Source organism: Saccopteryx leptura, chromosome 1 (assembly GCF_036850995.1).
Source record: "Saccopteryx leptura isolate mSacLep1 chromosome 1, mSacLep1_pri_phased_curated, whole genome shotgun sequence".
NCBI lineage: Eukaryota > Metazoa > Chordata > Mammalia > Chiroptera > Emballonuridae > Saccopteryx > Saccopteryx leptura.
In genome coordinates, this window is record NC_089503.1 from 110,721,126 (window position 1) to 110,793,214 (window position 72,089).

Here is a 72,089-nt window from a genome sequence, read left to right on the forward strand (position 1 = left end):
GGAGGAGGGTGCGGGGAGGTGGAGGAGGCTGAGGGGAGGTGGAGGAGGCTGTGGGGAGGTGGAGGAGGGTGCGGGGAGGTGGAGGAGGCTGCGGGGAGGTGGAGGAGGCTGCGGGGAGGTGGAGGAGGCTGCGGGGAGGTGGAGGAGGGTGCGGGGAGGTGGAGGAGGCTGAGGGGAGGTGGAGGAGGGTGCGGGGAGGTGGAGGAGGCTGAGGGGAGGTGGAGGAGGCTGCGGGGAGGTGGAGGAGGCTGCGGGGAGGTGGAGGAGGGTGCTGGGAAGATAAATGTTGATTGACTGGTACGGAGATTTGACTTGAGTTGGTGATCAACAATGCACTCTATAGATGATGTATTGTAGAATTGCACACCAAAAACCTGTCTAATTTTATTAATGTCACCCCAATAAATTCAGTAATTTTTTTTAAATATTCAGTTATATGCTGCCTACAAATGATTGACTTTGTATTTAAGTACACACAAAGGCTGAAAGTGAAGGAATTAAAGAGATATTCCATGCAACTGATAATAAGAGAAAGTACGGGTGACTATACTTATATCATACAAAATAGATTTTAGGTCAAGAGTTGTTGTAGACACAAAGAAAGTTATTATATAACAATATAATGGTCAATTTAACATGCAGCTATAAATTATATGTATCTAACATTATAAATATATATGTATCTAACAGCAGAACACTTAAATATATTAAGCAAGTATTGATATATCTGAAGGAAGAACTTCATATAAATAACTTCCAAGTATGTATATCCTATTGTTCTAAAGTACTGTACTTTAATCTGCTGGTTACATAAAGACACCAAGTTGAGATGAATTTTTGAGGTTTATTAATTAGCTGGCTAGCTACACAGGGCACAATCCCATATCATGTAGAAAGTCCCTACAATTCTGTAGCTAATTTTATAAACCAAATCACATACCCAGTTGGGGTGGGTAAGGAGGGCTCATGATCCCTTTGTCTAGAGCAGTGGTTCTCAAACTTTTTTGAAGTGGGGGTGCCTTTAAAATCTTACAAATAATTGTAAGTGCACTATATACAAATTTCTGAGAAATATGTTATAATAATTAAGTCAAATATTAAAAAATTATATAAAGTCCAAGCATGCTTTTATGATAATTAAACAAAATAAATTTGACAAAATTTATTCTGAAATTAAAAAACATTTTTATGTTACATTTTTTTGAGTTATGCTTTTTAGAATTCATAAAAAAGAGGGGTTAAAAATATAAAAAAGACAAAAGAGTTTTATATATATATATAAAGATACATTATTAGTAAGATTTAGTAAATTGGACAGGTCCCAGCACAAATGTGTTAAGGTTTTTCATTCTTGTATTTATGAGAAACATGAGCCTGATGTGTCCTAGTGATTTCTTCAATGTTTGGACATATATTTGAAAGGCAAACTCTCATTTCTTTATCAATACATTGAAGGATTCTTCTCTTTTTACTCTTAATTATGTTGAGGGTAGAAAATCCTAATTCACATAAAGAGGATGTTGAAAATTCTAGTAAAATGTTCAAAGCTTTTTAAGATATTGCCACATATTCTTTTATAGAAATCCAAAAGGCTTCAAGAGACAATTCCTTATATTTAATCATCAATCCACAATCAGTGGATATAGCTGCCAGTTCTTCTCCTGTTAATGTTAAACCAAAATCACTTGGAGCTTCCATGAATGGGTTTCTAATCCAATCATATTGTTCAGTGTTAAGTGATGAAAAATGCTATAAATTAAATTCTGCCGTCAGCCTTCAAATTGTATTTTATTTACACTTAACTTTTGCTCACTTCCAGAATCTGATTCTTCAATATCGCGCTTCCTTTTGAGAAATCTATCCATTTAATTTAAGTGTATTTATCTAAAAATAATATAATGATGTGTTAATAATAAATATAATAATGATGTGTTAACAAAAAGAGCGTGTTGGTCAAATAAGTTTTTAAATATGATATATGTTTGCTCGCTTATAGTTTGCATTGGGTGTGGGGAACAGGCTGTAAGCAAGCAAGGTGGTTATAACCTAAGGCTTAGTTTTAAGACTAAGCTTTTCCCCACACCCTTGACTGATTGCATGATGTGGGGTGGTGCACTCTCATGAAGAATCCCATTATACTTCAGATAAGTGACTTTGCATCAGAGACTTCCTTGTTTGTATATTGGATTAAATGTTTTGATTTCTACACTATAAAGTGGGGCAGACCGGAAGCTTACTCTCTCGGTTCCTGAGATTAGCATTAGAGGAGACAGCAGAGAGAGCAGAGCAGAGAAAGGCCATGTGGAGGAGAAGTGAAGCAGCCAAGATGGCGGAGTGCTGAAGGAGAAGCCAGTTTGTGCAGAAAGAAGGAGATGGAGAATAAAGGTGAATACAGTCAGACAGACTCCCGCATGCACCCGACCGGGATCCACCCGGCACGCCCACCAGGGGTGACGCTCTGCCCACCAGGGGGCGATGCTCTGCCCCTCCGGGGCGTCACTCTGTTGTGACCAGAGTCACTCTAGCACCTGGGGCAGAGGCCAAGGAGCCATCCCCAGTGCCCGGGCCATCTTTGCTCCAATGGAGCCTCGCTGTGGAAGGGGAAGAGAGAGACAGAGAGGAAGGAGAGGGGGAGGGGTGGAGAAGCAGATGGGCGCCTCTCCTGTGTGCCCTGGCAGGGAATCGAACCCAGGACTTCTGCACGCCAGGCCGACGCTCTACCACTGAGCCAACCGGCCAGGGCTGTTTTGTGCACTTTGAATTTGCCCTAATCCCATGCTCTTGTCTCTCAGATTCCTTATAGCCTTGAAATGCAACAGCCTCAAGATGGTAATAGCTGTAAGAAAACAGCAAACTTACAGGCACTGAAGGGGTCCAACAGGTTTGAATATCCAAAATAAAAAGGCCAAAGCTTCTGCCAGTAAATTGACATTATTTTACTTGTCTGGCAGCTCCCTGAAAAGCTTGATTCTCTGGGCTTTTCTATATTTGATGTGACACAGAGCTTGTTCTTTGCAAACAGCCCTGTCCTCAGGGCATTTTTCAAAACAAACAGTGGCAATTGTTTAACAACACAGATGCCTGAGGTGGTTATAGTTGTTGGGGCCAATAAAAGTCTGACCAACAAAACATAAAAGGAAAAAAAGATGAGGACTGAGATATTCATAGGAAACTTTGAAACCCTCTGATTTACCCTTTGAGTCAGAAACAAGATATACATATACTAAGCTATGTACATGCCCAGGACACTGCATTTGTCCTGGAAAGACCAAAGAGGCTCTGAACTCTGGCTGACTTTAAGGCTGTAGGCAAAGAGAAAGGGAACACTATGGTGGGTTTGAAAACTGCCTGGCAGAGCATTGAAAACATGCACACAGACTCCATTGGCAAAGGCTAGATTTACTGGTTCAAAGAATGTAAGAGAATTCTTCAGGTGACCATTAAGTGAAGAGAGCAAAGAGATCAGTGGCTTTTAAGCACAGACTTCACAGGACAAAGGCCAGAAAAGGTTCTAAATGAACAAGTACTGTAAAGCCAGTAGGCACAGCCACCATCACAGCTGCACGGCCCATGCAGGTTCTCATTGGATTCGGACAGATGGTAATGAAACAATGGAGTCAAGAACTGGTGGACTCTTAGCTTTAATCCTAGCCTGCACCTGGCAGGCAAGTAAAAAGACACACTGGGCTCCAAAACCCACTCATTCAGTGCTCACAAAGCTACTGACTTATCCGAGTTCCCTAGAATCAAAGGTTTCTACCTCACCAGCCTTATTCACCTCTGTTACCCATTTTCTTCTCTCTGCACAAACTCTGCACAAACTGGCTTTTCCCTCAGCACTCCACTAATTTAGCTGCTTCTCCTAGCCTCCTCCATGTGTTCTCTCTCTGCTCTCTAATGCTAATCTCAGGAACCAAGAAAGAGCAAGCTCCTGGACTGCCCCACTTTATAGTGTAGGAATCAAAACCTTTAATCCATTATACAAACAAGAAAGTCTCTGATACACAGTCACTTATCTGAGGCATAATGGGATTCCTCATGAGAGTGTACCACCCCACATCAAAAAGGGTGGGAAAAGCTTAGTCCCAAAACCAAACCCCAGGCTACAAGATCCTGCCCGCCCACAGACCACCCCAACACACATTAATATAATCACGCCTATCCGAAGCAATCACTTGGGCAACAGGCTTCCACGAGGGCAGTACCATCTTTAACAAAGTGAGCATAATATATTTTATCTGCCCAACAAGCATCAGTAATGATGACAACTAAAAGTGACCTCTGAGGATGAAGGTGGGGGAGAGCTGACTTCAAAAGTTGCTACATTTAAGATGTTGTTATGTAATTTGAAACCTGTAGAGAGTTCTTATAAAAATTTATTTGAGCTAAACATAGTGTGCCAAGGAACTGTAAAACTTTGTATTAGCAACACCATTTTAAGGAAGAAAAGTCAGGTTTCTAACCCTCTCCTTTCTGTAGAGAATGGAAAGAGAAGAATGCAGAAGCTTCCTGGCTTACAAGGACAATTGCATCTCCTAGTCATAGTTCAGCTAATTCTTAGAATTCTCTGAAAGGGTGCATGGGGCCACTTGACACACAGAGCAAGGAAGATAGAATTTATCTAAAAACCTTAGAAAACAATGTTTACATACCTTGTAAAGCCAGTAGCCACGGCCACCATCACAGCCGCCTGGCCCATGCAGGTTCACATTAGATTCAGATAGACGGTAATGCTTCTCCTGGCCTCCTCCATGTGGCCTTTCTCTGCTCTCTTTTCTCTGCTCTCTCCTCTAATGCTAATCTCAGGAACCATGAGAGCACAAGCTCCCGGTTTGCCCCATTTTATAGTGTAGAAATCAAAACCTTTAATCCAATATACAAACAAGGAAGTCTGATACAAAGTCACTTAGGGTGGGAAAGGCTTAATCTTAAAACTAAGGCTTAGGGTATAACAACCCTGCCTGCTTAGAGCCTGTCCCCCACCCCCAATGAAACCTATAAGTGAGCAAATGTATATATCATATTTACAAATTTATTTGACCAACACTCTATTATACCATTTCATTAGGGAAATACTGCTCTGTAAGGCCAGTGTCCATGGCCACCATCACAGGCGTCTGGCTCGTGCAGGTTGTCATTTGATTCGGACAAATGGTAATGAAACAACGAAGCCAAGAACTGGTGGGCCATTACTTTTATCCTAGCTTGCTCCTGGTGAGCAAGTAAAAACACACAGTTGGGAAACACTTCCCTTTCTATTCAGGGCTCCCAAAGCTACTGACTTATCCTAGTTTCCTAGAATCAAAGGTTTCTAGCTCACTACCCTTATTCACCTCTGTTCCCCATCTCCTTCTCTCTGCACAAACTGGCTTCTCCTTCAGCATTCTGCCATCTTGGCTGCCACTCCTCTCCTCCACATGGCCTTTCTCTGCTCCCCTCTCTAATGCTAATCTCAGGAACCTAGAGAGAGCAAGCTCTCGGTCTGCCCCACTTTATAGTGCAGAAATCAAAACCTTTTATCTAATATACAAACAAGAAAGACTCATACAAAGTCACTTAGGGTGGGAAAGGCTTAGTCTTAAAACTAACCCTTAGGGTATAACAACCCTGCCTGCTTACAGCCTGTCCCCCACACCCAATGCAAACTATAAGCGAGCAAACATGTATATCATATTTACAAACTTATTTGACCAACATTCCACCCTTTTTGCTTGCTTCACAATCTAAAGCACAGGTATTCCTGCAGAAGGAAATTAGGCACATTACACAAATTACAACAACATGACAAATCATACAATTTCAGCAATTACAAAGGTACATTTCACCAGTCTCTGAGTACTTTTCCAAGAGCACAAATTGTCCTCAGACTTCTTTCTAGCCATGGGAAAAGCTTCCCGGGGAGGGGGATGGCCTCCAGCTAAGCTACTCTCCACCCCATCAGGGTATTTCACATTGTCCAAAATCTGTAAGTCCATCCAACAAAGGATCCAGTGCTTACTCTGGTCATAGTCCAGGAATCAGTCCACGCACATGAGGCTTCAGCCACCCCCCTCATCCCTGCCATCCTGGCAGGTCTTACACTGTCCCAAAGAGGAGCACGTGGTAATGGCAGTCGGCATTTCCATCTCTGCTCTGGAGAGCATGATGGCAGCCAACCCGTCCCTGAGTCACAGACCTACCAGGGGCATAGTAGTAGGTACTCCTTGCTGCTGGGCTTTCACCTTCTGGAGACTGTGGATCGCAACTCCAGACCAATTCTCTTCATCCTCCAAAGAGGAACTGAAAACACCAGCTCCTGCTGCCAGGCTTGAGTCCCGGGCCACCACTGCCTTCTGCTCAGCAGGCCTTGCAGCCCCAACTCTGGCCTCAGCCCTGGCCTTCTGCCACTGCTGGCTCTCCACAACATCCAGGGCAATCTCCAACTCAGGAATCTGTGATTCTTTCTTCAACAGCTGCTCCATTTCCAAGTGAATCTCACAAACCTGTTCGGCCTTCTTCTCCGGTGCTTGCTCCAGCTCCAGGGTCGGCATCTCTTTCTCCCACATTTGCTCCAGCTCCTTCCACTGCTCGGTTTGCAGGTCCTGGGCAGCCTCTTCCACAGAGCTCTTGATTTCCTCATGCATGGCTGTAAAAGTCAGCTCAGCCAGCCTACGGTCCCCAAAAGGATAGCCATAGGGAACCATAACAGCAGCCAGTCCTCTACTCCACCGCTCAAAGCTGTTGGTGGCTCCATACCAAATTCTGAATCCTGCCATAGACTATGCCAAATGTAAAGCCAGTTGCCACAGCCACCATCACAGCTGCCTGGCACATGCAGGTTTGCAGTGGATTCGGACAGTCAGTAAAGAAACAACAAAGCCAAGAACTGTTGAGCCATTAGCATTAACCCTAGCTTGTATCCGGCAGGCATGTAAAAACACACACTGGGCTCCAAAAGCCACTCATTCAGTGCTCACAAAACTACTGACTTATCCAAGTTTCCTAGAATCAAAGGTTTCTAGCTCACTAGCCTTAGTCACTTCTGTTCCCCATCTCCTTCTCTCTGCACAAATTCTGCACAAACTGGCTTCTCCTTCAGCACATGCCATCTTGGCTGCCACTTCTCTCCTCCACGTACCCTTTCTCTGCTCTTTCCTCTAATGCTAATCTCAGGAACTGAGAGAGCGCAAGCTCCCCATCTGCCCTATTTTATAGTGTAGAAATCAAAACCTTTAATCCAATATACAAACAAGGAAGTCTCAGATACAAAGTCACTTATAACTACCTTGCCTGCCTACAACCTGTCCTCCACACCCAATGCAAACTATAAGTGAGCAAACCTATATATTATATTTACAAACTTATTTGACCAACAGTCAGGAAGCCAGTAAGAGAGAATAGCAAGCAGGTTAACTACAACTTTACAGTGGGGGTGTGTGTGAGAATGTTTTGTTTCAAGCCCTTCTTCTTCCTTCTGGCTTGCATGGTCTCAGAATGGCAGCTGAGTAGTCATTTTATTTATCATATTTGTGATCCAATAGCAAAGCATATGGACTTTCCATTTTCTCACCTATAATTCCCAGAGATCTTGCAAAGCCATGCAGCTGATCTGGTCAGTGAAGAGTAAGACAAGTCACATGTCAATGACAGTTGTCATGACAGGTTATGAAGGTGATGTTTTGAGCTAGATGTAGAGTTACCAATTCTTTTCCAAGTCATTTTTAGAGGTAGAAATCTGTGCCATGGTCTGTGTTAGTCAGATAAGTTTATAAATATGATATATATGTTTGCTCACTTATAGTTTGCATTGGGTGTGGGAGACAGGCTGTAAGCTGGCAAGGTTCTCATAGCCTAAGGCTCAGTTTTAAGACTAAGCCTTTCCCACCTTTTTAATACTAAGGTCTTTCCAACATCTTTCTAATCCTAAAATCTTCTCAAAACTAAGCTTTTCCCCACACCCTTGACTGTTGCATGATGTGGGTGGTGCACTCTTATGAGGAATCCCATTTATGCCTCAGATAAATGGCATTGTATCAGAGACTTCTTTATTTGTAAATTGGCTTAAAGGCTTTAATTTCTACACTATAAAATGAAGCAGACTGGGGGTTCTCGCTCTCCTGGTTCCTGCCATTAGCATTGTAGAGGAGAGGCAGTCAAGACAGTGAAGTGCTGAAGGAGAAGCCAGTTTGTGCAGAGTTTGTGCAAAGAGAAGGAGATGGGGAACAGAGGTGAATAAGGCTGGTGAGGTAGAAACCTTTGATTCTAGGAAAACTTGGATGAGTCAGTGGCTTTGGAAGCCCCGAATGGAAAAGGAAGTGTTTTCCCACTGTTTATATTTACTCGCCCACTGGGTGCGAGCTAGGATTAAAGGTAATAGCCCACCAGTTCTTGGCTCCCCTGTTTCATTACCATCATCCCAAATCAAATACGAACCTGCATGGGCCAGATGGCTCTTATCGTGGCTACTGGCCTCACAGTCTGCCTACTATTGACTCTAGCAGTGTGTTTTGCAAAAAAAAAAAAAAAGGAAAACTTTATTTACCCCATCTTTGACTAGTTATGAATAGTTTACATTCATAATCTATTGTTCTAGAGTTAAAAATGCAGATAATTATACATACAAACCTGTGTATAAAAGGGTGATTTTTAGAATTGGTTTCATATGAGTGCCTCTTCCACTAATGTTCACTACCTAGTTGTAAAGGGCAGATTTACAGAAGCATATTTCAATGTCCAGACACTGGAGATTCTCTGAATCATGTTGTATTCCTCAAGGCAGACCAACCTTGAGTTATGTGCTATTAAAGTTATAATATATATTAACTGATCCCTACCAGGGTAGTAAAAGGTATTCTAAAGTCTGTTTAAATTATAACTGGCTTACTTCAAATTAAATATCCTAGTGATAGGCAATTTACAACATAGTAAGACTTTTCTTTGTAACTGGCACTTCTAATTCTCAAAGATAGTCTTTCTTGGGTTTGTAAACATACCTGTTTTACCTCCCCACCCTGCTTTTAGTCATGGGCAAATTTTCTATACTGGATGTGGAATAGATCAAACATTATTTTCAGTATACTTTGATCATTTTTTAATTTGGATATAATAGCCGACTAAAACATTAATTTAAAAAAGAGGTAGGCCCTGGCTGCTTGGCTCAGTGATAGAATGTCGGCCTAGTGTTTGAAAGTCCTGGGTTCAATTCTCAGCCAGGGTACACAGGAGAAGTGCCCATCTTCTTCTCCACTCCTTTCCCTCTACTTTCTCTCTCTCTCCCACAGCTAAGGCTCCACTGTAGCAAAGTTGGCCCTGGCACTGAAGAAGTCTCCTTGGCCTCTGCTTCAGGGCTTCAGGCACTAGAATGGCTCTGGTTGCAATGGAGCAATGCCCCAATGGGGCAGAGAATCACCCCTTAGTGGGCATGCTGGGTGGATCCCGGTTGGGTGCATGCCCGAATCTCTTTTTGCTTCCCTGCTTCTCACTTTAGAAAAATACAAAATAACTAACTAACTAAATAAATAAATAAATAAGAAAAGGGAGTTACATTTAGTCATGACAGTATTATTCAGGAATATTTTTTAAAATATTATTCCTCTAGAGAATTCCAATAGCCTTGCAGTCCTAGCAAAATGTTATACACTTTGGAGGAAATTTTTATTTTAAAAAGTTTGCAGACCTTGGCCAGTTTGTTCAGTGGTAGAGCATAGGTCTGGTGTGTGGATGTCCCAGGTTCAATTTCTGATCAGGGCACACAGGAAAAGTGCCTATCTGCTTCTCCACCCACCCTCCCTGTCCTGTAGACATGACTCGATTGGAGTGAGTTGGCCTCAGGCATTGAGGATGACTCCATGGCCTCCACCTCAGGCACTAATAAGAGCTCAATTACTGAGCAATGGAACAATGCTTAAATGGGCAGAGCATCATGTCCCTAGTGGGCTTGCCTGATGGATCTCTGTCAGGGTGCATGCAGGAATCTGTCTCTCTGAATAAAAAAAAAAAAAATTACAAATAATGTTTCCCTCCAAAAAATGTACCTTCAAAGGAAATAATGAGGATATGAGATATGCTTAATGGTATTAAATGTCCTCTCCTGAGATATAAAGTGCTCAATAAAGAACCTTCCATAATATTATCAGGATATTTTAAATAGAAGATGTCAATGGGTGAAAACAAACAAAAAACACATTAAAATGCTTCATATAATTATATTTGCAATAAAAAAGCCAGCAAGGATAAAATAAGGTAAATAAAATATTAACCAATATGTAAAATTTTTTTTTTCACTAGGGATGGATACCTACCCACAGTTAAATGAACAGAAATATTAAGCATTAAACCATTTTAGTTCTTACAACCAGAAAGGTTGATGGTAGCTTACTTTACATTCAGTGAGGATGTATTCCTCATAAATCTATAAAATAAAAGTTTATTAGCAGCAATCAGACAGCAAGATATAATGCTAGAAGCATTTTCTAGATCTAGACTATCTTCCTATCAACTAATATATTATCTTCTTTTCTGGTAGATAATGGTCAATATGCTGACATGGATATTGATCACACTTCCTGTTTTCTTTCTTTCCCCAGGAGTAAACTCTATAATGAATCAGGAGTGAATCGTAAGTCAATTGCTTTGATTTCTTCATACACACATACAAATACTTTGTGTATAGAATTGTCCTGGATGGACCTATGAAAAATAAAAATCATAGTAGCTTCCACAGAAAGAAATTTGTTAACCAGCTATTGACAAGTAAAGTTCTTCTACAGTATATCATTTCTTACCTTGTGGCTTTTGTTCCATGTGCATCCATGGATATTTATTCATGAATATTTAAAAAACAATTATCTTTAGATACCTTGTAATCTTGAAATTATTAGTAATATGGGTAAGATTTACAATTTATAAAAGCTGTATTTGACAATCAAATTCACCATGTTAGCTCAACATACATGTTGTGAATTTTCATATTGTGCAGATTATTTTACATAATCTTTAGGAGAAACTTCCAAATTGTGTGCCATAAGAAAATCTAGTATTTTTTAAAGTTATTCTATAGTATTTGACAGTATGATTTCAGGAAATGTCATAAGGTCAGCAGATTTTGTAGTCTTACACCTCTTCCATTAACATAATATATACTCTACTGGAATAATAACTCTCTGCCACTTTACTTATAAATTCTAGTAAGAATTCATTTTTTTAATTGTATGAATCCTCAAACTTTGTCATTTGAAACTGTCCTGGCTATTTTTAGTATTTTGTTGTTTGATATAAATTATGGAATCAGCTTGTCATTTTGCACAAAAAAGTTTGCTCTTAGTTTGAGAGGTATTCCATTTAATCTATAATTTAATTTGGAATGCATTGATATCTTTGTAATACTGAGTGCTATAGTCAATTAATGTCATATAACTAAATTTATTGACATTTAAAATATTTTTTAATATTTTACTAGAGTTGTTTTTTATATCCATCATTAAATATTTTACTGATACTTTTTTCTTCTTCTATATTGCATGTAAAATCACTTCCACTTCTTTTCTAGTGTTTAGAAAGACTGGGCAATAGACTTTGGTCTATTAACTTTCTATTTTTATCAGCCTTAATTCACATATTTGTTCATTATTGCTAATAGATTGGTGAATTTTATATTTATATAACTGTTGTAGGCAAACAATGAGTTTTAATTTTACTTCCAATATTTAAAATTTTTATTTACTTTTTGATACCTAATTTCAATAAATAAGACCTCCAGTAAATTTATGAAAACTACATATTGAATTACACTTTAGAACATTTATCTATAATCATGAGTATCAATCCTTATCCTACTGCTTAGGTGAAAGTAGTAGTACACTAGCCACTTGACGGGTCAGAAAATGAGGCTCAGGAATTGCTTTTACTTTCTCAAAGTCAAATTGTGTATGGGAAAACTAACTGGAAACTCAGCTAATTAACTGGAATTCTGGTGTGTTTCCATTTTCTACTTGTATCACATCAAATAATTTAAATTCAACTGGACCTATCTTTTTTTTTTCTCATGTTCTTAGTATATATTCTTAAAACATTGATTGGAGATCCCCTGCATAATAAAGTTAATAGAAAATCAATTTTCCCTACTATAGGCTAGAATTAGAGTAGTCACTTTTGATTTTTCACATCTCAAACTTTGTATATGCTCAGCATTTACCTTGATAATACTTTATATGTGCAAGTATAACAATTACCTTAGTGAAATTTTATGGAATATTGTTAATATGTTTATCTAGAGGATCTCTAATTGTAATATTAACAACTATTTTTCACAAGATTAGGTATTGCCATTCATTCTTAAGTCTAGTGTGTATATGTTGCATAAATGTCCCCTTTAGGTCTCAGTTTCAATGTGTCTATGTCCCACCCTAAAAAGTTAAATGCTGAGTGTCAAATAGCTCATCTAATTTTTAGTATATACAAAAAGAATAATAAAATATAATTTTAGTAAAATTACCATACTTCCATATAATCTGTCTGAGCACATTTTTAACTACCTGCATGAACCCAGCTAAGCCATTTTTGATGCTTTATATGGAAATGATTATAGAAGCCATTTGATATTATTAAATTGTATGAAAAACCCTACATTTTTCTAGTTGATGAATCTCACTCCTGAGTTTCATTTTATTAAACTATAATTATTAGATACTCTAATATTCATGCAGGAAAAGCCTGTATCAAATTTTGAGCTCAAAACTAAGCAGAAAGAAGATGAAGTGTAATGGAACAGAGAACTAAAATAGCTATAGGAGTTTCTTTTCAAAAGTATCAATCCATTTAATATCCAAAGCTACAGGCATAAAAATGAAGTTTGAATATAGATGCTTTATCATGCACATTGAAGTTGACTTTCTAAAAAGTATGATCCTCAGTTCCTGAACTTTAAAATATTCTTCCTCCCTGGCTGGGTAGCTCAGTTGATTAGAGTATCATCCTGATACACCAAGGTGTGGGTTCCACACCTGGTCAGTGCACATACAAGAAGCAACTGATGAATGCACAAATAAATATGTATAACCACAAATGTCTCTCTCACACTCTCTTCCCTCTTCCTCTCTCTCTCAAATCAGTAAAAATACATAAATAAGTAAGTTATTTCTCTTTTATATATTAAAATTTAATTTAAAGTACCATATATTCTCCCCCGCCCTCACTGCAGTTGAAGTGGTCGATATCTGATGCTGTTCCTTGTTAGCCCTCATTTAGAACTGAACTCTTTATATACCATGGAGGAATACTGAAAGAACTCCAAATGAAAAGGAGTATTTTATTCATTGGGCACAGATAAGTTATAGTCAGTTGCCTACTCAGGTTTCAAAATGAATTAATTGTACACAGATCCATCTAACGCCGTGAATGGCTCATAGGCTATAAAACCTCAGAGAGAATGCAAAAAAAGTAAAAAGTTGAAAGACTAGAAAACTCCCACCTGTTCATTGGTTAACATATATTATACATTTTAATTTATCAAACTTGTATATCAAATTTTATTTTGTGCACAGAAGATATAGGGGTGAAAATAAAATTAAAATTTTGGCCTCCTAGAATTTATATATTTTAAAGAGAGGCTGCTATTAATCATCCATACATAGACATAAAGAGTAGTTTCTTGTTCTTATGAATGCTAAGAATTAGAATAGGAGGTGATAGGATGAAGGGAGACTGCTGAGGGATTTTGCCTTTAGTTATAGTGTTGTTAGGAAAGTGAAGCCATAGATGATGAGAAGGAGGCAGCGGTGACAGTATCTTAAAGAAGAATGCTCTAAGCAGAAGGAGCAGAACAGGAAGGGCCCCTGTGCAGAACGGACCTGAAGTCCTGAGGATTATGAAGACCTCAACTTCAGCACTGTTCACTTCTCCCATTTTATTTTAAAAATGTAATGGTTTCCAGGTTATATTCATTCATAAAGAAATAAATTTAAAAATATTCATAACCAACTCACTTATTAGTTGGATGATATATAATATGATAGCCTATGAAAGCTCCCTATAAGCATATACTAAAATACTCAAGAATTTATGTAATGAGCATATTTTGGAAGAATCGATAAACTTTTTTATAAATTTATGTAATGAGCATATTTTGGAAGAATCGATAAACTCTGATATTTTACAGAGGTTCAGAACATTCTGCAAGTCTTGCTGGAAAGCATCTATGGAATGTGAGGAAGGAAAGAAGATGTGAACACAGCATGTGCCTATCTATCTCACCATACAGGCCCTATTTTGTTTATTTCTTACAACAACTATGTGATTAATATTGTTCTGCCTGTTTTATATCAAGGAAGCTAGTTTATAGAGGGAATGTGACCAAGTTAACAACTATGAGGGACAATCATGGGGAGATAAACAGTCAACACAATCCAAAGCAGGTGTTCTCTAATTTACTGACTAATTCCAAAAAGGAGGTGGTGGAAGAAGTCATGCTTATCCTATTCCCCAGTGATATTCTCGTCTGTTCCTAACAATTCAGTGTTTTCTCTACTACTTCTGTGACTAGCTTCTTCTTCTCTAAGATTTTTCTTTAAAGTAATTTAGAAGCAACACTATAAATATGGCATTTACCAAAAATAGAAAGTGCCAAGCTAGTTGAGAGTGCACTTACAAGGTGTACATGGATTCCAAATTCAAATATTTTCAACTCTCCCAACAAAACTATATGGCTTTTGAAAAATACCAGTTTCTGAAGAGTGAGATACCTTTGCTTTATATGCAAATGGATCTTTTAAATTTATAAAAATTCAATATTTTGTTGAATTTGAAAGTAATAAACATAACAAATATCTATATTTTACTTTAATCCTGGTTCAAAAAGGTTCAGCATCAACTATTGTCTTTATTTAAAAGGGCAGACAGGCTAAACTGAATATACTATAAACAACGACTACTTAAATATAACCCATAACATATGAAATAAATGCCTAATATATTCAATGAATAAAGAAATATAACTGAATAAACAGGTATAAGGATATAATAAATTATACTTGTTTATATTTAATGCCAAACACTGGAATTTGAAATTGCTAATTAAAGACATTAGTGAATGTCAATACAGCAATATTTTAATGACTCCAGGATAATCCCACAGCAATCAATTTAGATCAGAATGAGTTTATTTCAAAGTGACAAAGGTGGAAAAATTGCTTCCTTTGCATTATAAAGCCACTATTTCTCAGATGAATAATGCTTAGTCAAAATTTAACTATATAATTACTTAATTTGCATTTATTGAAAAATATAACTGGGAAGACAGCTCTTTGGGAAATGACCTAATAGTTAAGAGTTGACTTAGATAAACACAGTTTGACCTTAACTTCTGAATACACATGTACATTAATGACACTAACAAATCACAATAATGACAACAACAAAACCCAACAACAACAACGTAACATGAAATTTATTTGACAGAGAGCGGTGACAATTTCATACTTGGTATATGTAGAAAAATTATCAATGTTTGTTAGAAAGGTACTTTCCCCAGTGAGTTAAATAAGACTATAAGCTTTAGTTCTTATATTTTAACATCTGGTATTCCTAGAAGCAGGAGAAAGTGTCTGTTTCATTTTTGCACTTTCATAAGAGACAATAAACACAAATGACCTTATGAAACTTCCTTGTTTCCATATTATTCCAAAAGGATATAAACATAGTGCACCCCCTTCATGATACTGAAAGTAAAGAGGCCTGAAAAAATCGCATATAAAGTCAAATATTCCTCTTTCATATAATGACTGGCTTATCTTAATGGGGCTCCTTGGGACCACAGTGCTGACAGCAGGAGATTCTCACTAACAACAAAGGCAGGAATTGTAAGAGTCCTGAGTTGAGCTTAAAGATGATTTAGTGTCTTAATAGGTTACAGGGTTGTTTAATGTTTTGTCACAATAAAGTGATCAAAACAAATATTAAAGTTGATAAAGAGAGCCCTGGCTGGTTGGCTCAGTGGTAGAGCATCCGCCTGGCGTGCAGAAGTCCCGGGTTCGATTCCCGGCCAGGGCACACAGGAGAGGTGCCCATCTGCTTCTCCACCCCTACCCCTCTCCTTCCTCTCTCTCTCTTCCCCTCCCGTAGCCAAGGCTCCATTGGAGCAAAGATGGCCCGGGCGCTGGGGATGGCTCCTTGGCCTCTGCCCCAGGCGCTAGAGTGCCTCTGGTCGCGACAGAGCGACCCCCCGGAGGGGCAGAGCATCGCCCCCTGGTGGGCAGAGCGTTGCCCCCTGGTGGGCGTGCCGGGTGGATCCCGGTCGGGCGCATGCGGGAGTCTGTCTGACTGTCTCGCCCAGTTTCTAGCTTCAGAAAAATACAAAAAAAAAAAAAAAAAAAAGTTGATAAAGAGAATTAAGAAATATAAAAATAGAAAAGTATGATGTAATAGATTTTAAAAAGGAAGACTTTGCATCTCCTCCCATCAAGAAGTACAAGTGGTCCTTATCGCTGAGGTTAGGTTCCAGAACCACCTGTGCTAGGCGAAAATCTGCAAAGTAGTGACCTAATATTTCTTTTATTATTTATATCTATTTTAAGGTTTTATAATCTCTCTCCACACTCTTATAAACCTTTTCAATATTTAGGCTAGAAAATACTTATTTTACCACAAAAATGATTAAAATAATAAATAAATAAAAATATCTATATACTACAAAATCCTACAATATAGCAAAAAATCCACAATACAAAATTAGATATATACAATTTAAAAATCCGTGATACAGTAAGACCATGAAAAGTGAACAGCAATATGGCAAAGGATGACTGTTGTCTCTATTTTCCCACCATTTGCATCATGGCAGGCTTGTTAGTTGATTTGATCAACAAAATATAGCATGAATGTCATTATGTCAGTTCAGAGCATACAATTCAAGTGGTCTTACACATTTTGCTTTTAGGCCTTACAGTTTTATTGCCATGTGACCCAGCCCCAAATTGGTCTGTGATACATCCCAGTCACCTCCATCACTTCAGTAGAAAGCCTGCCATTGCCAACATGTGAAAGTGACCATCTAGAACAGTGGTAGTCAACCTGGTCCCTACTGCCCACTAGTGGGCGTTCCAGCTTTCATGGTGGGTGGTATCTAAGCAATCAAAGTATAAATAAAAAGATAGATTTAACTATAGTAAGTTGTTTTATAAAGATTTATTCTGCCAAATTTAGCAAAAATCCGACATAAAGTACTTAGTAAGTAATTATTATTATATGCTTTAACTTGCTGTAACTCTGCTTTATAAATTTTATAAAGTAAAGTTACTTCCCTACTTTATAAATCACCATTACTATAGAACCGGTAGGCAATTAAAAAATTTTACTACTAACAGAGATACAAAAGTGGGCGGTAGGTATAAAAGAGTTGACTACCCCTGATCTAGAAGAAGCCATTCACCAATAAAACTTTCAAATGTTTGCAGATATTTGAGTCAATACACTGATATTTCCTAAGCCCAGACCAGAAAAATATAGCAGAATTATTAGCTACATATTTTTTAAGATGCTAAGGTATCATAAAGAAATGGAAAGTCTGAATATTCCAATAACAAGTAAGCAGACTGAATCAGTTATTAAAACTCTCCTAACAAAAAAGAAAAAGAAAGAAAGGAAGAAGGAAGGAAGGAAGAAGGAAGGAAGGAAGGAAGGAAGGAAGGAAGGAAGGAAGGAAGGAAGGAAGGAAGGAAGGAAGGAAGGAAGGAAGGAAGGAAGGAAGGAAAGAAGAAGAAAAAAAGAAAGAAAAAAAGAAAGGCCCAAGATCATATGGTTTCCATGGTGAATTCTACCAAACATTTATAAAAGAATTAATACCGATCCTTCTCAAACTCTTCTACAAACTTGAAGAGGGAGTGACACTTTTAAACTTATTTTATGAGACCTGCATTATCCTGATACAAAAATCAAATAAGAATATTACAAGAAGAGAAAATTAAAGACCAATATTCTTAATATTCTGAATATAGATGCAAAAATTTCTCAGTGAAATATCAGAAAACCAAATTCAACAGAACATTAAAAGAATTATACACCATGATCAAATGGGATTTATTCTTGGCATCTAAGGACTGTTTAACATATACAAATCAATAAATGTGATACATACAGTACCTTAATAGACTGAAAAGCAAAAATCATATGATCATTTCCTCAATAGGTGCAGAAAAACATTTGACAAATTCAAATCATTTTATGATAAACACTCTCAACAAATTTGGTATAGAATAAATATACCTCAACATGGTTAAGTTAATATATGAAAAGTCCGCAGTTAACATCATACTCAATTGTGAAAGTTTAACAATTTCTCCTCTAAGATTAGGAACAAAACAAGAGTTTCCACTGTCAGCAGTGTAATGTAATATGATGTATGGTATACCATATAATTTTATAATATATAGACACATACACATGTACATACACACATGCATTCATGTATACACATATAAATTTTTAAATTGGGATTGGGGAGAAAATAAACTCTATCCTTTGGTCTATTGGGTATATTCATAATAAGGTTCTTTGAATCTTAATTTAATAAACTAATACATTTCAATAAACTTAAGAGCATTGACTTATCTAAAGCAACTTATATTATTTCCTCTCAATCTTACCTGAGGAAAAAATTGTTAAGCAAAGCATTAGTTTTCTTTCTGGTGTTAATTTTGTAAAACTGAAAGCTAAATATTTGATATGCAATTTTTTACAATAACTGTTCCAAGTAAATGCAATTTATAAGAACAACATGGTACATCCTTTAGAAAAAAAAATACTGGAGTCTAAAAGACTTGAGGAAACTTCCTTCACCCATTCATTTATATATTCACAGATTCTTTCATCAAAATTTTCTCCTTGATCATATAACCTATGCACCATGTTGGGAAACCCTGCTCTGGAGGAGCTTCTGACATAATGAGTCAGAGATACATGTCTTTGTAATATGAGGATAATTAGGATAGGATAAAAACACAAAGAAATAGTATCTTTTTTAAAATCTGGGCTTAATGCAAAAATATTGCATAGAGAAAATGCCACTGTATTTAAGTTTAAAACTGCAACCTTTTTTATATCAATAGATCGAGAGAGGTCTTCCAAGATAAGAAACAGTTTTGCAAGTTCTTGTGTCCATAGAAAAACTTTAAAATAATATTTTAAGAAGTGTCCCGACTAAATCATCTGTAAAAATTGCCCATCACTGTTTAAAACGTTATTTAAAATGCAGACTGGTAAATATGGAAAGTGAAAAACAATTTCTAATCTGAGGTAGCATGAACATAAGATAAAAAAATTCTGTATGGTTTTTCTGAGAGAGAGATGGAATGAATTCAAAAAAGTCTATAGATACAGAAGAGAGTTATGGTTCCTATATCTGAGATATAGTCCCAATTATATTATACTTCAGTATAACAGAAACACACCAATATACTTTGATATTCTAGTTGAATAAATTAAACTTCAAGTATTTTCTTGCTTTAGCACTGATTTTTAAAATTATTTCTGTCTAAACTAAAAGGAAATATATAAGCAGTGCTACATAGAGAAAAATCAGGAGATTTTAATAGTTTAAAACATAATCTTTTTTTTCTGTCCAGTGATTAGATGTTAGATCTCCTGAAATTTCAGTTAAATGCAAACTTGCTGTTTGCCAAACAGTTTAGACATCGGGAAAGGAAAATATTTGTGGCTCACAGGGAAAAAATTACAGTTATAATCCATATGCCTGCAGCTGTGATAACAAAATCTGGCATTAAAAGTGTTTAGTTCTAGAATCCTAATGAACACCAAATGAGGGCTCAAACATTTTTCTATTAGTTTTTATTTGCATATATTGGTGAGGCATTGTGTGTCTATCTGATTTTGTGTACTTTTTTTCATTATGAGGCTATTTATTATTGTGTTTGCTTATGCATTTTGAGTTTAGCTCTTACTTTCAACCCATTTTTACTATTATAATCATAACTCTTTCTGCTAGTCTTTTAAACTATCGTTCATTCTACTTTAATAGTTTTCTAAACCATGTTTTTTTCCACATAATTGACCACAGTATTCAATCGAAATAAGTCTTTATTTTTTTCTTAGCTTGGTAAAAAAGAGATATTTGTTGATCCTATTATTAAAGAATAAGTGAGCCATAGGTTTTATATATCTGTCTGAAATATATTTGCATGTTATAAATATAGTGTTGTACTTTCTTTGAAGGTTTTCTGGTCTTCAGTAGAAAATACAAACTATAAAATGGTGAGATAAATATTTCTTACAAATAACATTCTGTCATAAAACATCTAGATTTTTCAGATCAGACTATTTCTAAAATTATCATTTGAAAGTTTAATATTATCCACCAACAGTACACTTTTTTATTGCTTACATACTTATGTAAATATAAACATCATACAAAAAAGTGCATATATTTTGTGTGCAGTTTGATAACTTCAGATAGAGGTGTATACCTATGAAACTAACCATGGTCAAGAAAATAAGCATAACTACCATGCCCAAATAATTTTTTATTGCAGTTTTGTCATCTTTCCCAGCCTTACATTTAGAATTTCTTAAATTTCATGATTAGATACTGATAGCATGTATAGATTTTTTTCCCCCAATTCTATCACTGGGGAACAAAATTTTTGTTGCATCCACAAAAACACTTGTTCATACCTAATTCGAGTGTGCTGATCTCAAATCTGACATTAGTTTTTCTCTGTAAGCTACAGTTTTTTTGAAATTTAAGTTTTTAGGTTTTTATCTTATTGTAAAATTTTCAACATTTAGTTTAACATAATGAAGTGGAATGTCTTCTTGGGCATCATCTTTATGAAAATATAATAATTTATATAATGCAGTAAGTACACTAATACACTAAAAGATATAATTACATCAGAATTGGTCTACAATTTCAAAATAGAACATATTAAAACACTTATTTTAATCATAAAATTTGCACAAAACTTATTTAAATTCTATTCAGGCAGAAATTTGAATTTGTAGGTCTTGCGTGTGTGTATTTGTTGAGGACAATCTCATTTGATGCTCCAGCAGTAGTCTGCTCATCACTAACAGCTCCAAGATTTTCAGGAAACTTATCAAGGTGACTGTTCAGTAAGTGAATTTTTTTTTTTTTTTTTTTTTTTTTTTTTTTTTTTTTTTTGTATTTTTCTGAAGCTGGAAACGGGGAGAGACAGACAGACTCCCGCATGCGCCCGACCGGGATCCACCCGGCACGCCCTGTGGGTGACGCTCTGCCCACCAGGGGGCAATGCTCTGCCCCTCTGGGGCGTCGCTCTGTTGCGACCAGAGCCACTCCAGCACCTGGGGCAGAGGCCAAGGAGCCATCCCCAGTGCCCGGGCCATCTTTGCTCCAATGGAGCCTCAGCTGCGGGAGGGGAAGAGAGAGACAGAGAGGAAGGAGAGGGGGAGGGGTGGAGAAGCAGATGGGTGCTTCTTCTGTGTGCCTTGGCCGGGAATCGAACCCGGGACTTCCGCACACCAGGCCGGCACTCTACCACTGAGCAAACTGGCCAGGGCCAGTAAGTGAATCTTAACGTTCATGTTACATCCAATGTCGCGGAAAGCCAACAGCATCCTTTGAACCAGAAGTTCATAGTTTTTTGTTTTTTTGTTGCCAAGGAAGTTCTTTGCAACTGCCACAAAAGACTGGCATGCTGCTTTCTCCTCCTTATTCATCTTCGTGGCAAATTCTTGTTCACACATGAGGATTCGAATTTGAGGTCCATTGAATATACCTGCTTTTATCTTCTCAGAAGACAAGGCAGGAAAAGCAGAAATAATATCTTGAAAGCTTCACTTTCTCTATTCAAAGCCTGAACAAACTGCTTCATTAAGCCAAGTTTGATGTGAATGGGGGAAAAATAATACTGTCTCGATTAACTATAGGTTCATTCACAATTTTTTGCATCCCTACTTTCAGAGTTTCATGTTTCAGCCACTCCTTCTGTGTCCAGTGTTCCTCCCAAGCGTGGTTGTCCCACAGACACAGAAAACAAGGATACTTCGTGAAACCTCTCTGTTGTCCTAGCAGGAAATTTACCATTTTAAGATCCACACAAACAATCCAGTTATTCTCCACATACTTCAGAAAGTCAAGGACAATTTTTATGTCAGTATAGACTTCTCGCAGATGAGTTGAATAAGCAATTGGAACCGCTACATTAACATTACCGTTGTGTAGGAGAACACATTTCAGACTCGATTTAGAGCTATCAAGAAATAGCTGCCATTCTGTTGCACTGTAAGTGGTAATACCTAGCTGGTTGAGGAAACTACTGATATCATGACAGTAAACAAAGTGTTTGTCTTCAGAAAAAAAGTCCACAAAAAATTGTTCATGCTTCCTGAAATGGGATACTTTAGCTGACTGGTGAAGTACATTCTTTTCTTGAAGCCTGGAGGTTAATAACACAGCTGCTTTCTTTGATAGGCCCAAATCTCTTACTAAGTCATTCAATTCGGATTGGCAAACTGCTGAAGGGTTAATGACTGCTTGGCATCAGAAGAAGACCCTTCAGATTCTACAACCATTTCCTCATGCATCTTATCAAAATACACTTGATCACCATGTTCACATTCTTTGTCATTAGAATAAATAAAACCATTGAAAACTGGAACTGGGAGCGTCTCAGAGTGTGGGATAGGTTGTATTGCTGAAGGAATATTAGGATATGTGATCATATGCCATTTTTTCTTGCTGATGCACTTTGTATGGATCAAACAGAAATAGTCACTGCTGTGGTCTTTAGGTTCACACCAAACCATGGGAATACCAAAACGCATTCCTTTGCGTTTTCCTTTTGTCCAGTCACGAAACATTTCCTCACAATCATGAAACACAATATGAGGAGCCCAATTCTTGTCTTGTTCGCCAAGGGGAACTTGAAAATAGGCAATATATACACGTGTCACAAATGATGAAATATTGTGCCTTTGACGTTGAAGTATGTTACAGCCACATATATAACAGAAGGTGTCAGGACTATGTTTACATTTACGCCTACTCGAAGAAGCCACGATTCAATCTTAAAATAAGAGGGTGTTTTTATCAGATAATAATTTTTTTGCACTTAAAAACAATTACAATTATGTAAAAGTGATATTTGTAAAACATTAGTTGCCTTGTGGTTATGTTCATTCCAAGAGTCGTTGCCCTTGAACTCCAATTTAAAAACCAATGCATGCCATTAACTGTAACAAAAATAAATTAAAATTGCATAAAAACTTGAGCATGCACCAAAAAAAGGGTTTCAGATTTGGAATCAGAGATGCAGAAATATATAGATACAGTTCTAAAACCTCGTGCAACAGAAAATGAAAAAAAAATGTGTTTCCCAGTGTTATTTAACAAAGTTATTCTAAACTTGATCCATATTATAGCGTATCAATATTCTATTTCTTTGTATTGTTAATAGTAGTCTATTGTATGGGTACTTCAAGTTTATTTATCCATTTACCTCATACTGTCCATTTGGTTTATTTTCAGTTTTGCCTATGAGAAATACAGCTGCTCTGAACACCTACATACAAATCTTATTATAGACATATATTTCTATTTCTTTTGAGTAAATAATATCTAGGAGTAAAATATTTGGAACATATGATAGAGATCCACTTAAATTTTTAAGAAACTGCCAAATTATTTTTCAATATGCTCTTACCAATTTACATTCTTATCAAGAGTAGTCTGTAAGTGTCCTTTTTTTGTAGATGTTGCATATGGCTTGCAATTTTCTCTTTTATTTCTATTTTGCTGAAATTTTATTACTGCTGGATGATTACATTTGTCAAATGTGTTTTCTGTGCATTGAAATAATGATAAAGTTTTTAAATATTTTTAGAATTTTTTATTTGCATTTTCATGAAAAACCATACTTGGTCATAATAAAGTTTTATGTTTTATTTTTGGATTAGACTTGATAAATTTGCACTCATAGTTTTTTTACTCTATTTTTATAATATGTATTAATGTATTGTTTTGTTTAATTATAACACTGTGGAGGTAGTAGAATCAGGATAATGTTGGCCTCATACAATAATATAGAAAGTATTCAATTCTTTTCAATTCTTAACAAGGTCTATATAGAGTTCATACTACATTTTGGAAGACAGTTTGGCAGTTTCTTACAAAACTAAACATATCTGTGCCATACAATCCAGCAATAGTGTTATTTGGTATTCACCCCAAAAAATTTAAAACTCAAGTTTATGCAGAAATCTGCAAATGTATAACTACAGAAGCTTTTTAAATAATTGTCAAAGTTCTGAAGCAACCAAGATGTCCTTTGGTAAGTGAACAGATAAACTCTTGGACATCGAGACAATACAATATTAATAGCACAAAAAGAAATCAGCTATCCACCATGAAAAGATATAGAGAACACTTAAGCCAAAATAAGATTAAAATAAAGAACTGAGTTGTAAATCTTTTATCTATTTTAAAGCACATCAATGTTTACAGAGCCTGACCAGGCTGTGGCACAGTGGTAGAGTGTTGGACTTAGACACAGAGGACCAAGGTTCAAAATCCTAAGGTCGCCAGCTTGAGTGTGGGCTTATCCATCTTGAGTGCGAGCTCACCAGCTTGAGCGTGGTGTTGCTGGTTTGAGTGTGGGATCATAGACATGACCCCATGGTCACTGGTTTGAGCTTAAAGGTCACAGGCTTGAGGCCCAAGGTCGGTGGCTTGAGCAAGGGGTCACTGGCTCAGCAGGGGCCCCTTGGTCAAGGCACATGTGAGAAAGCAATCAATGAATAACTAAGGTGCCACAACAAAGAATTGATGTTTCTCATCTCTCTCCCTTCTCATCTGTCTGTTCCTATCTGTCACTCTCTCTGTCTCTCTCTATCTGTCACACACACACACACACACAAAATGTTTACAGAGAATTCATTTTAGAAATATACCTAAATAGTTTTTATAAAATTTAATGTAGTCTCATAACATCTTGTAATATAAATTTTAGATCTACAATAGAAAACAAAATTCAAATGACTTATAGTTTCTAACTTCAGAGAAATCAATAGCCTGAACATGTTGGGTTAATGAGTTATTTTGTAGAAAAAAATATTATACTGAGAAATTGCTATCCATCAATGCCAATTAGAGAAAACTGAAATACTTTTGCTTTATTCTGCAAAAGAATGACATAAAGAAATCCGCTGGGAAAATGGACTAAGTCAGATATTGAAATATGTTAAAATTGTGACATAGCATTTTTGAAGAGACTTTCATTCCTTTACTTTACTGTTTTGAATTTTGTTTTTTGTTCCCTTTGGTTTATATCTAGTTGTATTTTATTTAAAGATATTTAATATAGACATCATTAGGTATAGTTATTTATATTATAATTACCCGTTGTATTAAACTTTAAAAATATTGAAGACATATGTATGCAGAGTGTGTTACACCATGTCTTCAATACATCCATTTTAAAACCAGTTCATTCTTTTTTAAATCCTGATATTGGCCATTGTTGAAAAACCCACAATTTTTGGTTGTTACATTTTATTTTTTTCCTATACTCTGTCTTACACATGTAATTTATTTTATCTCTCAATAGTTTAAATGTGGTTTAACTTTTTAAATTAACGTTTCAAGATATGAAATGCAGAAAATAAATTAAGGGAGGTCAGCTCTTTGAATTAAATAAAATTAACTCTTGGGAAAAATCATAAATCTTTCATGGTGGCTGAATACAGAGTGCTTAACTGTATTAATTTGTAGATGTAATTGAAAATAATGAATAATGCTTTTTCCAGACCTGAATATACACTTTGAGAGAAAGTAAGATTTTTTTCTTAGTTTAAATACATGTCTTAAAATTTCCCCTGGTCTATTTTTTTTCTTCCTTTCATTTCTTTTTTTTTTTTTTTTAATTTCTCTGTTTCATGTGCTTTGTTACAACTTTTAAGTTACATTTAAATGAACTATCATAAGTAAAGTGGTCCAGCCTGCACAGGGTCCCAGGAAAAGATAGTGACTAGGTACCCAAAAATCTCTAGATCTTAGAATATCTCTTATTTTTCTTTCTTTGTTTCCTATTATGTGCTCTTTCATAATGAGACTTTGTTTGCTTTTTGAATTCATGTGAATGAGAAGAAAAATCTGAAATTGACTCGCATTTTTCCATTTCAAATTCCCACTAAAGCCTGACCAGGCGGTGGTGCAGTGGATAGAGCGTCGGACTGGGATGCCGAGGACCCAGGTTTGAGACCCTGAGGTCACCAGCTTGAGCGCGGGATCATCTGGTTTGAGCAAAACTTACCAGCTTGGACCCAAGGTCACTGGTTTGAGCAAGGGGTTACTCGGTTTGCTGAAGGCCCGCGGTCAGGGCACATATGAGAAAGCAATCAATGAACAACTAAGGTGTCGCAATGCACAATGAAAAACTAATGATTGATGCTTCTCATCTCTCCGTTCCTGTCTGTCAGTCCCTGTCTGTCCCTCTCTCTCTGACTTTCTCTCTGTCTCTGTAAAAAAAACAAAAAAAAAATCCCAGTAAAAAGAGAATTTGAGTATTTTAGTTAGGTATACTAAACAGCTCTGGTTTCCTCAAGTAAGTCAGGAACCTGTTACACACAGAACTCTCCCAGCTATTATGTACTCCAGAGATACAGCCCTTGGAATCTTCTTGAGTTGAACAGATACCATCAAGGTTGAGTAACAAAAGGGATTTCCCAAGGATAGATTCTCCACACTGCTCCCTCTAAACTGGTTCAGCTTTTTAAATTAGAAATTAAAATAACAATGCTTGCTCATAACTTCACTAATTTGCACATACTTTTTTCTTCTCCAAAAATGTTTTCCTACAATTCTTTAAACATTATTTTATCTTTTGCTTCCTTGTCATTACCTGATCCCCACTGGTCTAAGTCAGGTGCTGACTCTGTCCTAATAGCTCACATTCACGCTATTCCTATTTTGTGTTTCTCTTTTTAACATGACATACAATTTATATTGTAAATCATTGACCATTAATTTCTTCATTCATTGCCCTTGGTACTTCAAATGAATAAATTGTTTTATTTTCTACCTATTGCATTAAAAACCTGCTGGAATAAATGTTAAAAAGGTTACTGAAGAAACATTTATTAAGTAACATTTTTACACACCAATAAGTGTTGTTGGATCAGAAATGCACCAATACATAATATAGCATACTTTTTAAAATCAAAACAAAGTAAAAAGGAATTTATCTAAAAGAAGCTGAAATAATTATGGTAAATACATATAAATGTGTATTGTGACTTCCTAGATTAGTTTTGATGAATGAGAGGTTAATTTGAAAATAATTTCTATACATTTTTCCATCCATTTAAAAATGAAAGTGTGATTAATAAAATATCCCTGTGTATGACTATATGTTTTAGAACAATCATTTGTTTAAATAGGGTCTCATCAGATGCCATATATTTTCTCCTTAGAATTAATCAACATAGTGACATTTATAAATAAATGAAGAATCAGAGAGAAAATGTCACACACTTTAATATACTGTAAAGCCAGAAGGTGTGGCCACCATCACAGCCGCCTGGCCCATGCAGGTTTGCATTTGATTTGGACAGACAGTAATGAAACAACGGAGCCAAGAACTGGTGGGCCATCATCTTTATCCTAGCTTGCACCCAGTGGGCAAGAAATACATACAGTGGGAAAAGACTTCTCTTTCCATTCAGGGCTCCCAAAGCCACTGACTTATCTGAGTTTCCTAGAATCAAAGCCTTATTCACCTCTGTTCCCCATCTCCTTCTCCCTGCACAAACTGGCTTCTCCTTCAGCACTCCACCATCTTGGTTGCTTCTCCTCTCCTCCACATGGCCTTTCTCTGCTCTCCTCCTGTATGGGCTCCTCTGCCCCATTTTATAGTGTAGATATCAAAACCTTTAATCTAATATACAAACAAGGAAGTCTCTGATACAAAGTTACTTATCTGAGGCATAAATGAGATTCCTCATAATAGTGCACCACCCCCTATCATGCAACAGTCAAGGGTGTGGGGAAAAGCTTAGTCTTAAAACTAAGCCTTAGGCTATAACGACCCTGCCTACTTACAGTCTGTCCCCCAAACCCAATGCAAACTATTAACGAGCAAACGTATGTCTCATATTTACAAACTTATTTGACCAACACATAGTAAATCTCAATATGTCAAAAATTGAATTTTTAAATACAATTTCCACTGTAAATAACAGTAAGTTTTTTATTTAAAAAAAAAACAACTAATAGCTTTTCTTGCCTTTCTCATAATGACAGAATTATAACTCAGAAAATTTATCTCCAAAAGAAATATCATGGCCTGACCTGTGGTGGCGCAGTGAATAAAGCGTCGACCTGGAAATGCTGAGGTCGCCGGTTCGAAACCCTGGGCTTGCCTGGTCAAGGCACATATGGGAGTTGATGCTTCCAGCTCCTCCCCCCTTCTCTTTCTCTGTCTCTCTCCTCTCTAAAAATGAATAAATAAAATTAAAAAAAAAAAGAAATATCATTATTATTTTGAATATTATATAAAACTTAAAACCAAGCATTATATTTTAAATGTTCAAGCAAAACTAGTTATTAATGAGTGGTTAGTCCATAAACTCTGTCAACTAAAATTGTAAAGTATGATACTAAAATCTGTAATTATGACACAATTAGACTATATTTTGAGTGCACATTTTAATATATAATATGTAATATTTCATACCTATCATCAACCTAATATATAACAGCTGAACAAATCCTTCCAGCTCTTGAACTTACTACTTATTGCCATTAAAAATAATGAGGCATACGCTTTAAACATAATATACTATTGATGTGATAGTTTTTTTGGTCCCCACACTCATTTAAAACAACTAATATATTTAATAGATTGAGTAAAATAAGTGATAGGAACTTATTTTGCAATAATTATTATTACTCAGTAAGTGAAGTTTATGTAAAAATGAGATGGTATGAATTCATCTTTTAAAATATTATAAATAAGTTAAAGTTTTTTATTTGGTTGGAAAATATCTTTTGTTGTAATTATTAGCATTGAGCACTAGCTCAATCATTAGCATTAGCATTAGAAGGGGTAGTAGTCTGCCCCTTCTACCTCTGGGAACATGACAGGATGGTACTTCTTCACCAGCCTGAAGTCAGATTAGACCACATTACTTGCTCTGATGATGGCATGTGAATCCAATGATCTGTGACATGTTCTGACTTAAACTTTAAGATAAAGTATATCTTTCTCCAATTTCCCCTTCTCTCTGCCATGGTGATCATTAGAGGTTCAGACAGTGACTGCTTCAATTTTATGTGTCTCTAGTAAGGGTCATGATGTACATGTAACTGTAATGTTTGTTTTTGTTACAGAGTCAGAAGGAAATGTGTTATAATAACATTACACATTCATTTACTTTGAAATATATACTTATATTGAAATAAAACATTCCTCTAGTGAATAGTACTAACAAGGTACTTGTATCTGGACTAATAATTAAAATAATATGTTTATACATTAATGAAACAAGGTCTCATTCATATTTATAACATGAAGGATGATATATAATTTCAGATACTGAGGTCTTACAATTTGATTAAATCTTAAAATGCACAAAAATATTTATTCATTGATTCACTGATTCAAAATATTCATTAATTTTACTTGAGTTAACACCTGTAAAATTTACAAGGCCTAGATTATATTAACAGCTATGAAAGTATGAGTTATTATTATTTTTCATTTAACAACTACTTATTGAATCTAATTTAATGTCAAAACACTGTTCTACACACCAGAAGTGCAGCACAGAACAAAGAATTCTTGCCCATACAATTTTGTTCAGTTAGAATCAGACAGATGATTCAGAGAGAAATGGCTTAAATAGAGTCAGTATGAAATAAAATGAAGCAAGCAGGAGGAGTGGGGGGTCTGTGGCCAAAGAAGGGCATTCAGTTTTGAATGACATAGAAAAAGATGGGTTGGTTCACTGAGAAGATAAAATTTGGCCAGCATCTTGGTATAAGAATCAAAGATGAAGACCCAGGTCAGATCCTGGATGGATGCCTAGGTGGTTTAAAGAATTTAGATTTTATCCTCTGTGAGACAGAGAGTCATTAGAGGGCTAGAGCAGGGGAATACACTGATGTGGCTTGCATTATGGAAGGACCACTCTAATTGTGTTGAGTAGAATGGAATTATGTAAAGGTCTAGGAAAGAGACAGAATTAAAGGTTATTATAGTAGCCTGGACAAGGTGGGGTCAAAGTGGTGAGGAATGGTCAAATTCTATTATACTTTGAAGATAGAACCTACAGTATTTGCTGATGTGATTGAATGTAGAACGTGGAGGAAGAAAAGGAATCATAGATAGTCATTAAGTGAGATAAAAAACACTATGAGAGGAAAAGGTTTGACAGAGAAATATCAGCTTGTACTAACTTTCATTAATAACTTTTCTGTTTGATACATTAATTACAGATGTAGTTTCACTGGCTGGGTGAGCAGAGCATGTTGTCTTGACTAAAATGGACATAGGGCCTGACCTGTGGTGGCGTAGTGGATAAAGCATCGACCTGGAAATGCTGAGGTCGCCGGTTCGAAACTCTGGGCTTGTCTGGTCAAGGCACATATGGGAGTTGATGCTTCAAGCTCCTCCCCCCTTCTCTCTCTCTCTGTCTCTCCTCTCTCTCTCTCTCTCTCTCTCTCCCTGTCTCTCCCTCTCCTCTCTAAAAAAAAATGAATAAATAAAAAACTAAAAAAAAATTTTTTTAAAAATAAATAAAATGGACATAGGCGGGATCAGAAACAGGAAGCTACTGTGGATAATCTTTTAGATATGATGCTTACCTGTCTCTCCAAGATATCACCAATCCAGGACATTGACATATCTGCTTGGTCCCATTGTTAATCATTCTGTCATTTTATGTTGATTCACCTCCTGATGACATGAGATGTCCTGTCCAAGTAAAGTAAAGATCATTCTTGGAGAGTTCTTTTTGAAGTCATATTCCTCCTGATTTTTCAACTGTAGTTTACTGCTTTTCTCCTTTTAATGAATTAAATTCTACATAAGTCACACATTGAACATACATGAATAAAGCTACAGATACATTGAAAGAAAATATAACTGAATATTTCTCTTAGCTTTGAAGGTGGAGAGTATAACAGCATACAAAGGAAAGGATAAATAATTTTTAATACATAATTTCTTTTTAAAAAATCTTTGTAACCTGAATTTCTGCTAGCTCAATAGTTCCTCCAGCATAAGAGCAGGTCTCTGCCCCCTTCTGTGATTATTTTCGAGAATTTCCATAGGTCAAAGCTGTACCCTGTAAGCCACGGTCATCATTTCATAGCTATTCATCCCTGTCTCTTCCTACCACACATTGAATAATTTTTTTATTGCTACAACCCATTATGAAAGTCAAATATTTATGCAATGGTTAGAATTTTTGATTGATCCCAAATATCGTTTGAGCCTAGAGACGTGCTGTGTTCCATGCAAAGTCATGGAAAAGATTTTGCCTTACACTCTTCCCCACACATCACTAACCTCCTAGAGCAATGCTACTTATGCCCAGTTACATAAGGAGTCTCTGGAACTGTTCTGTTATAACTGATTCTCATTTGTCTCTTTAGATCAGTTTAAGTCATTTTATTATTTTATTTTATTTTATTTTTTTTACAGAGACAGAGAGTGAGTCAGAGAGAGGGATAGACAGGGACAGACAGACAGGAATGGAGAGAGATGAGAAGCATCAATCATTAGTTTTTCATTGCGCGTTGCAACACCTTAGTTGTTCATGGATTGCTTTCGCACATGTGCCTTGACCGTGGGCCTTCAGCAGACCGAGCAACCCCTTGCTGGAGCCAGCGACCTTGGGTCCAAGCTCGTGAGCCTCACTCAAACCAGATGAGCCCGCACTCAAGCTGGCGACCTCGGGGTCTCAAACCTGGGTCCTTCCGCATCCCAGTCCGATGCTCTATCCACTGCGCCACCACCAGGTCAGGCAGGAGAGTCATTTTAAACCCTCATTCTTGTTTTCTTTTTATCCAGCTCTTTTGCAAAACACTTCTCATCTCCCAATGCTAAGTATTTATAGAAGTAAATAATAGCCCTTGTTTATTAAGGCAAACATATTTGCATCTTTAAACTGTTTTATTTTATACTATAAGAAGCATCCATAACTACTTGGATATATTCTAGTGATTTTAAAATTTTTTAAGTAGAGTATATTTTGCATACTATATTATATTAGATTCAGGTCTACTATATATTGATTCAACATTGATATACTCTATGATGTTGATCACTACCATAAGCCTAGTACCCATCTGTCACCACACAAAGTTATTACAATATTATTGACTTTTTGTCTATGCACACGTTATATCCTGGTGACATATTTATTTTATAAATCTAAGTTTGTACCTCTTATTGAGTTTAGTATCTTTTTTTTTGCCCTTACCAACCCTATTATCTGATGTGGTATTAAAGCTCCAGTGGCATGAGTTATTATGTTCAAGGACATTTATTAATAATTGAGTTGGGATTTAAACTGATAACTCTCTAACACCAACACATATATCCTTCTATTATAGTCAGTAGCCAAACAAACAGGAAAAGAAACAATTTGTACCAATCTATTAATGAAATTGTACAATACAAACAAAAGTCGTAGTCTTGTAGAATTCAAAGGCATAGCTATGAAAAGAATAAGAAAGGATGTTAGGAACTTATCAAAGTGGCTAACATTCACACCAAATTTTAGCAGTATTGTGATGAAACAGAAATTTGCATACACTGAAGAACAGAATGCAAATCAGTATGGAAGTTTTAGAACAACTTCACAGTTTTTATTAAAAGCTTTAAAATCTTTTATGTTATTTGCTCCCAAAATTCTATACTTTCTGTTTGAGGAGTTTGATTTATGGAATAATCAGAAAGATATCTAAACAGGTTTATGCAGACATGTCAATAACCACATTGCAATAATATGAAAATAAGATTGACAAAATAAAATGAAGGCAAAATGCTTAGTCATACACAGGTGATATTGCAATTGAGTCCCATGTGTAGCAAATTTACTACTTTTATGTCTTAAATCTGAGTCATGGCATCTTTCCAACTCACCCAGTTTGTAGTAATTTGACTATATTTGAGCAAAATTCTTTTGAGTTGAGAAGCTAATACTGCTTTCCTTCATTGGTTGCCAAGAAAATCACCAAACTTTAGTATTTCTGGGAATTATATGTATGTATTACATATTTCAGAAATAACTCTTTGCTGAATATTAAATTGGAGAAGAAAATTATTCCACATTCCAAAAGAACTTAGGAGAAATTGACTTGTTATTCATGGGAGATCACATATTTCTTGACTTTTTTTCTTAAAACTATGCTCTCTACAATAAATTGTTTCTAAAATAAGACAAAAACCAATGTACAGTGCCTTCCTTGTCTTATTGAAATGAATTAGAAAGATATCCTCTGAAAACTATTTTTAGCAATCTTTAATTGCATTTTCTCCTTTTTGCTGGCTGCAAGATTTTTAATGATAACTTTTGACTGAATTAGAAGTTGCATTTTTAACACTGTCACCGACACTGCTGATTAAAACCAGACGAAATAACCATTATTTATTTCAGTAACTCAGAGACACTTGTTTATAACTTTAACTTATATTGGACTGGTAATTTTAAATTGGTTGAAATTTTGGAGACATGCTGTTTAAGCAGTTCAGTATTTATAAAAGGAACATAATTTTTTGCTGATAACTGTTTCTGAAAATATATTTAATAAGTGGGCAAAAGATAACTTAGCAAGATAGCTAATATTATGTTTCTGAAGAATAAGAATGCATTTAAATTAAAAGATAAACTTAAAAATTAAATATTGCAAAATTAGTAGTCTACAGAAATGTCTCTGTGTGCCATTATGTCTCACATGTTCTGTATTATTTAATTTATTTTGTAGGCAATATAGGAAGAATTTTCAGGACTTATGTTGTGGTATCAAATTCACCTTTAAGTACTGGCTCCCCTATAAACTCTCTGGCTGACCTTTGGTAACTTGCTTAAAAACCCAAATCTACAGTTTGCTGATCTAAAATGCTCGTATAATAAGTCAATCTATGTCAAATAGAGCTTCTCAGGAATAAATTACATAATTCATATGGAGAGTAGCAAACTTTTATGAAACCTTGCAATGGCCCAAAACTTTGGAATTAAGATCATCACAACGATGAACTTGATGATACAGAAGGAATAAAAAACAAATATACTGTATAAGGATGTACACAGGCATAAAAATTCTACCTACACTGAACACTATATAAAGGTCATATAAAAGGTCAACAAATTCCCTTTTCTAGAGGTATTTTAATCACTAATTTTTAAATGTTTATAGTTTGTTATATGCCTAATAAAATTTCATGTACTAATTGGCAAAATAAGAAATAAGTATGATAATAAATTTTCTTCAAGAAACTTTCTAAGAGCACTTTTAAAAAGAATATCAGTTTATTGCAACATAATTTACATATCATAAAGTCCATCTTTTTAAAGTAAACAACTTAGTAGTTAGTGATTTTTAGTGTATTTGCCAGGTTATACAACCATCACCATTGTCTAATTCCAGGATATTTTCCTGACCACAAAAATATTAATATAGTCAATTACAAGGTCATACCCATTATATGTCACTCTCCCACCTCCCTTCAAGACCCTGACAAACACTAACTTAATTTCTCTCTCTGTGTATTTGTCTAGTCTCTGTTCAACCTTTCATCAAAGAGCTATATCTCTCAAAAGGGACTGTCCAATCACAGACTATATTCTTATTTCCTCTAACATATACAGTGGCCATGCAGTTAGTTTTCAACTATAAAAGACATAAAATTGATCAATATTATTTATAGGAAAAAGCTTTTGGAAATCCTTTCTCCTTCACACAGTCTATTCCATTGCAACGGCTGATAATAATGAGACCTGGGGGTTGACCAATCCATAGCAAACATCCTAGACTCCAGTAGCACGCTGTGACATTAGGGTTTTTGCTTAAGTTATGACGACAGAGATCAAGTCCTTGTCTTTAAATTATCAAATTTAAGAAGTTATTTGTACAAATAAATTTATATAACTACATAATTTTATTTTCCAAAGTGCTTATGCATGAGCAAAATGTCAAATATCTATAGAAACCCAAAAGTACAGTCCTTTAAAAACAATCATTGGATCTATGAATTATAATATTTCAAGCATTGCATTAACTAATGCAATATATAAAGTCTATTTGCTGTATAACTGCTCTTTTATTTTAATATAGAGACACAATATTTTATGTGAGCTCTACAGACAAATATGCTTTGGGTTTCAGAACTGTTCAAATTTTGGAAGATTGTGAATATTTTTAATAATAGGTAACATTTACTAGGAATCTGTAGAAGCACACACAATTACAAAACAATTTCATTAGAGAAATATGTAAATATTCACACTAAGTAAAACAAAAAATGAATTCTATTCATGTTCATGTTAAAATTTCCCATAAATTGTGTTTTGGCTCAAAACTTACATAGATGTTGGATTTTAAAAAATCAGTTTAGGAAATTAACCTTGAGTTCAATACTTAACTTAAGGGTAATATAAATATATTATCTCATTATTTTAAGTTGAAATCCATGTTAAAAGTAACTGTGGTAACGTTTGTGGGTAAATTTATATAACTACATAATTTTATTTTCCAAAGTGCTTATGCATGAGAAAAATGTCAAATATCTATAGAAACCCAAAAGTACAATCCTTTAAAAACAATCACTGGATCTATGAATTATAATATTTCAAATGCATTAACAACTTCTTAAAAGCCAACCAAGAATGATTCAGCAAATCACAACCCAGCAAAAATAATTCATCCTCTCATACTGAGATGTTTTTCACCCCATGCTACTTATGATTGAAATTTTAAAGGCTGTAAAAATATATTATTAATATTTACATTTTCTGGCCTGACCTGTGGTGATGCAGTGGATAAAATGTTGACCTGGAATGCTGATGTTGCCAGTTTGAAAGCCTAGGCTTGCCTGGTCAAGGCACATATGGGAGTTGATGCTTCCTGCTCCTCCCCCCTTCTCTCTCTCATTCCTCTAAAATGAATTAAAAAAATCTAAAAAAAAATTTTTGAATATATTTATATTTTCTGCCACACAAACATTACTTTAATTACATGGTATTATAGATTGTGCAATACAAAGTGCAATATTGAAACTAAAAAACAATAAATGATTTCTCCTTAATTAACATTTGCATATGATAGGAAGGAGTAGAAATGATTCTGAAAAATTAAGTTCTTAATATATTTACCTAATGGAAAAATACAACTAAGTACTAAACATTATGTCACTAGTATAAGAAATCTCTTGAAGCTTGGTGATGATAAATGTTTACATAACTCAAATATTTTTTAATATATATTGTTAAAATTTTGTGGAAATATGTTAAAATCATGTAATTAGAAAATTATAATAATTGAAATAGTTTCAAAACTTTTTTTTTAAATTTCATATGGTTAAAACTGAACAAGTAAATAATTAGAAATTCAATAATATTAGAAAATAACAATTTATATTTATTGAATTAATCCTCAATTTATTCTTTGATTTTGAGTATAATAAAGTGTTAATTTTAAATAATTACTTATGGAAAAACTATGAATTATCAGCAATATAGATTAAAATTTATGAAATAGGCACTAATATAGCACAGGTCAAAAATAAACAATTTCTAGTTTGGCTAGTAAAAGACGAGAATCCAGACGTAAACTTTCTAAATTGACTCAAGACCATTTTGCAATAGAAATTACCAATATCTTTCTACATTACATCTCATGTTTTAAATGTTTTTCTGTTTTAACAAGGTTCAACTCTCTCTTCACATATTTTCCTAAATATGCTTGATTCTTAGAAACTAATTTTGGTTCTTACCATTGCATGGCATTCTATTCCAATTTTATCACCAAATCAAATTTCTTTCAACTTTCACGATAATAACTAAGTTGGATCATTTTTTTTAATCTCATTCCTAGATGGTTGGCAGTGTGACCATATGAACTATATCTTATAAAGTAACTGACTAAAGCTGGATATGGATAAAGTATTAATATATAGGCTTTGTATTTCTATCCTTTTAAATATATCTCAAAGTGGTACTGGATAGTTTGTGCCTGATACTATTTTATATATTCCTAGTAAGCCTTTCATAATCTTTCAAATATCTAAAATTTTAAATAATATTAAATTTTATATAATTTCTTAGTCTCTATGTGTATCACGATTATGTAGGCCTTGCTATAATAAGTTACATACTATGAATATTTTTATTATAATATTCATATTTTGAAACTTATACCTATATCACATAGCTAACAGCATGCCATGTGTCTTATCAAGCAAACAATAAGAGCATACTTAAATACTTATTTTGTAGTAGACAAATGAAAGTTTGACACAGAAGAGTACTGTCCTTAAGAAATCATTGTCCACACCCTAGCAGTACGCAAGCTGGACAGCCAAGCAGCTGAGTTTTCAAAGTAATAACTTCATCAAGATGCCCAATAACAGCCTGACCTGTGGTGGTGCAATGGGATTAAGCATTGACCTGGAACTCTGAGGTCGCCGTTGGAAACCCTGGGCTTGCCTGGTCATGGCACATATGGGAGTTGATGCTTCCTGCTTCTCTCCCCTTCTCTATCTCTTTCTCTCTCCCCTCTCTAAAAATTGAATAAAGTCTTTAAAAAAAAAAGATAACAATGATAGACAAAGGTACAATGATGAAAACCCCAGCACCAGCAGTGGTAGTTCAGATGCAGGCCAGAGAGACCCAGCTGCTCCAGAGCCTGAGGAACACGAAGAAAGAAAGCCTGTCACAAGCGGAAGGAAAATACCAAACTCTAGCAAAACCACTGCTAAATCACCCAGCAGTGCTAAAAGAATTCAGGAGAAGCTAGCTGAAATAACCCTTGATCCTTCTGCTAGCAACAGTGTATGGATGATCAGGTTCTGTATGTGAAGGTGATATGTTTTTGCTGGATTATCACATTTTCATCTGATTATCTATTTAAACCACGAAAGGTTACTTTCCACACTAGAATCAACCACTGAAACGTCAACAGGGAGTCATCTGTCTGGACAGTCTTAAAGACAACTAGAGTCCTACTTTGACTATTTCCAAGGTTTGCTGTCGATTTATTCTCTTTTGACAAGACTGCAACCCTGCAGATCCTGTTTGGAAGCATAGCCACTCAGTATTTGACCAACAGAGCAGAACATGACAAGATAGCCAGACAGTAGACCAAGAGATACTTGACATAATTCCAGCATAATTTATATGCCCTGTGAAGGAGCAGGAGGCATCTCTCGCTGTGCTGCAAATCTTTATAGCTTTTACAACATGAACTTCTGTGTGTATGTTACACTGTTTCTATTCTCTGCTTTTAGCTTTTGGAGACTGAGAGACTACCCAAAAAGGTAAATGCTATCAAGAGTTGAACTTTATAGCTGTAGATTATTGATGTTTTAATGCATACTTGGTAGTCCTGCTTCTTTGGAATATCAAAATGTATTTTGTGATATACTAAGGATACATACAGGTCCTGAAGTCTACCAGATAGAATAGTGCATTTTAGACAAATTAATTATCTTTGTGAAGTTCTAAAAGTAGCCGTAGATGACTAGGGACTATGTCATTTGTATTAAACTCATATCTATTTCTGAGTATGTGGTTAATGCTGCTGTAAAAAATGTTTTACTGCTTACCTTTGCCAGTTTGTAATAAAAGGATTTCCTTTTACCTTTTGTAGCTCAGAGAGCACCTGATGTATTATCAAACACAATAGTCTTCCTCCTGAAAAAAAAATCATTTATATATGCATACTGGTAATAAGTTATTAAATATATATATATTTTTAGAACACAATATAGAGGTCTTAATGAATATTCACCAGAGAAAAGGTTTTGTAATACTAAGTCAAATATGTACATATTTGCTTTCTTTTTGTTTTTTCAATATATTTTTATATTTAAAATATATCTAGGTATATATTAACCAAAAATTAACCAAATTAAAAAGCACACTTTTCTTTATAGTTGGTGTTACTCTTATGTGTTCTACATACTGATATTCTGTTGAATATATTATGGGTATTACTTTTCCATCTCAACTTTTTAAAAAAATTAATTTTTTCTAATTATGTATATATTTTAACCAATTAAAATTTCTTTTTCAAAGTATAATGATCTCCAACTCTATTATCAGATTTTCAAAACTTCTAACTTGAATTTTATAAATAGCTAATGTGAGAAACCTAAACAGTGCTGATGTTGAAGCATACAATAAAATGATAATTTTGGTCAAATCAGTAGAAATAGTTTGGCTCTCAGTATCTTTTCTCTCCCCCACACCTTACCTTACTAATGTTGTAATGCAGTAACCAGCCCTTTCAAAAGCTGCTCTTTAGCTGTTTGGACAAGAAAAGATACTGCTTTTGTTTATATCTACTGCCTATTCTCATAGGTGGACATACTGTCCTGATTAATAAATAAGCTGATCAGCATTCCTCTTTTTATATAAACATCTCATATTTTTTAACATGTTATCATACCCTCTTGGTTTGCTTTTTAGTGTGACATTGCAATTTTATTTTTTTTCACAAAAACTTTAGATTTTAATTATAAACAAATAAAAAAAATGTATGCTTAGTCTCAGAAACTGGCATGCCTACTTCAGTGCTTTGGAAGCAAAATTCGATGAACTCATACACAAGTCACAAAAAAACTAAGCTGAATATTATAGGTTTATTTCTAAAATCTATTGGTTTTGAACTATGAGAGCCTTTCTAATTAATGTTGTAATAAAATGTATAATGATTAAGAAATATTTAATTTTAATTTAATCCACTTTTCAAGGTTAATAGGGAACACTTATTTTTAAATGAAAATGTTAAATGAAATTCCTCATTGAAACATTATTCATAATCACAAAAAAGCTAGTTTTTATATTATGCATCAAATCTACCTCTTATATATCCTTTCTAGAAGATCAAATATTTTAAAGACAGTGTCTTTAATTAAATTACAATGAGCTACAGATTTAAACAAACTAAAGACAAATGCCTTAAATAAAATCAATACACTACTGTGGGAAGAACTTCTGAAAAATCAGTAAAGCCTATTAGCAAACATGAAAGATTCTAGAACATTATTTCTGCTACTTCCTCTTAGTACTTAAAAATTGTAATTATTTAGAGTTCCTTTTTCAGTAAATTATGATAGTGATACTGCGTGTTTGTGAACTGGTTACAGACAATCTTTAAATAGGTACATGAACCCAGGATAAATAGTAAAAATATTCAAATCTTAAATTATCAGATAAGTTCCTTTTGAGTAAAAACAAAGAAGTAAATGAACTTAGAACCCAAATATATTTTCTTCAAATTAAAATTAATGAAATTAACATGTTACAATTAACCTATTTCAGCTTAAATTGTTATAACTACATTCTTTCCCAGTTAATTATTATGTTGCTTCTTTAATTATTAATTTATGTTTGGTTCACCTTGATAATCTTAAAGGCATTATTTAGAATCATGTACCAATATATTCAATTTTATATTTCACTCTGTAGAAAATATATGCAAAGCATTTTAATTGAAGCCAAAAGTATTTTTAAAATACATTGAGTTGAATACAACAAAAGAATAATAAATGCGTCTCTTATGATCTCATCTGTACTAATAATGTCCTGCTGAAAATACACAGAAATGTTCATTTCAGCATTTGTTTTATATGACCATTTATATTCACATTACATCGTGTTATTTTTAAAAATATATGTCTTATTCTTAAAAGTTGTTTATGTTATCTGTATTCTGAATCTTGTAATGATTATATTAATATTTATGCTATACAAATTTTAATGAAAGATCATTTACACAGGGTGGAATAAATGGAGCCATAAATCATGGCATATATCTGTAACAGTTCACAAAGAAGCCATACAATAGAAACAGAGGAGTGTAATTTCTTGACCAAATTCAGTTAAATTGTTCTTGACTGAGGTTTTTCATGTGGTTGGTCAGATGGTAGCTGAAATATAGTGACCCTAACTCCCCTGAACCATAAGAGTTAAATTGCATGGCTGGCAGGAGCTGACTATTGTTTGGGACCTCAGTTGAGATATTTAGCAGAGAATCTAATTCTAACTTCTGCATTTAGTTTGGGTTTATCAAAGCATAATAGCTTCCTAGCTATTAGGAGGTGCCACAAACAAAAAAACAAAGAAATAAAAATTTAAAAAGCAACCCAAGACAAGAGATTTGAACAGATGCAGCTAAGCTTTTTATGATGCACATACACTACCATTTTTATGACACACATATTAGTCTATTAATCAAAAGAGAGTAACTTGGAATTGATTACCTGAGGGAGTTAATGCGGGATGTTTGACTCATTTCAGGGTCTTGCTTGGAATCTTAACTAATTTAGCAGGTCTAAAAATAGCTGCCCTGTGCCTGGAGATTTCAGAGCGTGGAGGCCAGGACCATTTTGGTTGGTATGACTACAGCTTAAGACACTGGAATGGATTACTTGAGGCTATAAATAAAAGATATTTTAGATATATTTTTAAAGACTGAAAAGAAGTTTTGTTATTGCTGTTGCATGTTTTGCTTTGCTTTGTTTTGAACAGGTAAAATCACAATAAAGATGATCTATTAACATGTTCATCCTTAATTACTGGCACCAAGTTTATTTTAGAGCCTGAGGAAAAGAATTACTTAAGTTTGATGGTGTGCTATCTCTGAGAGGCTGCTAAAGATATATTTAATTCAATGTAATTCTGAAAATATACCAATGTGAATCTTCTTGCACTTGAGTGTTATAGAGAAATTTTATCTATTGTACATATTATTTTAAAAATTATTTATTGATGTTAGAAAAGAGGAGAAAGAGAAGAAAGATCAACTGATTTTTTGTCCCACTTAGGTATTCATTGGTTGATTCTTGTATGTGCCCTGACAGGGGGTTGAACTTGTAACCTTGGCCTATTAGGAGGACACTCTAACCTGCTGAATTACTGGCTCAGGGCCCATTGTACATATTATTACAAACTAAAAGTAAAATAAAACAGACAAATCCTTCAAAACTATGATTATATCATGTAAAAAGTAAACTACATAACCTAGCTTAATAACAATAATTTAGGAAAAATGATAAAATATATTACATATTGACTAAATGAAAAATAGAGAAGCTCAAGGATGTAATGTTATGCCAGTTCTTCGATAATATCAGTGGTGAGTTTATAGATTTTTTTTTTGCCCAAACAATATTTAAGGAAATATGAGTTCTTAGTATTCTGACATATGCATATTATTAATTTTTTTAAAGTATTAAGTTGATTTAATGTCTATATGAATATATATATAAATTCTAAAGTATTGAGCAAAAGCTAAGATATGAAACTATTAACATGATACTATTTAAGTAGATTGCAAAATTCACCAATAAATATTTATATATACTTTTAAATATGTGCAAGAAGATACATTATCAGCTGAGAGTTGGAGTGATGTAGGGTAAAAGTTTAAAAAACAACATAAAATAGCCATTTCAGGTAGCAGATAATTGAACTATCTGGGAAAAAAGAGTTTCAAGAGGAAAGGTAAAAAGTATTGGAAGCCATGGTCATCACAGATAATGACACTGATGTAGTAATTGATGAGTGTTGAAGTTCAAAAGGCCTTAAAAAAAGAAAGGAGTGATTTGAAAATGGCAAATATACATATAAACAATTTTTTTCTAGATTTAAGAGGAAGTCAAAGAGTGGAATAAGACAGGGGAAAAAAAGTGGGTTGAAACCTGCTTATTGTGATTATTTTTACTTTTTTAGGATTTGAGATAAAACAATGTGTGTGGCCCTTGCTGGTAGGCTCAGCAGTAGAGTGTCAGCCTGGCGTCTGGAAGTCCCAGGTTTGATTCCAGGTCCAGGCACACAGAAGCACCCATCTGCTTCTCCACCCTTACCCCTCTCATTCCTCTCTGTTTACTCTTCCCCGCCTGCAGCCAAGGCTCCATTGGAGCCAAGTTGGCCTGAGTGCTGAGGATGGCTCCATGGCCTTCACCTCAGGTGCTAGAATAGCTCCAGTGACAACAGAGCAATGCCCCAGGTGGGCAGAGCATCGCCCCCTAGTGGGCATGCCAGGTGGATCCCAGTCAGGTGAATACAGGAGTCTGTCTGATTGCCTCCTTGCTTCTAACTTCAGAAAAATACAAAAACAACAACAAACAAAAAAACAATGCAGGCCCTGGCCGGTTGGCTCAGCGGTAGAGCGTCAGCCTGGCGTGCGGGGGACCCGGGTTTGATTCCCGGCCAGGGCACATAGGAGAAGCGCCCATTTGCTTCTCCACCCCGCCCCCCTCCTTCCTCTCTGTCTGTCTCTTCCCCTCCCACAGCCAAGGCTCCATTGGAGCAAAGATGGCCCTGGCGCTGTGGATGGCTCCTTGGCCTCTGCCCCAGGCGCTAGAGTGGCTCTGGTCGTGGCAGAGCAACGCCCCCTGGTGGGCAGAGCGTCACCCCTGGTGGGCGTGCCGGGTGGATCCCGGTGGGGCGCATGCAGGAGTCTGTCTGACTGTCTCTCCCCGTTTCCGGCTTCAGAAAAATACAAAACAAAACAAAACAAAAAAACAATGCTTGCTTGTGATTGGAAGGAGTAACAAATCATTGAGATGCATTAAGAATTTTTTTAATTCCAAAATTTAAAACTATGTCAGAGATTGCCAACAGATTAATTTAAGAATGCTTGACATGTGTTTAATTTTGAAGAAATTTAATAAGAGCTTAAATATTTATTTAAATATAATACTGAATTAAAAATTATATTTATATATGCACATACATAAATTTTTTTCAATAAAAATATATGAAAGTGTTTATTTTCAGGAACTTTATGGCCAAAACAGATACTCATATGTAAAATATATATTTACATATATCAAATAATATATAAATAAAATTTCTTATTTAACTTTATTCTCACCTATTACTTAAAAGATCTTATTATTGTCATATAGGCATAAACTTAGGTGTAAAAGCTGATTAAGTTGGGGTCATTCATTGTTTCTTTTTAATTGAATTTACTGGGGTGGCAATGCATTGGTTAATAAAATTTTATAGGTTGCAGATGTACAATTATATAATATCTCATCTGCATATTGTATTGTGTGTTCATCATCTCAAGACATGTTTCCTTCAATCACCATTTATCCTTGCTTTACTGTCTTCTACCTCCCCCAACCATGTTCCATGTTCACTGGTTTTAATACTTGTCAGTCTTACCCAGCCAGCCATATTGGTTCTTTTAAGGAGATTAAAAATTTTGTATTCATAAAAATATTTTGTTTACCCCAATCCCAAAGTCATTGCATTTACCACTTTTTCTTTTTCCAAAATGTATTTGCATTGTTATGCAGGCTTTGAGTACACCCTGGGTCCTCTGGAATTGCATAAGTGAGGATTTAGTTTTGCTTCATAATTTTTAGTATATGTTACCACATCTTGCTCAGTTTTTTTTTTTTGTCTTTTTTTGTATTTTTCTGAAGCTAGAAACCGAGAGAGACAGTCAGACAGACTCCCGCATGCGCCCGACCGGGATCCACCTGGCACTCTGCCCACCAGGGGGCGTCGCTCTGCCGCGACCAGAGCCACTCTAGCGCCTGGGGCAGAGGCCAAGGAGCCATCCCCAGCGCCAGGGCCATCTTTGCTCCAATGGAGCCTCAGCTGTGGGAGGGGAAGAGAGAGACAGAGAGGAAGGAGAGGGGGAGGGGTGGAGAAGCAAATGGGCGCTTCTCCTGTGTGCCCTGGCCGGGAATTGAACCCGGGACTTCTACACGCCAGGCCGACGCTCTACACTGAGCCAACCGGCCAGGGCCTTGCTCAGTTTTTAATCAAACTAAATGTAACAAATAAATTTTGCAGTGCCTCAAGACCAAGATTCTTCTGCAATTTGCGTTTGCTCTTACAATTTCTCATATATGTTTAGCCAGAGAGAGAGAGATAGACAGACAGGCAGACAGGAAAGGAGAAAGATGAGAAGCATGTAGTTGCCACACTTTAGTGATTCGTTGATTGCTTCTCATATGTGCCTTGACTGAGGAGCTCCAGCTGAGCCAGTGACCACTTGTTGAAGCCAGCAACCCTTGAAGCATGTCAATGACGATCCTGTGCTTAAGCTGGTGACTCTACGCTTAAGCTAGTGAGCCTGTATTCAAGCTGGATGAGCCTGTGCTCAACTTGTGAACTTGGGGTTTCCAACCTGGATCCTCAGCATCTCAAGTTGAGATTCTAGCCACTGCTCCTCCACTAGTCAGGTCTAAATTTTCATATTCTGATTCTGAGAAATTGTATGTATTTGCAGTAGAAATTATCCAAATTTGTTGTACACATACTTTGAAAGAAAGTCTGTAGAGAACCATTAGAAATAATTTGCAGATGACAAGATCTTCTGAAGAGCTAACGATTCCTCCATTGTAGGTTGTGATTATGCTATTCAATTTTATACTATTTCATTTCTCAAAGAGGGTGCAGCATGAGTTTTGAAAAAAGTAAAAGTGCTTTACCTTACCCAGTCAACAACTTCCAGCAGCTATATAATACAATTTTTATGTGTTGGTATAACAAGATGACTCTCTTCCTTTTTATATTACCATTAGGAGAGTGAAGATAAGGGTTCTCTGACATAGACTAACTAGTTAAAAATTGCTACACATAATATATTTCCAGAGTACAGTTAATTCATTAAACCAAAACACTCAACAGGAATGTTTTGCATACTTTTATTTCTGTATTATAACTAGGGGAAAGATAAATTTTATAAAAATATCTAAATATAGTATATATCTTTTAGGAGGTGACATAATTATACTATTTATTCAGAGAGAGGTGCTAATTTACCATAACGGTCAGTATATTTATTATTATTTAAAGTTAAGAGCTAATCACATAAACCCCATTAAGTTTTTTATTTCGTAACTAGTTATTGTAATGATGATAATGAAAATTTATAGAAAAGTGAAAGACAAAAAATGTGCAGTGGGAAAGGGTGAAGAAAATATAGCATTCAAGAAGTCCAAAACCATTCACAGCCTCTTTTGTCCTGTGCTTCTCTTATTCAAAAATACTCATTTGAAAAGTTCACATTTTAAAAACACACAAAGTCACAATTTTTCTAAATGTTCTATCTCTTCAACACACCCATTCTATTTCTTTATTTTTGTTATCTCCCACGTTGCCTTGTACAGTAATGCCATACCATGTGTTATGTCTTGATAAAAGAGATTGATATGGATGGAACTCCAAACTCAAAAGGTCTTTTCTCCTGCCTCAAGTAGGATCAGCTTTCTAGAATGCTAGTTGCCTCTGAGTTATGTAATGCAAGTACATTCTATGATGATTAGCTCACTGCCTTCTGCTTTTGTTGTGATGTGAATTCTTTGGTCTGATACAATATTGGGTTTTATAAAATATTAGTGATTGAATAATTTTAAATTCAAAGAAAGAATGTTCTGAAAGAAGCATTGGCTACAAAAAAAAACAAATGAAAACTGTAAATAAATTTGTATTGTCAAACTATACTAAAAATGCAATGTAATCTAATACTTATAATAGCTATTACAGGGTTGTTAGATGTTTGTTTGTTTGTTTTTGAGAAATACAAAAAGGCTGGTTCTGGAAGGTTATTTCACACTTACTTTATGTCAATTTTGATAAGAAGAATAAATTTCTATTCAAAGAAACAACTCTGGAACAAGAGCTAGACAACTAAAAATGAGCCTGCCTGATAACCACAAGGCAACTCATCTTGTCTACTTGATTACTGGGAACCTGTTTCACAGTTAAGACTTTTAGTGAGCTTATGCTATCTCATGAGACTCATACTTTACACCCACTCTAGGGGATAATTGCCGTAACACCTTCCCAAATCTTTTTGTCTTATAGTCCCTAAAATTATTTTCAGCAAGTCCTGATTACCCTATCAACCCATTAATTGTTTCTTATAAGAATTGTTAATCCATATCTCAGATATTAGAGTCATCATTTTATTAATATTAGACAAAGGTTGGCAAACTTTTTTCTCTATAGGGCCAGACAGTAAATATTTTAGGCTTTACAAACCATAGAGAATCTATCACAATTACTCAACTCTTCCATGGTAGTCTGAAACAACCACAGACAATAAACCAAATATAGTTGTGTTCCAATAGAATTTTATTTTTTCTCAATGATTTTTATTTCATCTACTTTTTCATTTTAAAATTAAATTTAATAGGATGACATTGTTCAATAAGAGTACATAGGTTTCAGGTGGACATCCTTATAGCATTTGAACTCTTCATTGCATTGTGTGCCCATCACTCAATGTCAATCATTTTTCATCACCATATATTTGTCCCTCATTACTTCCCTCCCCCAAACACCCTCCCCCAGGTAACTATTTCATTTTTATCTATTTCCAAGAGTCCCAGTTTTATATCTCACCTATGTGTGAAATCATACAGTTCTTAGCTTTTTCTGATTTACTTATTTTATTTAGTATAATGTTCTCAAGATCCATTCATGTTGTCATAAATGGCAATATTTCTTATGAATTTTATTAAAATAAAAATAATTAATTACTAGATTTGGACTATGGGCCATAATTTGCTATTATCTAAGATTTTATTGTCTTCTGCTCTGCCCAAGCAAGTACATTAAAAAGGAAAATAAAAAAAATTCTATTCAGCATATTTAGGTTCTTGGCATTAAAAAGTATTTTTCACCTTAAATCCAGTTTTGCATTAGGTTTGTCATTTTATAAGGAGTTGGCTTTTACTTCATAATTTCTAACCAAAATACCAACACAGTATAAGCCAATAAGCTGATATAAATATGGTGAAAGTTTCTTAGTAGATTGTAAATGTATGTTGAAATAATAATGAAACATACTTTTATTGTTATAGGCGCTCCATGAAGAAAACTCACATCAGAACTATAAATATTGCTTTACCTTCATAAAGTCTCTTTTTGAAAAGTGGAAAAGAATGGAATTTTGAGTCTTAAAAGCCTGTGTTTAATAGTAATCCTCTTGTTTTTCTTTCTTAATACACAGCATCTCCACTCAATGGCTATAGCAATTTTAGGATAACATTATAAGCTGAATTGTGTTCCTACAAAATTCAAATGTTGAAATTCCTAGTAAAGCATAATTTAGGGAAGAGATTGCTACTTAAATAGTAAAGTTCAAAAAGTAATTAAAATGTCAAAATATGTTGGGAGGCCCTGGCTGGTTTGCTCAGTGGATAGAGCATTGGTCCAGCCTAAGAACATCTTGGGTTCAATCCCCGGTCAGGGTACACAGGAGAAGTGACCTTTTGCTTCTCTTCCTCTCCTTCTACCCCTTCTCTTTCTCTTCCCCTCTCACAGCCAGGGGCTTGACTGGTTTGAGTGTCAGCCCGGGAGCTGAGGATAGCTCGTTTGGTCCTAGCATCAACCCAGAGTGAGGTTGCTGGGTGGATCCTGGTTGGGGCACATGCAGGAGTCTGTATCTCTATCTCACCTCCTTTCATGTAAAAAATGTTGGGAAATTATATTCTGAACATGTATATGTAAACTATATATAATACACATGTGTATATGTATTACCTGCATACATATATAGGGAACTTCCCATGAGTTCACTAAAATCTCTACTATGTGTTGCAGCCACAGGGTTAGAAGAACCTAAAAAGTGTTTATTTGGCAAATTTATTAATTGCAGCATCAGTTCAATCTATAGGTTCACTAAGTGTCTGTTGAAATCATTAGTGTTCTTCTCAGAGCTATCCTTTACTGTACTAGCTGATTATCCTTACCCTCAGTGACAACACAAGCAGATAATAAATTGCAGTTTCCTTTCAGTTGTCTTAGGATCTTTCACTTCTGATTCCAATTTTTGTATTAGTAAGCATTCTTAATTGTAAGCACTAACATTGTGTCTAGTAAATTGATGCATAATAAGAAAAGATACTGGTTGACTCACAAAATTGTTGTGATACTTAGAGAATCATTCTTAGAAGACAGATATATGACCTGAGATTATGCCCCAGATCCCTGCACAAAACTGGGTTAGTAGGGAAACTGTGGCCACCTTGTCAGAATACTAGGTATTGCAGCTTATACCACTGTCTGTGCTGTTAACAGCCCATTATTCTGACAGCTGCTGCAAAGGCTACTTCTGTTGTTTAAGAAACTCAAACTCAATGCCAGAGGGTATAATCTACCATCACTGCAAAGTCTTTTGATGGTAATCTCTTCGATTAAAATTGTGGGTATATGTCCCTGATTCTGATTGAAAAAGCATTGGTTGTGTGCCCATATTATTGGTGTAAGTTAGCCAGGGAAATTGATTATTTGTCATTTGTGTATATTATGATGGCAAATGTGCATTGCATTGCTTAAGACCCAAACATGGAATGGTTGTTAATGACATTTAGCCAAAACAATGATAATATCATCTATATCATATGATTATTAACATACCACCTTTCCTAAAAAATAATTATCAATAAACAAATCATAATATAGTCACTTAGACCCAAAATCTTAGACTTACATGTAATGCATCTTGCCCTTATGCTGTATGTCCAGTTCACTAGAGAGTCCTCTAAATCTATTTCAAAGATCTAGAGCTTATTAGGTATACCACTACAAACCTTCAAGCCACCAATATCTGAACTGCAGATAATAGTCCTTTGTCAGGTCTCCATGCCTCCCTTCTTGCTACCTTGTAAATTAACTACTACACAGTAGCCAGACTGATCTTTCATAGGCTCCAAAAACATCAAGTTGTTGACTTATTTAAAACTCTCCATTGCGAAAAGAAAACCTTTCTAACTTCCTAGCATGCCTACAAATTCCTACTCCCTGCCTTGTTCTCTGCCTGATTTACTACCAACTCTGTTCTTCCCACACTACTACTCTTTTGGTTTCTCAGGTCCTTTGTATTTCTTCCACATGCTCTATTAATAGGCATAATTAAATGTACTACACCAACCTTGTATTTTAGATGGACACATGAAAACTGAAAAACAAAGGAACTATTTGGGTACTCATATTTTTAGCATCTTGAGTGACTCTGAGCTGGTTTGTAAAGATAACTTTTTTAAGTTTATTTTTTTATTTTATTATTATTATTATTTTTGTATTTTTCTGAAGCTGGAAATGGAGAGGCAGTCAGACAGACTCCCGTATGCGCCCGACCAGGATCCACCCGGCACGCCCACCAGGGGGCAATGCTCTGCCCATCCGGGGCGTCTCTGTCGCGACCAGAGCTACTCTAGCGCCTGGGGCAGAGGCCACAGAGCCATCCCCAGCGCCCGGGCCAACTTTGCTCCAATGGAGCCTTGGCTGTGGGAGGGGAAGAGAGAGACAGAGAGGAAGGAGAGGGGGAGGGGTGGAGAAGCAAATGGGCACTTCTCCTGTGTGCCCTGGCCGGAATCGAACCCGGGACTTCCGCACACCAGGCCGACGCTCTACCACTGAGCCAACCAGCCAGGGCCAACTTTTTTATGTTTAAAGAATAGTCAAATAGACATCAAAGTGGAACAAAGATCTTAACTCTGGCAAGATTTAATTTAACAGGGTGAGTTCAAACACAAGAAATTTGAAGGTTAGAGATATCTCAAGCTAAACTTCAATATACACTGTTGAAGAAAAAATATTTTAAAGGTAAAATGGAGTCTTCATATAAATACAATATTTTGTGTAAGTTAACTGACAATAACATTATCAGAAATAAGTGTGGCCTGACAATATCGATTATACCTTTCCAAAATAAGGACAGTGCATTTGAAAATAAATGTTTGACCAAATAAAATATCTAGAAGAGCACAAACATACTGGGGGAAATCTGAATGCATTTGAGGGATGTTTGAACAAATGACACACCTGGACCCGAATAAATAAGAGGTGATGGCGTCATATTCTAGACATATTTTTTTAGAACTCTGATATAAAATGAAAATTTCATATAGTCTCTGCAACTCAAGAGGTCAGAACAAGTTCCACAGACTGCAAGGTTGGCAGGAAGGAAGGATTCAGTTTAATAAAACAAGAATTGGAACATCTTATTATTCAACAATGAAACTGACTTCCCGATGAGGTTTCTTCCCTTCCTAGTCCGAGTGGTCTGAGAAGTCCTTTCTGCATCTAGAAACGAGGCAAACTAGAATTCCTAGGTCACTCTAAGTTTATTTCCATGCATCACATGTTTGCAACAGAGAGAGAGAAAAAATGAGGAATGCATACGCAGTCATGCGATTTTTAGTATAAAATCATGTTTAGGAAATATTTCAATATAGCAATATATTCCCTGAAGCTTTAGATGAACAGATTTGAACTTTCAAAGAGCAGGTTTCATTCTGAACTGTATATTTTACTAAATATACTAGAGCTCCAGAATGACATTATTTAATTGTGGGTAGGAGTGTGGAGACAGGATGCTGAGTGGAAATATGCCCCTGCCCATGAAGACACACATAAAAATGTGACAGCTTCTGTGGTTTATCGCAGTGTGTGAGGAGGGTTACAGTGCTGGCATGAATGCTGAAATGCAATAAAATGATCATTTCCTTCAATTAATAACTAAAAGTCTGTGAGGTAATGCTCACTGGAAAGTCATTAATTTATAAGAAAAGGCTGTAAAAAAGTACATTTTAGTGCTGCATTTTATGTTACCTTAGAAAAGCAGCACATCAATTCAAGAAGGCAAGAATTTCCTTGTCTACATCAGGATGTTGGCAAAGAGTTAACTTACCCCTCTTGCTCCATCGTCCAAATTATTTTTGAATGTAATATCCATATTGTACCTTGAAGGAAGGCCTAAGCAGTAAACTTTAACGGCTGCCTGAGTTGGCAATCATTTCATAGAGACAAGACCCTGCACTGGAAATTGCCCTATAAATAAGATCCCTTACAGAAAAATTAAAATGGAATTCATATTATTGATGCTCTCTAGCAGCCGTAAGAAACACAAGGGAAGCAGAAAGTCACACCTGTTTCAAATTGTTCTCAGGGGCACTTGAAGGACGTCCTCAAAGTCAGCTTTGATCAATGGTGATAAATAGTTTGTCCAGCATTCAGAGTAAGCTGTAATGTATTTGGAAACCTTGAGGAATTTGCCTACTGAATAGAAGTGATTCAGATGTTAGCTGCCTCACAACAGTTTTTTTTGCACTGTTCATTAATACACTAGTACCCAGATTTCTTGCAGGTTAAGGTCTCTTTTCCTTCCTTGCCAGTCCTCTACCTCCTCACCCACTCCCAATTTTTTCATCTTTGCATTTTAGTTCACATTCAGCCCTTATATATCTAGAAAGTAGTCTGTATCTTGGATTTGAGGATGACAGTACCTACGATACTGCTGTTACTACTAATTATAATAACACTCTTTGCTGGATGTATGTTTTTGATGTGAAACCTAAGACATATGATCACACTATCTAGATCACACTATGTTCCTATATATCATGTCTGCTTGGTGTAATGTATTTTAGTAAATTAAGTTGTCCGCATTAAAAAGGAAATACTCATGTAAAAGTGTAAATGTTTAACCTATAAATGTAAGCAAAACGGAGAGAATTAAGGGGACACCAGAGGTGAGAGCAAGGACAGAACAAACACAGTGAAAGTTAGACTGAGAAATATAGAAAGAACAGAAAGTAAATTGGAAAGACAAAGCAATTGGAAAAGGCAAGAAAACTGGAAATGCACAAACCTACAAGAAAATTGTCTTCTGTGCAAGATATCAAATTTATATAGGGAAAATGTGAACCGAATTATAATAAGCAACATAAAGAAGAACCACATTAATAGAAATTCATTTTGATTATTTCAGTAGAACTGAAAAATGTTTCCCTTTTCTACAGCAAATAAAAAGATAATCACTAGGAAATGAAAATTAATGTGAAATAGAACAAAGACTACAGATACTGGAATTCAATCAATTCTCCTTCTTACCAATTGTTGCTGTTCTGAAGAATGCCCAGCATTGTTTCTTTTATCTGGGAGAATATAATTCTGGGGTAAATATATAAATTGCAGATATTAGGTATAAATCTCTTCATGCAATGTCTTAATGTGATAAAATCTCAATAATAATTATAGTTATTAATGTGGTATTAATTTCAATAAGTTTTATGGCTAGACACATTAAACAAATAAAAGAATATGAGTTAAGATTATAATAAATTGAGTTTATGTCAGAAATGTAGTCCTTTATTGAATCCAGAATTATCTATTTGACTTCTGAAATGATACATAATTTATGAGAATCAGATAGTTCATCAGTAAAATAGCAATGATAGTATTGTCAGTGCATGCATGTATAATTAAATACCAACAGATTGTAGAAAATAGAATGCTGTGAATGGTTCATTCTAAAGGAAAATGACCCAAGTTTACCAGTTATCTGGATAATTTATAAAGTGCCTTCCAAAAAAATAATCACAAATGAGTTCATTGGTATAACAAGTAAGACTTAGTGTCAAAAATCCTAAAGTTTAGCATGTAGAGATTGTGAAAGTATATACAAACGGGAGACAGAGATTAAATAGAAAGCACCAAAGTTTCATATCGTAATTCTTTATAGGTACACTTTGTTCTCTATTTAGGTGATTGGAATTGTATGAAACACTTTTTAACTGAACAGTTCTCAAATGAGTTTAACTGCTTGTTTGAGTGTGTGTTTTAAGCTGTTTTACAAGTAAATATACACTCAACATATTGAAAAATTATTAAGCAAACCCTGGCCATTATGTCAGCTGATTGAATATAAAAGAGGAACAAAAATGTCTCAATATCTTTTTTGGATAAACATGAAAATTCCAGGGAATTTATAAGCATTAGGTGAATAAATAATCAATGCATTTTTTACTTTTGTGATATCAAGAAGCATAGGGTGAATAAGGGAAAACCTATTTGTCAGCAAAGTAGGGAGGACGGGAAGCATGCCTTTCTTCCCTTTCCCAATAACAAGAAAATTCAGGGTCTTGGCATTGACATCCTGCTGGGGTATATCTGAAAGAAGTATCATGTAATCCCACTCATTTCTATTTCAGAAGTTTTATAATTTTTTATTTTAATTATGAGATTAATCTTATTTCTCATACTTAGTTATAGTGTAATGTAGTGTGAAGACTATAAAATATTTCTTGTTTGGTTACTGCATTTCAGTAAGAACTTTTCTGCTTAAAGATCCTCTAATGTGTTTAATTGTATCAGCTTACCTCAAGTTGAAAATCTAATATGATAAGGGAGTGATTTATTTTTTCTGTGACAAAAACCTGACAGGGACCATTGTACTACCAAGAAACACTGAATAGTCATATGAAGTCAACACTAGCTTGAGGCAGGATTCATATGCTGTAACTGGTGTAATGATGAAATGGACTAGCAGAACAAGATTATGTATCTATTTGATTTGGATTGAAAAGACTAAAGGAAAAGTTTAAAACAAAGCTAACTCTATATGTGTGTGTGTGTGTGTGTGTGTGTGTGCGTGTGTGCGTGCGTGTACATACCTTAGTGCTTAGGGAAGGTTTTTAATGGAAGAAATATCATTTGGATAAAACTTCAGGGACCTTGTTTAGTCCTGTGTGGTTTTAGGGATTCTGACTAGTAGTAGTCAATATTTATGTACCTTATGTAATGTGCAGTTAAGGAATTATTTCTAAAATAATTCCAAGCTAATCTGTAAAATTAAGCTTGTTTCTTGAGGACTAAATCAATCCCATATCTTAACTATACAAGTCAGAGGAGTTTGAAAGTGATGCAGAGCAGTGGTCCAAGCACAAACAAGTAAAAACAGGTATTTAGAGGAAGCAGTGACACTATCAACAAAACTTTGAAGTGAAGCAAAAAGGCAGGTTAGGAGACTGAGAAATTTCATGTGCTTAGAATACTGCCTTTCACAAGGTATTTCTGTAATAATGCAGAAATTAATGAAATTTCTGCACTAATGCAGAAATTGATGAATAAAATGAATATTGATGGAAGATGGTACTTTAATAAGAATTATGTGGACAAATACAAATAGAAAACATTTTAGTTCAGAGTATCCAGATTTCTTGACAGAAGGACTTCCCAGAGTCTACACATCCATATCTATTCTGCATTTTCAGAGAAATATAAAGAAATCAGAATTATCCAATCTTACTTAAACAATATAATAATTTTGAAAGAGTATCCTGATTTTTTATTGTTATATACAATTTGGAGATAGATTGGTTAAAACAAAAACAGTAAGTTGCAGAATTTTAAAACTGAAACTAAAGATAATATGTAGTAGTGAATTTATGAAAGCTCTCACATATTACAGCAAGGAACTTAGGTTCTAAACTTTTGACAATTTTATGATGTAGGAATGGGCTATCTGTATGCAATAGAAAACCTAACAAAATATTAAATAAATGTACACATTTCTGATGTAACTAAAATTTCAGATTAGATACACATATTTATTGTATGTATAATTTATGCATATTATAAATGAGTATATGTGCATGTATAAGAATATAGTCTATTATATATAACATATTTATTATACTTTATATTATGCAATAATATAAATCTATTTTGCATTATGCAATATACATTGCATATTATATATTCGATTATATATATTATATAGAGTTGGCACTTTTAACATTCTGTCTGGGAAATTCTTAGTCAAATCTACAGATTTATTTTTATGTTCTCCTTTTTTTTTTTTTTTGTATTTTTCTGAAGCTAGAAACGGGGAGAGACAGTCAGACAGACTCCCGCATGCACCGGACCGGGATCCACCCGGCACGCCCACCAGGGGGCGACGCTCTGCCCACCAGGGGGCGATGCTCTGCCCCTCCAGGGCGTTGCTCTGCCGTGACCAGAGCCACTCTAGCGCCTGGGGCAGAGGCCAAGGAGTCATCCCCAGCGCCTGGGCCATCTTTGCTCCAATGGAGCCTTGGCTGCGGGAGGGGAAGAGAGAGACAGAGAGGAAGGAGAGGGGGAGGGGTGGAGAAGCAGATGGGCACTTCTCCTATGTGCCTTGGCCGGGAATAGAACCAGAACTTCTGCACGCCAGGCTGACGCTCTACCACTGAGCCAACCGGCCAGGGCCTATGTTCTACTTTTTGACAGTGTTATAGATTACAGTATTGTTAACTTTCTAATACTATATAACAACAATTTTAATGACTTTCAATTTCCCTCCATATTAATTTATTATATGAGTCTAGCTCAGATTTAATGGCAAAAAGAACCACATAAAGGCATGCTTACCAGGAGGTTCAATTCATTGAGTGGCTATATTTGGAAAAGAGTTATTTAGTAACTTCAGGAAGCCATGGAAACTAGAAAAGATAGAGGGACATTGTTGAAAAACATAGTGAGAAGTCTTGATTTTTGTGGAAGATAGCGAAAAGAACCAATTATGATAAATTGGAAACAGCTAAAAGGAAATGCAAAATACTCAACAAATGTTTCCTACTTTAGAATATCATTGATTTTAGATCCAAAATATAGCCTCATTGATTCTTGCTGTTGCTATAATTTCATCATTATTATTTTTCATTAATATATATATTGGAATATGTCACAGTCATTAAAAATATAAAAATGCAAAAGGCCAATTCTAAATATGCTTATAATGAAAAAATTAAATATATTACAATATATTTCACCTTATAACAATATAATTTTTCATTACGGTGTTTCTAGAAAGTTTCATAAAGGTTATGACATCTGAAAGAAATTACAATATTGAGAATATGTGAGATGAGACAGCTTTGTAAACATTCTATTTATAAATGTGTATAGTTTAAGTAAAATTTAAATAAATTTGACTGAAATTTAGTTTCTATGCTTATTAATAACATAACATTGTACCTTTAGAAATGGAAATGAATTACTAATGAGTTATAGATACATTACTTGAAACTTTTATTCTAAATATTTCCATTAAATTTATTAAATATAATATTATAGTATTTAATTTCATTCTTATTCTCAGGTATTTATTTCCAAAATATAGGCCTTGAAATAATGAATCTAATACCTGCATATCACTAGTGCAATACTGTTTTAAAGAGTCTTGTAACTAGTAAATAGAGAGGGGACTAGTGATCAAGTATATCCAAATTAATTAAAAAGACTCTACTTTTTTTAAAATCTCTTCTTTCAACAGTTCCTATACTGCATAGTAGAGGAGTAATGCTTATTCTCTGTCATTATTTTTTGTAATTATTCAAATTTTCTCTGTATAGGATTTTTTTATGTACTTCACCACTATTATTGTCAGTTAATCAAATGTGATTTTCTTCAGAGATAGATATAATGCCCAAATTTGCCATGATGTTTTTTCATTGATTTTAAGTTTATAATGTGGTATTTTTCTATTTTATTTTGTAGGTTTTTAAGATGGTAAATAAACTTGCAAGCACCATCTGTAGAGGGTATCCAGTAAGAATTACTTTATTTTTAGATCTTATTCTTGTGCTTAATAAGGTTTCTTTCAGATGACTGCTCTTAAAAGAAATTAAACCAAAAATATATGGCATTTGCTGAATGAAGTACACACACATAGACAGGTATATACTGATACTTCATAAGTTGTTATAAATGGAATTCTTTCAATGTTTCCAAAAGAGTTATTAAATGGGTCTTCATGGGAAGTATGTATGCCAAATTTATGATGATACTTAATGATTGTTTATGGGAAAAAGTTCTTTCTATATATTTAATAGTATTTCTGATCTACGAAAAAGATACTAAAACATTAATTATTCTTGATTAATTATATAAACTATTATTTCAAGACTTTTTAATCTCATGTCCTTTTTAAATTTCTGAAATTTTAGAATATATGCGTTTTTAGCTATTTGTACAATAATTTTATGTATCAAGCAGCACTAAAATCTCATTGTCTTATAACAATAGCTATTTCTTTAGGTCATATTTCCATTCGGTTTTGCTTCCATCAGACCTGCTTCAGGTTGAACTTCAGGCTGGACTTGCTTATCACCTATACATTGGTAGGTGTTTGGCTAACCAAATCTGACCTCTAATTCAACTGAACTCAGGCGTCTGTGCTCTACTTATTGCTACATCTTTTCCTTTGGATCAGTGTGCTCGTTTAGAGACTTTCTTTTCATGGTGATGGTAGAGGTGTGAAGAACCTACAGAAAAATGAACCACCTCATATGCTTTCATTCAGAAGTAGCCTGTTATCACTTCCATTTTATTCAATTGTTCAAAGCAAGTCACATGGTACAGATGAAGTTTAATGGGTGGAGAAATATAACTCACTTCTCCTACACACCCTCACTCATACTATTTTAGTGGAAGGAACAAAAAAGCTATGTATCAATGAACATGAACCCAGGGAGGGATGAGCCATCAGGGTCAGTAGTATTATCAATCACAGGATTAGTCTCTGGAAATCTGCACCATAAATATATTAAGAAATATCATACACATGGAAAAAACTAGCTCTCTTAAAATAAAGTTGTTCTCTCATTCATTAAAATTTTGATGATGACTTTAATTGATAATTTTCCGTTTTTAGGAATCCAACAGGAAGCCATTTTATTTGTTTTATAGTTGAACAATTTTAACTGGGTGTAATTTATATAACTTTCCAAGATTATATTTCACTGTAATTTTTAGAAATGTATATTGTGCTTAAGAAAATATCAGAAATTAATAATGGATTAGATATTTCAAATAAATCATACAATAAAATTGATAAATATAGTATTTCTGCTCTGGATTAAAATTAACAATAGATTTAACTGACTAACAAAAAGAAGTGTTCATCTGACTACAAAATTTTAATAGAAGTTTAAAATTGTATTTTTATGATTAGTATAAAAGCTTCACTGAAATGAGTAATGTTAGGAGATATCTACACACTATGTAAAAACATTCTAGAATCTTAAGAACTTAACTCATTTTCAATCTGCTTGAATACAGTGTTGCTTATCAAGATGATCAATTATAAGTAATAATTTTGGCCCCTACTCCAATAAAAATCTATAGTAAAGTAATTATGTCAATATTTCCTAGATAGTGTTACAGATAAAAATATAGGTCTGAGGGGGAAATGCTATTTATTACTTATTTTATATATCATTTTCTATTATATCTAATCATTTCTGTACTTAAGCAATTCCCAATTAGCTGTAAAAAAAACAACAACAATATTGAGTATTTAGCATCTCAGAATATGGTATTTCCTGGGGTTACTTTGTTGTCTCAGTTACACACCTTGCAAAGCTGTCACTTCATACACATGAAATGGAACAAGCTATCTCAGCAAAGACTTTGGACATTATTAAAGAATACTGCCACCCACAGCATTTCTCTCATTTTTTCTATTTGCTCTTTTGAGTTAAGAATAGAATCACTAACTTTAGACATTCAGGGGTGAACTATTTTATGTTGTAACTTTGCTCTCAGAATGACTTAAGGTGGCACTACTTGAAATACACTTTGATTTGCTTCTGTGAATGAGAGGAAAGGTCAAGGAATTGTTCCACAACTAGTTGGGTACCCAGAAATATGTTCACTTCAGACTCAAATTTTTTGAGGTTGTTCAGCACTCCTACAAACTGTAAATAACATGCACAAAGAAAACAAAGCTCTGAGGATCACTACATGGTACAGAAAGGCTTTATGACCTCTCAACAGACTTTTTAAAACACAGATACATGTGAGTCATGATTTAGACTCAAAATATATGAGGAACAGAAAATAATACCATGCATTTTCCTAGGGGTCAGTGATCCAATTACCATTAGAGCTATGTGGAAAGTAACATTCATTTATCTCTGGATGGTATACTTTGAAATGTCCATTTCAGTTCACTTCATCACTTTTATAATATTTCAGAAGCTTTGCCTTGTTTGTGGTCTCTCATGTGACAACATGCAGGATGATATAAAAGGGTTGAAAACAAAAAAATGCAATGCAGCATATTCAGTAAAACCAAAAGACAAAGTAAAGCAACACAGAAAGGCTTAGTCTAGGACCTCTGCTCTTACACATATCCTGTTCTTGCCTGTATTTATAGAAGACAGGCTAGTCTAAACTATACTGCCTGTGGCATGTGATACAAATCACCTTCACCCCCTTCACTTTAGTAGTTGTTACTAATTGATAGCGAGGTAGAACGGTAAAGGATGCTGGTATAAAAGCTGACACACAACAAGAGCAAACACAACAAACCGGGATTGACCCTTTCTCTTCAATTAATATAAACCAAGTGTCAACAAAACTAAAAAGAGAGGTTCATACTGGGTCCAATATTAAGACATTTACATATGTTTATGGACCATAGTGTTTACATAAATCTTTCTTTCCTAATCTGTGACAGATTAAATTTGTCTGCTCAAAAATAAATTATTCTTAGAATGTTAGACTTCCAGGCCATATTGATAACAATATGAGATCATGAGATTAAGTTTACTGTTTTTCATTTGGAATGACTACAGTATTATCAGGTGTATTGAGTATTCTGGTTTCTGGCATTGGTTACATTACCTGATGAATTGTACAAAGTACCACAACCAATAAAGAGAAAGGTAGAGAGTGTTTAGAAATCTAATAAGAAATCAATATATCTAATAAGATATATTGGCAACAAATCAAATATAGCACCATAATATTTCAGTTTCTTCAACTTAGTATTTATTTTTTGAGTAAAATAGTTTCTAAGCTTAAATTCAAATGAATAAAACTGACATTTGTCCTTGCTTTTTTAAAACTGAGTTCCTTCTTTAATTATATGTTTAATAATATAGCCGGGAGTAAGCAGAGGTGATTTAGCTGGAAAATACACTTTGTGAAATGACTTTTAAGCAGATTTATGAAATATACATGAAAGTCATATTGAAATAATTGGAATAAAAGGGTTAGGTAATCACTATAGTCAAATAGATCAGCTATACAAAGCACTGAGGTCTATTTCCCTTAGGTGGTTATTCTTCTTTATCTTACATTTACATAGAATTTCATTTTTTTAACTTTTTTCTCTTTTCATTTTATTTACTCTCTTTCTCTCTGAACAAGTCCTTCCACTGTACACACACACACACACACACACACACATTCTATAAGGTATTTTTCTTTGATGTCCTATAGTGATCTAAAACACAACATTTTACACAATGACTATACTATTTGTAAGAGCCCAGAAATCAGCTCCCACATATCTTATCATACTTTCAATATATTAGTTAAGACTCTTTTAGTCCTATATTTACAAATGATTACCATCTCTTTCAATTCTACCTTTTAAATATATGTTGTGTTAGCATATGTTCTATCTGCACTGTAAAAAGCCAAAGGTACAACTTAGATTCTATCATCTTTTAAATGTTTTCCATCACTCCTCATCATAAAATTTCAATCCATAAAACTAAGTAACATCTTATTGCAAATTTTAACAATGCTAAGTTTTGTATTTGAGAAAGGGGGACAGCATTCATTATCCTACTTTTTACATCGCTGAAGAGAGGACATACTGTCTTCAATTAGGAGAAATATATTTTAAAGGAAACTATAAATGCCTCCTTTTACCTGTTATCTTTCTCCTAGTCCAAACTTTTGAGTTTTGGAAATACGTGTTTTGTTTTTTTCTTTTCAGATCTCTATAGAATATGGTCATAGGCAGCAAGTAACCTGTTCTCTGTCTCTCTCCTTCTCTTTCTCATAAATTCTTTCCCTATGTTTACTAGTGTTTTTCCTCTCTGTCTCTGTATATATTATTATTTAGAGGAATTCTATTTGCTATAACAGATAAATCTAAAAAATCCCATATAGACCTAAACCATTGTGCCTCATTGGGGCAACTGTCATAAATCAAGAAATCATACTCTTTATATTTTATGACTGTCTTATCTTCATTAAATTGCACCTAAGATCACCAGTAAAGGGATTAAGATGAGAGATGGGACATGAAAATATTTAGTGGGCCAGACTTATAGGACTTAAAATTCACTTCTCTTCACATACTTTTGCACACAACTTAGTCATATGACCATGCTTAACTACAAAGAAAGCTGAAAATACATTCTAATTGTATGACTAGTAAGAAAGGAAACAGATCTTATAATAGTTTGCTAAGGAAACTAATTGGTGCAGGGTATGTCTTTGTGGGTAATTGTTTAAAGTAGTAAACTCTCCTGCCTTAGATTGAGTAAGCAAGTCCAACTCCTTGGGCAAGCAGTAAGAAAACACTTTAGATTCATATGCAAATTAACTACTCCATTTCATTTTACTAACAGTAAAGCTAAAAGCATTTCTCAGTTTGCTTCTCAATTGTCTTAGAAGTAAGTAGTTTTCTAACTTTAATATGTATGTATGTGTTTTAAATGGCTAATAAAACTTGCTTATCTCCTGCTTTTCTTCCTCTATATTCTCTCCCTTGAAAAAAGTCATTTACTTTCTTTACTATTTTGCTTACACTCCAAATATCCTAAAATTAATCCTGCCATAGCCATAACTATATCTTTGTATGCTTTCCTCTGCAAGAGTTACTCTCCATCCCCATTCTCTCTAACATCTACTTACATTTTCCAGGTGTCTACTCAGATATACTGTTGTAAAGTAGCATACCTTAATTCCACGGGTTTACGTAGAGACACCAAGGCAGGATACAGAAGAATTTTTAAGAGGAGATTTATTAATAAGCCAGCTGTGTATGACTTACACGGAGTATAGCTAACCCAAATCGTGAGTCCCAAAAATAGTCCTGCAGCTAGCTATATAGACTTGATCATATATAGGCTGGGGAAAAGGAGGAGGAGCATGATACAATTATTAATTATTAACAAGCTTATAACATTCGTCTATAGCCATGATGGTCAACATTTGTATAAAAACTGCCCATTTTTGCAGTGCTGGTCAACCTGGTCTCTCCCGCCCACTAGTGGGCATTACAGCTTTCATGGTGGGCTGGTAGCGGAGCAACCAAACAGCGCCGCGATTGGCCCACAATGAAAGCTAGACTGTCCACTAGTGGGCGGGAGGGACCAGGTTGACCAGCACTGCAAAAGTGAGCGGTTTTTATAAAAAAGTTCGCCATCATGGGGTCTATAGGATCTATAAAAAACATTCCTACATATTAAAACTTACAAGATAACATAATAGTGATGTCATTTTACATATCAAAAACATTCACACATCTTTTAATGTCTACCTCCCATTCCTTTGTCTAGAGCAGGGGTAGTCAACCTTTTTATACCTACAGCCCACTTTTGTATCTCTGTTAGTAGTAAAATTTTCTAACTGCCCACCGGTTCCACAGTAATGGCGATTTATAAAGTAGGAAAGTAACTTTGCTTTTTAAAATTTATAAAGCAGAGTTACAGCAAGTTAAAGCATATAATAATAATTACTTACCAAGTACTTTATGTCAGATTTTTGCTTAGTTTGGCAGAATAAGCCTTTATAAAACAACTTACTATAGTTAAATCTATCTTTTTATTTATACTTTGGTTGCTCCACTACTGCCCACCATAAAAGCTAGAATGCCCACTAGTGGGCAGTAGGGACCAGGTTGACTACCATTGGTCTAGAGGTATATGTTACTCTCAGGATTCCAGAAGGGAGAAAGAGTTAAAATCATTGTAAGATATGTAAATATTGTCCTTATTGAAAGGGAAAGGAAGTTCTTCAGATAACCTTTATTCTTTCAGAGAACTATAGTTAAACTAAATGACCCAGTCATCCTTGTAAGCCTGGAAGCTCCCACATCCTTCTCCCCCCATTCTCTAAAGAAAGGAGGGGGCAAGAAGCCTGACTTTTTCCTCTTTAAAATGCCGTTGCCAATACTAAGTTCTACAGTTCTTTGGTACCTTATCACAATACATTGCTTTCAAAGCCTTATTTGACTTCTGATATTCTAAGTGCTACTTAGTACTCTAAAACATCCTATTATAACACATATTACAATGCTTTACAATTATCCTCTTTCTTGTCTATCATTCCTAATAAATTTTAGAATGCAGATCTTGCCTTCTATTGAATTTCTAGTGATGACTAGTATAATGACTGTTTACTAGTTACTTAAGGCAGAGGTAACAAAATACCACAAACTGGGTGGCCTAAAACAACCAGAATGTATTCTTTCATAATTTTGTAGGCTAGAAATACAATATCAAAAAAAGAGAATAAACAAAGATAAAGAAATTCCATTATTCTCATTAGTATGTGTTCATACAAATATTGTATTCATAGTTTGTGGGAACTTGTTTCTCTTTTATATAAGGGTATACGTACATAAAATCTTCACTTTGTCTCCTTGTCTTTAAACACTAAAATATGGACTGTCTGGTCATTTGTCAGAAAATGTTTGCTGACTTCACAATTAGAGAACCACATATATTTTCTAAAGATTTTAAACATTATATTTCACAATTATGATAATCTACTTTGTCTAGAAATGAATAAAGATGTAATTGTTTTCACAGTGTTCATAAATACTAAAGAAAAACTCTCAATAACATTCTAGACTATTATTTTATACATATAAGCATATCAATGGAGACAGAGTAATGTGGATAGGAATTATATTTTTTTAATCTGTTCCAAATGTTAATATATAAGTTAATTTGTATTTACAATATATTCTTGTGTGCATTCTCTTTCTCAAGTTTCTGGAGGGGGTTTTTTGATCTGGGATTAGCTTTCTCTTGTATATTATATAAAACTCCCTTATGAAATTCTCTAAACTTGATTTTATTTCTGTGGTTAAGTTTATAATAAAATAGTTCTATTAAAGATTAGTGTTCAAATCATATATTCTATTTATATTATAAAACGTTTTTATTTTTTGAAGAATGAAAACTGAATAAGACATAAATATACACCTCAACGAAATTGTACAGAGTGAATACTCATTTAGTAGCCATACCCAAATGTTGGGCAGATAAAATATATTATGCTCCCTTTGTTAAAGATGGCGCTGCCCACATGGAAGCACATCACCCAGGTGATGGTATTGGTTGCCCTTCTTGCTTGGGATGGGCATGATTATATTAATGTGTGTTGGGGGTGGACTGTGGGCAGGCAGGATCCTTGTAGCCTGGGGCCTGGTTTTGGGACTAAGCCTTTCCCACCCTTTTTGATGTGGGGTGGTGCATTCTCATGAGGAATCCCATTATGTCTCAGATAAGTGACTTTTTATCAAAGATTTCCTTGTTTGTATATTGGATTCATGGTTTTGGTTTCTACTCTATAAAGTGGGTAGACCAGGAGCTTGCTCTCTCTTGGTTCCTGAGATTAGCATTAGAGAGGAGAGCAGAATAAGGCCAGGAGGAGGAGACAGGAGAAGCAGCCAAGATGGAAGAATGCTAAAGGAGAAGCCAGTTTGTGCAGAGTTTGTGCAGAGAGAGGAGATGGGGAACAGAGGTGAATAAGTCTGGTGAGCTAGAAACCTTTGATTCTAGGAAACTCAGATAAGTCAGTAGCTTTGTGAGCACTGAATGAGTGGCTTTTGGAGCCCAGTGTGTGTTTTCACTTGCCCACCAGGTGCAAGCTAGGATTAAAGGTAATGGCCCACCAGTTCTTTGCTCCATTCTTTCATTACTGACTGTCTGAATCCTATGCAAACCTGCATGGGCCAGGCAGCTGTGATGGTGTCTGTGGCTCCTGGCTTTACATCAAGTCATGGAACAGCACCCTAAAACCTCTTCATACTGCCTTCCATTTATATTACATTTCATCTTTCCAAAGTTTAGTGTCATATTGACTATTAACATATAGTGAAGTTTTGCCTGTGTTCAAAAACTCACCTAATATTATGCTTATGAGTTTCATCTAGGTTGCTGAGAAAGTTGTATTTTATTCATTTTCTTTATTTTTTGATGATCTATTTGTAGATCATCAATAAATTATAACTATATTACAATTTATTAATCTGCTCTGGTAATAGATGGAGAGCAAGGAGTTAGCATCAAGTTTGTGATCTGTTCTCTTCTTTTCCACTGAAAAGAAGACAGGTGTCACAGTCTAATCTCCTTATAAATATAATAATAGCAGATCTCTTGGGAGAAAAAAATTCTGGCAAGAGAGTTCTTATCTATGAAATGCTTTTAACTGATTGTGCCTGTTATCTAGGATTACTATCTGGTGGCACACCTGGGGTCCATGGATTTATAGGAAATGGCTCCCCTTGACAATGTCACATAAACTGTTTAACTGAGTATAAACTGCAGCTGTTTTAGGACCTAAATGGTTATGTTTGTGGAAGTGAGCTTATCTCTCACTTCATTAGACATTTCATCTGTTTTACAAAGCCTGAGTGTGTCCAATACTAGAAAAAAGAACCTGAGAGGTATTGCAAGAGACCCTGGATCTCTGGCTTCTTTGCTGGTGCATTTTGATCATTTGTAGTCTTCAAGTATTTATAAACTTGAAAGTGGATAAGATCCGTAGTTCACCCGAGTTTAATCTGACAATCTGATCCCCTGTGATACCGAAATGGACCTTCATGTTTTTTTCAATTGTATGCTTATGTTGAGTATTGTACTCTAGAAACAGACCCTGAGCTGAACTGCATGCAGAAATTTATTGGGCACTGGACTAATGCCTGTAAAGAAGTGAAGCTGTAAGACTGAGCAGAAATAAAATTTCATCTGCACAGAAATTGCAAGAAGACATTGGAAATCCCAGCAGAAGCTCAAAAGCTGGGTGGGCTTTCAGAGGTCCCTCTAATTGAGACAAGAGAGCTGGGATTTTGTACCACTCTTTGACTTATCTTTGAAGGAAGGATTTTTTTTTCTAGGACAAGGCTTAAACTTCTTGAATTGGCTTCTTCTACCTGAGAGAACATTCAGGTAGATGACAGTCATCCCCATCTGCTTCAACTACAGGGACTGCTATCACCTGGAAAACCTTGAGATAAAACTTCCCATATGAACCCTCCTATGTATAAACTGAATCATGGCATTTTTATACAAATACATAAATACAATGATTCATATAAGATAGTGGTCAAGATTCAGAGCCACTATTTCTTCAAAGAATAATAACAGAAGCAAGATAAAGAATAAGGGTAAAAAAATCAGAATGCATTCTTCATCTGTACCTCTAAATATATATATAGATATATAAAATCTTTTATAGTTTCTTTTCCCTAAGAGAGAAAACAGAGCATCATATTTCTTAATCTTCAGAATAATTATGGTCATCTAGAGGTATATGTTTATACTTCTGAAATTATAGTCCTGAATATTTTCTTATTTTGGAGAAAAGCCAGCATTAAATGTATAATATGTAAAACATTTCTATTATGACACTTTCTATATCACTTTCTATTTATGACAAAGTTATTTTTCAAGTGATGAAATACTTTTTGAAGTTATTAATAGTGTAATGTGAGAGCTGTAACAGTGAATTTTTTTAACCCATTCCCTTTAACTAGCATTAACAGCAACTAAAAAATATATAGATTGTTCTTTCAAATATCAATTATTCAGGTTATACATTGCTTTAAGCAATATTTTAAAAACTCTGAAAATCAGAATTTTATATGGATAACCAGGGACTGGAGAATAATTAAATTTATTCTATTAAATAAGTCATATACTTTTTAGTAATTTTCATTTTAAACATAAATAAATTCAATTATTAAATTCATCTAGGTTTCAGTAGAAATGTTTTATGTTTCACTTTTAATTCTTGTTACTAGACCAATGGTGAAGACCTTAGCCATGAATTGTCTTTTTACATTTTGGTCATTATGGTTTTGTGTCTCATAAATACAGTTATTTATAATCTTAAATTGCTCTCTTGGTCTCATGGTAGTTAATTTGTTGCTATAATAGATGATACTTAATCCTTACATTCAGTTTTAAATGTTTTCTCCTTCACCTTTTTGGAAGACACCAAATGTATCTCTAGTATTGTTTTCTGTCTCTTTTCAATTTACCAAATGGATATCTCTGAACAGTGCTGAAATTTGCATGTGATACGTGTCTCCAGAAGTAACTCCCTGCTTTTACTGTTGTTATGGTTCTCCTTCTTATTTTTTTTTTTTTTTTTTTTTGCATTTTTCTGAAGCTGGAAACAAGGAGAGACAGTCAGACAGACTCCCGCATGCGCCTGACTGGGATCCACCCGGCACGCCCACCATGGGGCGATGCTCTGCCCACCAGGGGGCGATGCTCTGCCCATCCTGGGCGTCGCCATGTTGCGACCAGAGCCACTCTAGCGCCTGGGGCAGAGGCCACAGAGCCATCCCCAGCGCCTGGGCCATCTTTGCTCCAATGGAACCTTGGCTGCGGGAGGGGAAGAGAGAGACAGAGAGGAAGGCATGGCGGAGGGGTGGAGAAGCAAATGGGCACTTCTCCTATGTGCCCTGGCCAGGAATCGAACCCGGGTCCTCCACACGCTAGGCCGACGCTCTACCGCTGAGCCAACCGGCCAGGGCCCTTCTTTTTTTTTTATGAAGTGAAATTTATCTTAATAATTTGTGATGATATATTTAAACTATGAGGAACTTATTTTATAACACAATGACTCATTAGCATAAATATGTGGTTAATTTTATGGTATTAATAACCTATGCACTCACACCCAGTGGGTAGTTTAATTTTTCATCTGTATATTTATGTGATCTTTATTGAAAATATTGCTGTAACTGATATTGATTTCCATTTTTAAATGTTTTATGTTTAGATTAACAAAAAGAAAAATCAAGATAAATTTTAAATATTTAGAAATGATATAGTTTATTTCAGGTTTTTGTTTTTTGTTTTTTTTTGAAGAAGTGGGAGAAAATGGAATAAAGTGTGATGAGGTTTGTGGGAGGCACTGGACAGGAGAAAGGATGGCAGGCTCATATTCCCTCACGCTGCCCCTGCGTTGGCCCAGTCCTCTCTCGTATTCATTATCTATGAACTGATGATGGGGGCATCCAAAACAATTGAGCAGGAAAATGACTTTTGCTTATGATCACTTTCATGTAGCCCATGGAATTGTCTTCAAAAGTCTGGTGGATTTTGTGGTGTATTTTTGTGGTATGTTACTTTCTTCAATACTTCCCTATTTTGTTTTGTTTGGACAGAGATTTTTTTTGATATATTGTTGTTTTGCAATATCTGAAAAGAAATTTGTAGTCCAGAGAAAACAAAAGTATAGCTCTGAGAGGAATATCAAAGGCTCAAAAGGTTACAGACAATATTTGCTATCAGAGGGCAAAGTGAATGTTGGAACAAATGCTATGGTCTCTATTTATAAAGCAGTGACAGTGAATTCACTCTCAGCCAGGCCCTTCAATGAGGGAGGGGGACATGCCCTGAGCTAAGATGAGGTGCAGAGGGAGGTTTTGTTGTGGGCTGAGCTGGCCCCATGAAAGTGTTACTGTAGACAGCTAGTTAGTTGTTGACAAAGAAAAGGAGCAAATTGAATCAGATATCTAAGCCTGATTAACTAAGAAGCCATAACTTCTAGATACTTCAGTGACGTGGACCAGCGCAGCTAGTAATTCCAGGTCCTGAGAGGGAATGGCACAGAATTAAGAAAATAGGCTTAAAGAGAAAAAAGGATGGGCTCAGGAGGACTCTTTGCAATGCAAAAAATAGCTTCCAAAAGGCCAACAGCCCCTGGTCTGCTTTATTATATAGCCATATGCAAATAAAGAAGTCTCTCATACAAAGTCACACATCTCCAAGGCAACCCAAGAATTCTCCCAAATGCAGAAACCATCCACCCTGCATAACTGAAATCAACCAACATCAGATCAAACAAAGAGTGAGAGGAAGGGCCTGTAAATTGCTTCTAGCAATTTAAACAAGCAAGTGAAGTTGGGGGATGGGATGAGTGCAAATACTCAGCCTCATAGCCAATATAAAGGTGTGTGTGGGGGGGAAACTTAGCCTCTTTACTTTGCCACTTGCAATCTCCCACAATCCAGGTGATAGCTTCTCAGTGGTGGAATTCAGCCAGTTTGCACCGGTTCAGCAGAACTGATACCTAATCTTTTGGATGAGTTAGGTGAATGTTAAAATGGCACTTGTAATCAGGGTTCTTTCTAATGTATCAAACACAATGACCATTAACCTAATCAGCCTACTTCTAAAGGCATGGGATCGTACTCCTACAGTGAAAAGATGGTTAAGGTTAAATCACACAGCCAATGATGCTTGGATAAAAGTTAAGAAAATTGCAAGTGAGGATGCCAATCAAGAAGCAATATAGAAATACCTTAAATAATAGTTTTATAGTCATGTATTATTTAATATTTTTCATTAATATTTTAACACTTTTTTATAACATAATCTAGTTTTGTGTACCTCTTTTATTGTTATTTAAGTATTAAATGTATAAAATAAAAAACTACCTTTCGGTATATCATTTTTTTATACTTAAAATGGTCATTAGGGCAGAGAACTGGTTGTTTAATTATTTGAATCCTACCACTCGATAGCCTTATCACCCCACCAAGGGGATAAACATTCTTCTATTTCCCCAGGCAAAAAGAACTAGTCTTCCAATCCCCTTGTAGGACAACTAGTCTGTTCCCTCAGATAAATGAGGGAAGAGAGAACCAGTAAACAGAAAATTCCTCTGCTGAGACATGCAGTAGAAGCCAAGATACCAACTATAAATAGGAGGAGTCTAGACCTGGAAAATCTGGGGGAAAGATCAGACTGGATAAGGGATTGAGACTCAGGAAGATTCAGGAAAGGGATTGTTTGGGGGAGGACCTAGCAGAAGCCTATAAAGAGCCAAAGAAAGAGATTGATTAGTTTTAAAGCAAGCTTAAGCCTTTCTATACCCAAGATAATATAATCAAAGCTTAACAAAGGCTTGAGACCCGTTTTTTCATTCATTCATGCACATTCTCCCTCCATAGCAGCCATGCACGCTCAAACACAGGGTCCAGCAGCACAGTGCTGTCTGGAGCACCTCTGGGAACAGAGGCTAAGCTAGCCAGAGGGGGGCAGAGACTGAGCTGAACAACTGAAGCCTTGGCATGAACTAAACTGAACCAATGAAGCTTCAGACGTTCTGGCAGTGGCAGGATAATGGCACAGCATCTCTGGGCTCTGGCTCTTCTGGGTTTGGTGAGGACGAGTGCAGGTCAGAGGCCCTGGTTGGGCATCTTCCACAGAGAGACAGAGCTGAGCCACCTGGTCCTGGATGAGAACCTGGGCACTGGGAGTATTCCTTTATTTTGGCTCCAAAAAACCTGCCATTATTGCTCCCATTCTTCATGCCTGGGCACCCAAAATGCTTTTCTCATGACTTCATAAGAACCTAAGACTCTTTGGAAGAATTCCTCTTCCACTGGCAACAAAAGCAGTGGGTTTGGGCTTACCTGACAGCATCTGTTTTCTGGATAACACTGTTTGAAAGCCCAAGTCAGGCCGGTGGAATGATGTCACCTCTTTTCTCTGTCAGATCTAGACACCTCCTCTATTTCTTTAAATTTATTTTCCATTAAAAAAGCACCTGCTGTCCTCATTGAAATACCCTGAATGACTCCCTGCTTTGAATAAGGTAGCAGAAATGCTCTACAATTTTTAGTCAAAAGAAAAAAAGGGAAAAACAGCGTATTTTTAATTATTCCACCTAAATCCTTTTTTAACTAATTGTGTTCTCTGAGAAAGAGAAAGTACCATATTACACAGTGACATAAAATTTGTTAAATTCAATTCTAAATCCCACATATCTATCATTCACTCTCTGAAACCAAAAGGCCTAAAGGATGCCAATGGACTTTGACCTAAATATAGTAATATAGGGCTATCAAGAAAGGGTCCAGGAAGGTTGGCTTCATTCAGTGATATTTATGTTCTCCATTGCTGCTTTATCAATAGAATGAGACACCTCTAGATGTTTAAGATGTTCTTAAGTTGTTCAGCTTTAAATTGAATCATTCCACTCTGCTGCCTGACTCTGCAGATGGCAGCTTCTTTTGATCTTAAAGTGCCAGTACAGCAGCTTTTTCTTTCATTCTCTCTGAAGGATGACCTCACTTCCTGTACTACAGT

General features: G+C 35.2%; 1 pseudogene; it reads left to right on the forward strand.

Moving 5' to 3' along the window:
- The first annotated feature begins 24,286 nt into the window (after positions 1-24,286).
- Positions 24,287-38,351, forward strand: LOC136388120 (ubiquitin-conjugating enzyme E2 E3 pseudogene; annotated as a pseudogene).
- The last annotated feature ends 33,738 nt before the right edge of the window (positions 38,352-72,089 follow it).